This window comes from Acipenser ruthenus, chromosome 3 (genome assembly GCF_902713425.1).
Source record: "Acipenser ruthenus chromosome 3, fAciRut3.2 maternal haplotype, whole genome shotgun sequence".
Lineage (NCBI taxonomy): Eukaryota > Metazoa > Chordata > Actinopteri > Acipenseriformes > Acipenseridae > Acipenser > Acipenser ruthenus.
In genome coordinates, this window is record NC_081191.1 from 56,896,216 (window position 1) to 56,968,304 (window position 72,089).

The 72,089-nt window shown below is 39.7% G+C and overlaps 1 long non-coding RNA gene across 1 annotated transcript; it reads right to left on the reverse strand.

Annotated features, from left to right (window-relative positions):
- Positions 1–3,352: 3,352 nt before the first annotated feature.
- On the reverse strand, positions 3,353–23,187 carry LOC117394517 (uncharacterized). The gene is made up of 4 exons (XR_009319839.1): positions 23,099–23,187; positions 7,172–7,290; positions 4,595–4,692; positions 3,353–3,477 (listed from the first exon to the last, which is right to left on the reverse strand). It is a non-coding gene; the product is annotated as an uncharacterized LOC117394517 (long non-coding RNA).
- Between the last annotated feature and the right edge of the window lie 48,902 nt (positions 23,188–72,089).

Genomic DNA, 72,089 nt, shown 5'->3' on the forward strand with positions numbered 1-72,089 from the left:
TCCACTACCCCCTCCCGTATCTCTACCTGTCTGTCTGCTATCTCCTCCTGGATGCACTTGCATCACCTCAAACTCAACCTCTCTAAATCTGACCTCCTTTTCTTTCCCTCCTCCTCCTCCTCCCCCTCATCTGATCTCTATCTCCATTCCTCTGGAATCTACCACACTCTCTCCCCCCTCCTCAGCTAAGAACCTCTGAGTCACCCTGGACCCCTGCCTCTCTTATTCCCAGCACATCTCCACTCTAGCACGCACTTGCCGATTCTTCCTGAGGAACATACGAAGAATCCGACCCTTCCTCACCAACTACGCCACCCATCTCTTGGTCCAGGCCCTGGTACTCTCCCGCATAGACTACTGCAACTTCCTCATGGCTGGCATCCCTGCGTCCGCCACCCATCCGCTCCAGCTCATCCAGAACTCCGCTGCTCGTCTGGTGTTCTCTCTGCCTCGCTTCTCCCACGCAACACTCCACTGGCTCCCGATCACCACTCGCATCCAGTTCAAGACTCTTGTACTCGCCTACAGATGCCTTGACCAGACTGCACCCAGCTACCTCCAGACCCTCATCTCTCCCTACACCCCACTCGACCTCTCAGCTCTTCCTGCACTAGAAGACTGGCTCTACCTCCTCTACGCTCCCCTGCCTCCAGAGCCCGCTCCTTCTCCACCCTCGCCCCGCAGTGGTGAAATGACCTTCCTACAGATGTCAGGACTGCCCAGTCCCTGACTTCCTTCTGGCGCCTCCTCAAGAATCACCTCTTCAGACAGCACCTGTAGACCTCATCTTTTCCCTCTGGACACTTATCACTCTTCCTTAAATGTGCTTTACTTGCTCTTATCTGCTCCATATTTTACTGCATTTAATCCTGTACTTTAGAGTACTGTAATCTGTCACAAATGTTATTTAATCTGTAGTATGTATTTAATTATATCCTGATGTAACTATCACTGACACTGTTATCTGATCCAATATTGAATCGTATTTTGTCATACTTGTACTTGCTAGAACCGATTTTATCTTGCTCTTAATTGTATTAATACTTGTACTGTGATTCTTGAAATGTATTTTTGCTTACGACTGTAAGTCGCCGTGGATAAGGGCGTCTGCTAAGAAATAAATAATAATAATAATTGTAGTCACTAAATACTATTAAACATAAACAACTTTTTTTATAGAAACAATGCTTAAGCTGAAGTGGATTTCTGACAAATCTTTAACTGTTAAACAAAAGGAGATGCTGTATATGTAAAACAAAAGGAGATGCAAAAGGAGATGCTAAAACAAAAGGAGATGCTGTAATGTAACGCAAAAGGAGATGCTGTATATGTAAAACAAAAGGAGATGCTGTATATGTAAAACAACATCGTCAAGAGACATTTTCAAAACTAAATCTGCAAAGGTAGAGACTGAATGTAACATTTTTTTAACTAATCGAATAAGCTAATGTTTCACATGAGGGCCGTACTCTGTTCACAATCTCCTGAGCCTGTCTCCTGAACTTGAACCTGTTCTAACAGAGCAGAATGCAGTGGATAAACTGAAAACACTGTTGCATGTGTTTATTATTTACAAATTTAACAGTTCACAATACAGAAATAAACAAAATAAAACCTTTTTGAGTCCTAACTAAACTTAGATTGCTCCAGTCCGATTAAACAAATTCTCTAACTAAAAGGGGAAAGGCTATTCCCATTTATCCCTTAAATAATCCAATAGTTTATTTTAAGTTATGCAATTGTTTTTACCTTTCAGAACCATACGTTCTGCAGACTCCTTTCTCTTCACCCTTTTATTTTTTAAAGGTCACTCAATCACTTACAGCTGTACCTAATTACATCAACTGATCTCGTAATTGAGAACCCTTTACCAACATGTCGTCCATACAGATAGACCTTCAGCAAAATGGAGTATACAAGTTATAGAAATGCACGTCAGAGAAATGTAAAGCATAGAAGAAGGTGTAGAAGGTATGCTGCCTTTTAACACATCATTTGTCTTTTCGTTGTCCCAAGGTCAGAATACTGACATTGTCCTTAAAGTTGCTCATCAGTACTGTCTGTTAATAAGGCTGATCCTCCAGAATGAAGCAACAATTATACCTCACATGATGCACCCCCGCACTCCCAAAGCAAATTATTTTGTAACACGCTAAGGAAAAGGATGTGTAAAGCTCATTAACATTAAACAAAAAAAACGACAGGAACACTGCAATAAAGACTGACAAGGTGTTAATGAAGACAGCACAACGGCACACCTGGGGTGTGATGAGGACCAAGACCAGAGGCATTGTGCCTCATTCCCAGGTGTGCAATCATAGCAGCACATAACACTCCTCAGAGGTTCTCACTGCTTATAGAAAACCACCTTGCTAGCTAGAAACAGGTACACAGTGACAGGCAACAATGTCTGGGGCCTATATGTTTTTAAACTGTAAAACTAAAACGGTGTTTCTACTATTTTTAGAGCACACAGTTATCGAATGCTGCCAGCTCTCACTTGCATGGGCTGAGGATGCCACCGGAGGCAGTTTGTGGTGACATGACTTGACAAAGAAGGTGTGTTTGGGGATTTGTTGCCTAGATACCAGCAGGGTCCCACAGAACATACCTGGTCACATCACTCACCTGAACCTTCTCTAATCCCTGACACTTTTTCAATGTTTACAGTTCAGAGAGTTAAAAGACCTTTTAAATCTCTGAGCACATGGAAACTGAATCTCGGATCAAGATAGCTAGAGATCAAAGTTTTTTTTTTTTTTCTTCTGTTCCTCAATCTTTTGTTTCATAAACTTGATCTAAAGTCTTTACAAATGCAGAGCCCCTTATCCTCACCTCTATCACAGTGTGTGGAATGTCCTCATCATCCCTGTCCAGAAATGTATATTTGACAATAAAAGAAGCTCTGCAGCTTGCTGTTAATAGTATTGCATCTCCTTAACTAAACAGGTGAATTGAAAGAATTCAGTAGGGAAATGTCAGTAGTAAATTGTTTGTTACCTAGTATTATTTGGCATTTGCAGACCCATTTTTTAGGTTTAAACGTTTCATTTTGTTAACTAAAGGTAATTTTACAGTGTTGAATGTAGGATAAATAGTTTTGCTAGCACATTTTATACCCTGTTTTCAAACAAATGCAAAGGTGCAGACCCATTTTCAGAGATGAATAAAATAATGTCATCTTTTTGTGTGTATCAGTTTCATTCACATTGCCACTCATTTGAGCTTAATTAATGATATGTAATTCATTTTGGAGTCAAGAAATCTTGATAATGATATCAATAGGATTCAATATCTGCTCTTTTTTTATTCACAAAGTAGTCTGAAACAAATGGACTTATTTAGCCTGAAATTGTAACTTGCCTGTAAACACAATTGCTTTGTAAAACTCACAGCTGTGTATGAGACCACCCCAAAGAGCATCTGACAGGGTAATATTGAGTGTCACAGGAAGTGGGTGTTGCATGCTGTCTGGAGCTGGACATGTAAATAAACAGATGATAACACCAACAATAAACTCCAAATTGTTTTTTTACTGCAGTTAATGACTGATTTGAGAGCAATTGGGGCCCTGGGCTTTACCTTAGGCTATTAACCTTAACCTAACTGGTCTGGAAGTGCAGCATTAAGTACAGTACTGTATTAGCAATATGAGCTCACTCCCTATCAGCGCTAGCACTGGTTGCACTTCAGGGTTTCCTATTGACAAGGTTATCAGTCCAAGGAAGCACTTTATCCCCCAGTTGTAAACATAACCTCCCCAGCTCAAATGGGTGGGATTATTTTTTCATAGTAAGGTTGAGTTATTCAGATTTTTAACAAAGCCTTTGAAGGTATGTCATCCTTTCCTGTGACGAGGTCCCCACGTTTGGTCAACACTTTCCTGTGGCAACACCAATGTCGCAGATATCTTGTATTAATTGGATAGACTGATAATTCACATATATTGTGCAACGCTAATAATAATACGTTAACTACAATGTGTTTTGAATTCAAACATGGTTTTTTGAACTATGGGTAATTGTGGTTCCAACTAGGTCACACTCAACCTCATACAGTGATGCAGGAACCAAATTATTTAAAATTGCACAGGGTTGACCAAATGACCAACACCTCTGAAAACCATTTGTCCTTATAAAAGGTACATTGCCTCATGCTCAAGGATTCATTTAGATCAAAATCATGGAAGGGCATCATCCCCTTGCATCCTTTAGTGTAGGACATCACAATCTATTTTGTGTCTCACTGGTTTTATGATATCTTCTCACATTAAAATGCATTTATTCAAACTGCAACACTTACCCTCAGCTTGGTAGCTTTACGGGGAGAAGTTAATTACCAAATGGTATTCAGATTTGTGGTCAAAGTAAAACATTAAGCTAACGTCTTCACTGTTAGCCATTGCTGAGTAAGAAACAACTGTCCAGTTGTCATGACAACATAATTCGTTACCAATACTGCTTGTGAAACTAAATGACTCAGCAGCAGGATTTTAATTAGACCACTTTCACAGACAACGGTGCCAAATGCCACAATTAACCGGGTGAGTGGTTTGTTAATTCATCATTAATTTCACAGGTAGTCTTTCACTTACCACATCAGTGGGCCTGTAGTATTTGAGATCAACCCTCACATCAAATCACTCCTGTCTCATTGCAATGGCCAACTTCATTCTCGTTTTTACCTTCCCACCTAGAAAGAGAAAAACAGCAAATCAATTTAATGGAATTTAGATTAAAAAAAAATCCAAATTTCAGTTGCCAGGATTATATTTTTTTTTAACTTTTTCAGAATACCATATTTTTATTTATATATATATGTGTGTGCGTGTGTGTGCATACAACAATATTTCACCAATGGGAGGGTTCAATGGATGGAATGTATTCATAATTTTTCCTATTTATCTGCTGAAAGAAAACCCTTCATTATTTCAGTTTTAAATAAGCTGAATTAATATCTTCAATAACATGTTTTTATCCTTTTAACACTATGGGTAAAGCAGAGAGATAATAAAGTCGGGTCTTCTTTTTTTCAATTAAAGATTAGCAACAACACGATTGTTATTTCACACTTTAGCTAGTCATGTACACACAAAGGAAAAGTATTGTGTAGACTTTATCAATTATATAAATACAAATTATAACAGTGAGTGCTCTGAGCTTTTGTGTCAGCACATGGGATTACTATACATATATGCTCAGCCCCTATTTGCCTAAAATCAAGACTCTTAACAAACAGATATAAGGAGCTATGAGTACATCATCCCAGTCGCTATACAACACAACAGCCATTTGACACATCTTAAGGTCTTACAGAAAACAAGGGTGGAATGAAAATACCTTATCCATGTTACACAGGCCTATGCACTGGCATTATCTATATGGTCTTAAAATGTGTGTAATATTCACATATTTAATAGATGTAGTAAAATTATGAGGTAGAAGCCGATGCTGATTTTTAAAACAACATTTTTACACCACTTTCTTTTCCTAACTGTACCAGAAACTAATCTTTGACCATAATTGATATGCCAAGGTAGAGATCAATTAAGTTCACAATCTAAAGAATGCTTACTTACAGTATACACATTCTAGTGACTTTTAAACAACTTACTCAGACAGCTCCTGTGAATAAACAACTGTATTTTCTGGAGAGGTGTTGTGGTGGGAAAGGCTTTTAAAGAAAGAAAGCATTTATAAAATATATAAAAACTAAATACCTAAAACTTAAACATGTGTCTGAATAATTTTGTATTGCTTTACTGTTATGAAACCATATTCTACCTAACATAAGAATACATATAAACAACTCCCTGTGCTGTTAAATATAATTACATCATAATGCGATGTTATGAGAAAGTAAACATGACTGTTATTTAATATGGGGAAAGGAGATGAATCTGTGATCTGAAAAAGCCTTTTGTGCAAAGGGAATCTTTTTGCAAAACCAAGAGTGACGTTAGGGCATTAAGAGCTCATCTGTTTGTATACGTATGTATTAGACATCAAAGGCGCGTTTTATACAGGTTTGGCTTTTGAATTCCAGGTGGATTACCGCACAGAATTTGGTTGAAAAGACAATGAATGCCAGGAGATTCAAACAGGGCACAATGTGAAGAGGAGGAAGAAATACCATGGGATATTAAAAACTGCTTAAAACAGATTTCACTTTAAAAATGAGTTCCTTCAAGTTTATACTGAGAAAATCTAGTAATTGCTATAATTATCCCATCTCTGTCAAACTAAATAGTGTTTTCAAAAATGTCAAATATAAAAAAGATTATTCGGCACTTAAAGTAAAATTTCTTTCTTTATTTTTTTTGTCTCATTTAAATGGAAAGTAAAATTACAATTTTTTAACCAAACCGAAATTGGATTCAAGGTATTATAAAATAATTAAAGCCATCAGTTCATGAGTGAAAGTACATGTCAGCTTGAGTCTTTAAAATCTTTCCATTAAGTGGCTTAAACGGTAGGCTTAATACTGAAGTTTCAGGTGTCAAGGTATCAGACCCCTCGAGCAATAAAAGCAGTAATGGTTTCTTGACAGCTACTCTTATTACAATAAGTCTGTCAAAAACTTCAAGCGCCTTTTCTCTATTAAAAAAAATAGTATTTGATTTTCTCTATAAAAAATTAGTATTTGCATGGATTTGTTTAAAGTATAAAAGACACAACAGTATAAAACATGACTTATTTATGGGCGCCTACTGCCATTAGTAACAATGGTAGTGTAAATAGAATAGTAGTATGTTGGTGATCAGTCTGGATCTAGATGCTCCAGGCACATTCACACTTAACAATCTACCCATAACCTTAAACAATAATAAAAATAAATCATTTGACCCCAAAGTATGTAAAATGGTAAGAGTAAAATCTGTAAACTTATTTACAATGTAAGCTTTCCATAAAGTTTAAATTGATTTTCAGATATTTTGTACAAGAAGCCAGACATGTTTTCCTGAAATCACCGCACCACAATTTTTAGGAATGCAGCAATATACACTTGTCGGCATTTCACAGCCATCTGGTACAAATTTCAAAGCTATTACTCAGCATCACAGGAGTTTGTAAGACCAATATACATCAATGCAATTATGAGACAAATCCCTTTAGAATTGAAAAGGAACATGAGTCAGACAAACGGCAAGCGTCCATTGCAGCATACTTACACAATGTTTTTTCTGACATGCTTGAATGCCTTTTCCACTAACTCTCGGACACTATGGACCTCTCGAGTCGCTATAACAAAGTCTTCCGGCTCATCCTGCTGCAGCATCAGCCACATGGCCTGCAGGGAAACAAAGCACATGATGGGCTGTGAATATTGGCAGTAACCACAGAACATAACCTGTGACCTCTGAGTGCACTCTGGACACTTCCTGTTTCTCTGTACTCAGGGACCAAATGACAATAGATCAGTCAACGTACAGTAGTCAGTGTTATGAATTCAGCTAAGAAAGTGAGCAGACTAGGAGTTGCTGTACTGCAGATTCAAATACACAATTATAGAGAGCTCTTAGTTTAGTTATGTATGCATTAAGCTAATAAATACAAAAGTGCATAGGTTATCTATTTGAAAAGTACACCCCTTTTTCTTTGAAATACTGCACAAAGATTTGTAAAATAAAAAAAAGACCACAAGAAAATGTTCTGCCCATGAATGCTTGTCCAGTTCCTAGTATATGATAGATCCCAAAACGTTGTCAACTCAGATCTTCAGCATCGATAACATGGCTGGGTAGCCCATTCTATACATTCACCACTCTGCTTAAAAAAGGGTCTCCTACCCTTTGTCCTAAGTCTGTCTCTACTTAATTTCCAATTGTGTCATCTCGTCCTGGTCTCTGTGCTTGAAGTATTGGGTAGGGTTAACTTTGCCATCTCCTTTTAAGTTTTAAAAAACTTGTCAAGTCTCCCCTAATCCTTTTTTCATTCTATTCCATATAGATCCAGTTTCCTCAAGTTATCTACATAAATCAATATAAGAAAAAGTATCCCTTGCATTACAGCAAGCAGGTTATATGATATTTTAACAAGTATCTGCATAGTCAAGCTTTCACTCATGAGAATAAAAACACAGTTATTACAGTATTATTTATTTATTTGGCAGATGCCTTTATCCAAGGCAACATAATGATGTTACAGGGCAGTATAGGGCTGCAATGCAAGCTTAATACATACTACAGTATAGTTTACAGTAAGTGCAAATACCTTGCAACAAAAAAAATGTACTACAATGTCGGTAACTTTTCAGGACAACTACAGAAAGCCTACCGGACGTAACTTGATAAAGCAACACTTCATTTCATTACTACCTTAATAAAAAAATGAAATGCTGCGATTACACTTCCCACAGCCACATACTTTGAAAGAAAAATCCTTCAATCTGTCATGTTCCACCAACATGCCTTATTTAACCAGGGTTTGTTGAAATTGCCAGCAAAGACAGTTCACTTGAAAAAATGCAGATTAGCGCTCAAGATAAATCACAAATCTCCCTGCTTCTACCTGCAGCAGAAGGGGTATAAATTCTATATGTAAGCTTTATTCCAGCTCAGGGGAGCAAAACTACATTCTTCTTTTCCTTTGTTTACGTTTTCGATAACATTTTACAAGAAACACCAATAGTGTAGCTAATATTTTCAACATGATTTTTCATTTGTAAATATATATGTTTTAAACCAGTATGGGGCCCTGCTGTTTACAACAGTTTCCAGTACCGGTAATGAACATGTTTCTCTGTACATGCTCCTGTTTTGTACCGTTTGGACTGATGCACTGGATTTACAAATCCTACACTGGAGGATTACAGTCATTCCAGAAATGACCATGATAATGTTATTATTATTGTTATTATTAACTAGAAAAAAGAAGATCCAAATGCTTTTTAAAAAAATTATAGAGCAGCAACTGCTTGACCTACCAGTCAAAAGTGGTATAGGGAGAATTAATTCTGGAGATTTACCGAGGCAAAAGACCTCACGAAAAGCAGAATGATAGTATGTTAGTACCAAAAATAATCCAAGGGTATCAGTTTAGAGTTGCCAAGTACTATCAAATATGGACTACTAGATGTTTGTTACATATATTTTTGGTCTCTGGACAGTTCAGCTAACTAGATCACTTTCGGAAATAGATATCAATTTGTACACAAATAGCTGTCCCATGCTATTGCTATCCTGGCCAGCCAGAGCGGATTAAAATAGGAAGACTAATTTGATAGCCTTGTGTGCTTTGTCCTTAGGATATTGGTAGTATCAAAGAAAGTATTCTACTGAGGATTTTTTCTAAATACCTTCCTTTTTAAATATACATATGAAAACTGCATATGACCCCTGAGTCCATACCATATGGCTGAGATTTTCAAATGCTGTTATGTAATACATTATGTTTTCTTAGTGTATGAAGGTGCCCTGATTGGATAGTAACTGGGCAGATGTATGAAGAATTTTATGTGAATCTAGCCAGGTAGAAAGAAGTAAGTTGTCTGGAAACTGGGTAACGTTTTACAGCACAGCTGCCCAATTTCATTGTCTAAATGAGCCATGTTTCACATTTAAACACATATGTTTTTTTAGCATGTTTAATGTACTTGGCTTCTACCAAACTGCAAAGCCATTTAAAGCCATACATGAGATATTTCATCTCTAAATCAAAAGAGCCGTAATGTGGAGCTCAACGAGTCGGCTGTTGGTCAGCTCTGGTAAACAGCACGACCATTACTGCTTGATATTTACAATGGAATTGTCTTCAAGGCCTTAACGTTAAAAAACAATATCAAAGCCTCCAAGGTCTTTGTGGATTTTCCCCTTCCTCAATATTTTCAATTACTAAAGCATACACAAAAGCTCATATTTGCGAAGTCATACAGTAACAATTTAACTTGAATTATGGCAATAAAATGTAATTTTATATTGTAACATGATTGATCAGAAATTTCATTTGCCAAAGATGCAATTAAAGTGGTTCCTATATAAACCTATTTTGTAATTATTAAGAAAAATCCCACAGAATAGCAATTTCAACAGGTATGTTTTCAATTAGGTCCCTGTGTGAATCAGCACTGTGTGTCGCGGAGGTGCTTTTAACTCCTCTGTAACTGGTCTAGACTAGGATACCACAGTAAGTAAAGGGAGTTATTTACAAGAGCGTGCTTGCAGTCAGAGCCTGTGGAGATATTGGCAGATTGTGTAGAAACTTCCCTGCAGATTTATATCCACTCTGCTAATTAGTTAATAGGCTATTACATGCGAATGAAAGAACTCTGTTCTGTACTGCTTGTTGGTGTGAGGGCCTTTGTTCCTTCACATAATACACTTTATTCAGCAGCCATTTTATATCATTAATAGAACATGCAGCCCAAAAAAAAAAAAAAAAAGAAAAACCCTTTCGAACTGGAAACAGGGAGAGCCTTCTTATAAAAGTAAATCAAAAGGAAAGCAGCAGCAGCTCTAGACAAATATAGCTCTCCAACACAGCGCTGGTTTAATAGTGCTAAAAAAATAAAAAGACCACATAATATAACAAATTGGCATCTTGCAACGTTACATTTTTTTTTTACTGTAACACGCAGTGCTGTTTGCATTAACCTTTTAACACCACATTTAAAGAAAACAACTTTAGCAGGTTCTCAGATGCTAGTGGATACTCTGCAAATCAGATCAATAAAAGCTGTGGGACAGCTCAGTTTCTCACACTTAATACCACCTGAAATTGGTTCAGTTCAGGGCTCTGAGGTTAGCTCATGCAGGGAAATCAAAACATGGGGCAGTCTTCTGCAACGCAAGTGTCTAGCTAATTCTTCAAGACTTAAAGTTTGGGGGTGGGAGTTATTATTCTCACTCTGAAAATTAAGCCACAGCACAAAATTCCCCATGCTCCAATGACCCTCCCCCTAAGTATCTTTTTGAACAGAAGAATCTATAAGGAAAGAAAAGCTGGAACTTCTACATGACCTTGACATTAATGGTGCTCCAGGGATGAGACATGTTGGGTGGGACAACATGAGTAGCTGCCAGATTTTTCCTCCCTAGAGTACTACTTTCCAGCCACAACAGTATGACCACTATATTACGAGGGTGAAGGCGACCCAATGTGACGTCTCTGCCTTCACGTTTGGAAACTTACTTCTCATGGAAACTGCTTACTGCTTAATGGTCATTTAAAAGCAAGTAGTTATGCATCACTGTAATTGCTTTAAATTAAAACAGTCTAGTGTTCTGTTGCAGAAGTGTGGGATGACCCATACATTAAAAATCTGTTACCTGATCGACTCCAGAATTGTTGCTTCTAACATAGGACACGGACAATATATTGACCGAATGGTCCATGTCTCTTAGTCCAGGAAAACAGACCATTTTGTTTAGCTGCAATGATGTCACTCATGTTCCACAACCACATGACAAATGCATTCTATTTATATTTAGGCAATTGTTGGATTAATGATTGACAGGAAAAGTTGGAGCCTAAAGGATTATTATTATTATTATTATCTTAAAAAAAACATTTTAAATTATTTTATTTGTCTTTGGTGCCTTTTTCTGTGCTTGAGCTCATGTTTTGAATCTTTAATCTATACTGGGCATTTCTTGACAAATAATCAACTCGTAGCATGTATCAACAGCATGAGATTACTTGATTTAGTTTCAACATTCTGCCCATCTTATAATAGTAATTATACCCCCAGAAATTTAGGTAAAAATAAAGGTAAAAACAGTTGATCTATGTGTAATCTGATCTGTGAGTAATTTTCAGTATTGACATAAATGGATGTCTTTCATGCCAGCCACAAGTCATCTGATACAACCAATAACAATACTTTTGTGGCTGCTATAGGCTGATCAATGTCAATTCCAGACTCCCAAATTATCAGAAGGAATGCAGCTGCTTCTGAGATTAGCCATTACACAAGGGGTTTGAATACAGCTGGTCTTGCTGTATCGAATGAATCTTCACCACTGATACAGATATTCAAAAATGCCGTCACTTGTACATTTCCCCCACTTTCTTCCTCAAGCTTACCTGTTTTGAATTGGGATTTTATGGGCTGGTCGAGGTGTGCAAGTGTAAAGTTCCACTCCTGTAGATAACTATCGGGAAAGAAATTGAGTATTGCAGGTGAAAAAGAAGACTCTTGATACGACTGCAACGTAACCTACAGCACTGCACATTCAGGTAAAGGCTTTGGGAGATGAATGGGCACTGGCACCTGGGGAATCTTCCATCATTTTGTTGACTTCCATGCCCAGGCATGTCAAAGCTGTTATAGCTGCAGGTAGCCCCACTTTCTACTATTACTGTACTCTAGATATATAGACTGATTGACATACAGCAGATGGAGAGATATTAGATTTGTATGCATCTATTTCTGCTTTCAAGGCTGCAAAGAAATAATAATTTCTACTATGGCATTTTGACTAATTACACCTTACATCTTTAATGGCAGCTGCTTACAAGTTCAGAATCAGAAATCCCATGTTTGTGTATATGAATGATTATGTTTGTCTAAAAAAATATATCCCCATAATGAACAAAAATATTCCAGCTACACAGATATTAAAATGTATTTTAAAGGCTTAAACTGTCAAACAAGTTCATTTTTTAAAAGTTAGTTCACAGTGTGCCCTTTGGGCTCACAACAAAACTGCAAGGCTATCAGGGCACGCAAAACATCATTCATATTGTTATAGCCACAGGCTACCAGACTGCTTGAAATGTTAAGCCTGCAGAGCAGAGCGATTCCAGAACATGACTCAATCCATGCACGTTTAACCTGTTTAAAAACTACACAATCTGTGTGTTAAAGCAATTGTAGCTAAGAAAATAATTCCAAAATACATTGTATCCATTTTTCACTTCCATTAGCTACATTGGTCTCAAATGTGTAGTTTTTAAAAGCAGCAAAAGTTATAGCAAACATGTATTTTAATTTTAAAACATTGCATTTGGTTTGCTTTACTTCCTTGGTCATTTCACCCCAGCAGTAGTGTATTCTGGGTCAAAGCATGTTACTGGCTGAAAGCATGTCAATAACTAAGGGAAGCAGCTGCTTGGTAATGACACAAAAGAAGCCAGTGAAGTGGTCAAATGACCCAGGAACTGCAAGACACTCTACATGCAGTTCATTTAACCAAGTGTAGCACCAGACATAATGTTTTAAAATTAAACTACATGTTTGCTATAACATGTATTTCTTTCAAAACTGCACCTTTCTGCCTTATTTAATGAATGAATGTGCACTGTGGAGATTTGTTAGCTACAGCCACTTTAATAAAGTGGTTTTGAAAACAGTGGTAGATTATTTACCAGATTTCCTTCCAAGCTGTGTTAATAGTTCACTTAGAGTAATGCCTGTCTTCAGTATTCACTTGTTTATTTATTTTAAAATTCTTGCTTTTCTGTAGTCTGTTTAATGATGTAGTTTCATTACAAAAAAATACTTTACATTTGTTCAAAAATATAATTCAATGCACTGGTGCCAAACTAATCTGACCGGGGTCTTTCTGTTGTTGAGCCAAAGTACAGGCTGTCTGGTTAAGGGAAAGCGTAACCCTTTCCTGCCTAAAAAGAATGACTATATTCAGGCATGAATATTACCACTTTGTGTTTTAGTGCTTGTAGTTTGGCAATGATAAATCAGAAATGAAAACCCAATATATACACAGAAAGGCCTTAAAGAGTAAGTAGTGGGGTTCCGAAAATATATATAGTGTTATACGTCCCCACATGTTGCTATAACTGTTTAAATAACGTAACTGTAATTTTTCTTTTCATTGTTAACAGTCTGTTTCAAAGCAAGTCTGTTTCAAAGCTTTTTTCAAAATGGCCACTCACTCTTAACAATGAAAAGAAAAATGACAGGTTATTATAATTATTCTGTACATTATTTAAAGTGTATAATGCTACATTTTTTGAGAACCCTGCTACTTACTCTTTAAGTAGCTGTTTCCATTGATATAATGTCTTTTGTTGTGGAATGTATTCCATTTTTTTTATATAAGCCACGCCCCAAAAAAACATAGAAAAATGTGTAATGATAAATAATATTTTAAAAACTGCCAATTTCTACATAATATATTAATATATAATATATATTATGACACTACAGTTGCAAAATTTTATGAGGATTTCAAATATCTTCTACAGTTGAGGAGCTACAAGATTTTGTCCAAGCCATGGTCTGTATGACAGAATGCCCAAAAACGGCCCTATTTTTAGCACTGTCAGCTATTTTATGGAAGTAGCACAGACTAAGCAAAATATCAAAGTAAACAAAACCATAACCAGCTATGAGGCACCAGAGGCACAGGCCTTGGTTAAAATCATACTAATAATGGTTTATTTAGGCTCTCTTACACATTGCATTGGAAAAACTGATGTTTTCAACGAGTCTGTGGAAGGCTGGTCGACATACTGTACATTGAACGTTTAGAGCAATATTTTGTGGCCAACGATATACCTGATAATAAACAATCAGTCAATCTTTATTTTATATAGCACCTTTCATTGTGGACCACCATCACAAAGCGCTTTACAAGATAGTAAGGAACAATGCATAATACATTAAATACAGTGAGATACAGGGCACAGTAAAAAAACTATGCAAATTCATTAAATACATGCATAATACATTAAATAAAAGGCTAGGATGTGAATTCTAAACATTGTGGATGCGTGTGTCAAACCTGAAATAGCAATTTAGAGAACAGCTAATAACAGATATCAGGCTTAAAGAACATTGAAAGCAAGAGAGAACAAGTGGGTCTTGAGAGTTGATTTGAAGCTAGCGACTGTGGGAGCTGCACACACTGAAGGTGGGAGAGTTCCAGAGAGTCAGGGCCTTGAAGCTAAAAGAGCGCTCTCCGAGCGTGGTGCACTTTTGCTTGGGTATAAACTGCAGGCCTGAGTCAGAAGACCTCAGCTTATGTGCAGGGACATAGCGGGTCAGCAGGTTGGAGAGATACTCTGGACTTGTATGATGAAGGGCCTTGTAGGCAAGCAGGAGAATTTTGAAAATAATCCTGAACTTCACAGGTAGCCAGTGCAGCTGGGCAAGACAGGGAGTAATGTTATCATGTTTTTTACTTGTGCTAAGGATTCTAGCAGTAACATTTTGAACCAGTGCAATCGGTTTATGGCGCATAACGAAAGACCACCATAGAGAGAGTTGCAGTAGTCGACTCGAGAGGAGATGAATGCATGACAGAGTATCTCTGCATCCGGGAGGGAAAGACAGGGATGGACCTTTGAGATGTTTCGGAGGTGGTAGAAGGAGGATTTGACTACGTCAGTGCGTATGTGGCTGAAATAAGGAAGTTATCTGAACACTGTGATTTCAGTGGAAACTTAAATAATGCACTGCATGACAGGTTTGTGTGTGGACTGACATGAGCACATACAGAAACGTTTACTTTCAGAGGTGGATCTCACTTTCACATAGGCAGTGGAAATAGCAGTAGCAATGGAGACTGCAGCGAGAGATGCTTTAGAATTACAAAGTAAACACAAGGCCGAATCCAATTTGCACAAACTGACACGCAACCACGCAAGACTCCCCCACGTGGCTGAAAAGTGCTATATATGTGACAGACAAGGACACAAACCAGATGAGTGCCGTTTTAAGGATGCAATGTGCCACGATCGTAAAAACAGTGGACACATCCAGAAAGCTTGTCGTGTTAAAGAAATAAAAGAAAATGGCATAGAAATCAAGAAAAAAGAAGGAAAGATGTGCACAAAGTTGAAGAAAGCAGTGATAGCGATTCAGACAGTAATTTAATTGCTACAATAGAAATAAATAATGTAAGTCCAGATTTGGAGTAAGTTGGGTAACTCCCACAGTAGAAGGTTCACCTTTAAAAATGGAGCTTGACACAGGATCAGCTGTCTTTGTGATTTCATTGACTAATTATGAGAAACTGTTAAAAAATATAAACCTGGAAAGCACAAGTATTCTGCTGAAAACCTATTCAGGTGAGAAAACTACAACAGAAGGTGTGCTGCAGTTAAAGTTGAATACCATGGACAAGTTCACAGACTGAAACTGTGTGTAGTGCAGAGAGATGGTCCAACATTGTTTGGTAGAGACTGGTTACATGAAATTATGCTAAAGTGGCATGATCTCAAGTCCATGCAATGCCAATGGACACAAACAAAAACCTACACCAGTTGTTGAAACAAAATGAAACTGTTTTTCAAGAAGACATAGGCACAGTAAAAAACTTCAAAGCAAAGCTTGTGCTTATAAATGCTACACCCAAATTCCTGAAAGCAAGAAAAGCCCTATTCTCTCAGACCCCAAGCAGAAGCAGAATTAGACAGACTGTTAGACAGGAATCCTGTCTGCAATAGACAGGAGTGAGTGGGCCACACCGATTGTGCCGGTTTTCAAAAAGAATGGTTCAGTAAGAATCTGTGGGGATTCTAAAGTGACAGTAAACGCAGTACTCCAGGTAGACCAGTATCCATTGCCAAGATTGGATGACATTTTTGTTGCTCTATCAGACGGACAGTGATTTAGTAAAGTAGACCTGGGACATGCATACTTACAGCTAGAAGTGGAAGAAGACTCAAAACAATATCTAGCTATCAACACACACAAAGGACTGTACCATTACAACTGCTTTGTGTTTGGAATTGTGTCAGCACATGCTATCTGGCAACGAACAATTGACCAGATATTACAAGGCATTCCAGGAACTCAGTGCATACTGGATGACATGATAATCACCGGTAAGACTGAGCAAGAGCATCTGCAAAATTTAGAACTTGGATTAGTGGATTAATACATTATTATCACTGGTTTATCACTGGTTCATTGGATTAATAAATTATTATCACCGGTTCCTTCGAAACTTATCTTCAGTACTGCATCCACTTAACCAGCTACTCGAGAAAAACAGAGAGTGGAAGTGGACAGACCGTTGTGATGCTGCTTTCCGCAAAGCCAAATAACTGATTACTTCAGAACAAGTACTGACTCATTTTGATCCTCAGTTACCAGTGAAACTGGCATGTGATGCGTCACCTTATGGACTGGGTGCGGTTCTTTCACACACCATGGGAGATGGTACCGAGAGATCAGTGGCTTTTCTTTCACGATCCTTAAATTCAGAAGTATGTAACTATTCTCAAGTAGATAAGGAAATGCTTGCCCTTGTGTGGGGTGTGAAGAAATTCCACATCTATCTATATGGTCATCGATTCACATTAGTGACAGATCATCAGCCGCTTCTGTCAATCTTCCATCCACACAAAGGAATTCCAGCCATGACCGCAGCATGACTGCAGCGCTATGCTCTTCTTCTGGCAGGGCATGAGTACAACATTCAATACAAGAAGACAGACCTCCACTGCAACGCAGATGGACTGTCCAGACTTCCTTGAGAAGGGGTGAGTGAAAACACCATTGACCCTGTTTATGTATTTCACACCTTTCAGATGTGACTAGTTTTGTGCAGACACTCAAACAGCATCTACATGCAACGAAGGGGGAAAACAGGACGTTGCAAAAGAAAATTGCAAATATCTTATTAACATACAGGAATACCCCATACGCCACCACAAACGACACACCAGCTATGCTGATGTTGTTAACAAACAGCTGCAACAAACATTTGCACGTCCCATGAAGCAAAGCCGTCAGTTAAATGTTGGACAACCAGTTGCTGTAGTTGTTACTTGTTGATAATTTTCAAAATATTAAGAATAAATAATAGTATTCTCTAAAAAGGGAAAATACTTTTAAGTTCAGAAGCCAACTTTAATCTACAAGGGAGGAAATGTAGTGTATTCCCATAATACAATGAAAGTTACCAGGGTTAGCTAATGACGTCACATCTGTTCTGTGTTAACGTTCTGAACTATGCAGCTCAATACATTGAATGGCAGCATCTTGCAAACAACCTTGTGTGTGTGCGTGTTTTATTAAAATAAAAAAGAGCACAAAAGACACAACATGTTCAAATGGCTTTGAAACGACCAAGGCTTATAAGCAACTTTTTAACAAGGTGAGGCAAAGTAATAATGTTGATTAGAAAGAAGTACATATCAGCTTAATAATAGGGTGGGCAAACCAGGGGTCTGAGAGTTAGTAAAAAAACTGGTAACAAATATACATTTAAGTATAGTATTGCAATTGAAGAAGACATACCACGTGGAATTTATTTTTCTTTTTGCTTGTAGTTTATTCTATGTTTAACAATTCTATACAATAGTTTAGAGGACCCAGGTTGTGAATATTATGAGGTTATTTTAGGTAGGGGTTTGGGGGCTTGCCCCCGATAGACTAACTTATAAGCCTTATACATATACATCCTGAGACCCAAACATTGGGCTCCGTGAATAGGCCAAGGTAATACACAGTTGAAATCGGGTATATAAACGGTTGTTTCGTGTTTTAAGTCAAGCAGTCTGCACAGCTCGACATACTGTATGTTTAAATTGTCTATTTACTTATGTCGAGTCTCTGTACAGCCCCCACTTCTCTCCTTTCGTGAGTGGCAGGTAGATAGACAGCTGCTTTGATTGATTGGTATTTAAATGATATCTAGAGTTTCTGGTTTTTGGGTTGTATTTTTGACGAATGTACCTACCTTTAAAGATTTTTGCAGACTATTTTTATTTAAAAATGAAACAAGACGATTAACTAAGGCTTCTTTCTACTCCAGTTAATAAAATGCAGAATGAAGGTGGCAGAATAAAATGAATTGCTCTTCTAGTGCAAACACATAATTAATCATCGCAATTATTATTAGTGTTCGTTTTATGAAACAGACGGTTTAGTGTTGTAGCTACAACCAACATGCAGTCAGGTTAAAGCGATCATCACTGTGGTCTTAGGAATGTATACGTAGAAAAATATTTGCGCTTGCTTTGTTGTTATAATTTTTCCATGATTAAATTAATAAACTGTGATGGTTTAATTACAACATTAAAGGTAGGTAGACTGCCTGCAGCTCCAAAATATTGATGTGGAGACCCTGCCAACGGGGGTTCTACACTGTCGTGGTTCAACGCGGGCTGAAAAACCCTGCTGTTGAACGAGGCTTGCAAAGGGCGCATGCGCAGGAGATCCAAAGGTAGGGTCTGAGAAGCTGGTGCCATCAAGCCCAGAACCTTCTGGAATGTCACTACGTGAGTGCTCTGTTGTGCTGAAAGAGCTCTAAACCGCCAGCTAAACTCTGCCCTCTGCCATCCGACAGACTTGACAGCATGGACAGCACGGACCTGGAGGTGACAAGTTCTGTGTGAGCATCTTCCTTAGCTGGAGACTGGGCACAAATGAGCCAATCTTCCAAATAATTGACTTGCATGTGTCACAGGGATAAAACCCAGGCATTATGCAAGAAGCAAGAAATGCAGTGTACAGTATACCGATGTACAGGTGCTGCCTCAATCTGCTTATAGATGGCAACCAGGTCAGTACGGCGTCGGTTCTGTTCCGGTTCGGTGACTTTAGCACTGAGTCTGTTCGGTACCGGTGATTTTAGCACTGTGTCGGTATGGTACTGTACCGGGTCAGAACCGGGACGGTTCAGTGACTTTAGCATGACTCTTGTAGGACAAGGCATTATGCACATAGCAAGCAAATTACAGTAAAAATGTACAGTAGCTGCCCCAACTGCTAAAAGACAGCAATGGAGCTATTCAAGACCCAACAAGACCTACTTGGTACCAGACTGGGGATGCAAACACTGGTCATTAGCGAGTTAGAACCGGGACGGTACGGTCAGGATAGTACGGTAGGTTCAGCGCCTGTAGCACCGGGTCAGTACGGTACAGTACGGGGCTGGAACCAGGACAGTATGGGTCGTTTTGGAACCGCTTCTGTTCTTGTAGCACCGGGTCGGTACAGTACCGGAGCAGGTCGATGACCTTGGTACCGGTAAGGTACGGGTCTATCAGTCCGCAGTTACCGTGTGTAGCACGGTACAGGGATGCCCACCTGTGCACACTACTGGCAAAGCCACTCAGACAGTACTCACACAAGACTGAGGGAAGCCTGCTTGTTAGAATGAAGTAACAGATTTTTGGAACCGGGATGGTACCAGGTCGGTTAGGTACTGGTTCGGGGACTAGCACTGGGTCGGTGCGGTACATTACTGGTTCGGTTTATTCTGCACTGTACCGGTATGGTAATCTCGGTCCCGGTTCGGTATGGACGGTCCGGGTTGGGAACGGAGTGGGTCGGTGACCACGGTACTGGTATGGGTCCACTCGGTAACCGTGGGTAGCAATGTACAGGGATGCCCACCTGTGCAAGCTACTGGCAGTACCCACACAAGACTGAGGGAAGCTTGCTTGTTAGTAAACTAACAGCCCTCGTAATGGTGATGCGAAAGCTGTCAACAAAACGGCATCAAGATGCTGTGGGAGGGATTCCCGAAGCAGCCTCTTGATCCTGCGCAGCGCTGCAGTATGCAATGCAGACAAACCTGTGCATTGGCTCTGTGAAAACAGACAAATATAATGAGAAAAGAAAAATATTTCTCTCATACAATAATACAGTAATACAATTGCTTGAATTATACAAACCGTCTTTAATATTGGCCGAAGCCAAAATGAGATTAAAATAACTCCAGCGGGAGCTATTGCAGCCTGGGGGGAGAGCACCAAGTCAGACGTCCGTTGCCTCATCCACGGCCGGTGTAATTAGTAAAACTAATACAGCGATTATTTGCAATATCACATAAACATTTAGAACAGAAAAAGTACCAAGTACCTATCTGAAGTAGTACTCTCCTGTCAGGTCAGTTCTTGAAAGGAAAAATGACGCTGAGCTCTGTGCGTGTGCAGTCCTTTATACCCTAAGGGGCGGGCATGACTGTGTCAGAGACTTGGCTGAGCAGCTTTTCTATATTTATTCAGGTTTTGGATCTTTAAGAGGTAAATACCCATTCGGTAATGGTTACATTTTGTACTTGAAAGGGAAACCCTCATGATTCTGAAATGCTTTAATGATTAGAAAGGGGATCAGACTGATCTTCTAAATTCCATCTAAGCCCCCCAAATGACATCAGTTCCATGTTCCTCAACAGGAATGGACGGGATCCTTCCCTTCTCTGTGCATCAAGACTCAGAGGCTGAATCTGCAAGGTGTGGGGTAAAGCCGTGTACTCCTTCCCAGAGCTTGGCTGAGCAACACACTGTTCCTTTTACAGCAGTCCCAAGCCAGGCCTCCCAGGCCCTTGACCTACCAATTCCTAGGCATTTCCTCTCTCCTCTCTCTCTTACTCACTCACTCGCTTGAGCTCACAGTATCCTAGGGCTGCAGGCTGGGAAAAAAGGCAGGTTGGGGGCAAGACTCCAGGTCTACTTATCTTTGTTGAATGGTTTACTGGTTTTAACAGAGAGGGAAATATTTGTTTAAATTTCCACAGAGTATAATTAATGGTTATTGACTAGTAAATGAAGAACAGGTGACACCTCAAATTAGAAGATAAATGATCTTCTGTTGTTGCGTGATAATGGCTTAGTAATTGCTACAGTCTTGTTGCCATCCCATCGTAATGCTAGATCATGTCCACAGTACAAAGGCCCCTGTGTGAGAGGCATTGAGCCGTTCACCTACTTACCCAGCTGCACAGTTGATTTGGTCCATTTATTCTCTGATGGACCGCCCAACTGAGGCAAAAGTTCACCCCCTCTCACCTTCCTGTTCACATGCGGAGCCACGTGACCCCTGCAGGCAACTGTCTGTGGTAAAACTAGTACTGATTAACATTTTAATTTAGAAACTCTGGGCTCCCTATCTATTTTAATATAAATGCTACTGTATCAGTATCCTCACAATGATATGTACGGTTTTCGTTTACATAGCCATCTTGGGTTACCACATTATCTTAAACTTAAAAAAATATCTCAAAATACATAAAATGTCAGACCTTACTTGTTTAAGGGATATTAATTCCTTTATACTCCTTGGTCATGGAAACATTCTGCCATCCCGGCTTATTCAAGGGCATACAGTATGAATTGGACTGAACAAGAGCTTGCTTATTTCCGAGCAAGGCCACTTTAGACCCAACACATATGTTGATGTAAAAGTTTAATTCAATGCAATTAATTTACAATATTCATTAGATATTAGTGGTTTAAACAAATGGATTAAACAGAAACAAAATTAATCTTAACAATACCTGTAATAAGAACAACAACAATGTCAAAAGTCTTCAACAAACTGATTCCTAGAGTTTTCAGGCTTCTACAAAAAATGAATAGACAAGACAGCTTGGCTTCAGGTAAAAAAAAAAAAAAAAAAAAAAACAACACCTCAAAACAGACATGAGAATGTTATCTATGTGTCTTGAAAAATCAAATCTTTTAATTAAATGCTCAGGGCTAGAAATGTCATAATGACTTCACTGAATGTAATCGTGCCGACTAAGGGAAGTGAATACTTGCATTGCGAGTGACTGCAGAGACCTTGGCAATTGTTCTGTTAAAGGAATTTTTGTAAATTTTCCTTGACTGTTAATATTATATATGTTTTAATGCTGTAGACATCAGTAATATCTTAGAGTAAACACATAATCGAGCTTTGATTACGGACAAAAAGAGATTGTATTATTAGGATAATCAGGCCTTCCTCTTTTTTGTTTTCAATCATGCCAGCATTGATTTTTAATGAAGAAACCCTGCAGAACAAGCTTTAGTATGAATGATGGAGTACACCCCCTGTGTATTAGCTTCTTCAGCAGTAATGGCTAATACAGCAATGCTAAGTGTGGAACGATTACTGTTCTGAATCTGAATCCGTACTGCACAAGAGCAGTACAGATTCAGAATCAGTTAAATACCTTCAAGCAATACTAAATTCAAAATTCATTAAACAATCTGATTGAAACACATCCCATGAGATACCCTGCTGGTTTACAATCTTCATGTTTAAAGTGCATTGAGCTAACAAAATAACCCAGTAAATCTGACCTAATATTTATAACCATCATGTGACAAGGATGACAGAGGTTTGAGACTCAGAGACAGTATAAAGATCAAAATAAAGCTTTTTAATAAACAAAAAATAATCAAATAAACAGGCACAGGGGCCAAACAAAAAGATTTCAATCACAAAATAAACACAAAACAAGACTTACAAAATAAAGGTTTCCAGGCTGGGCGATGCCTTCACTGGATGAGAAAATCGCCAACACCGCCAACACCGCCAACACCGCCAACACCGCCAACACCGCCAACACCGCCAACACCGCCAACACCGCCAACACCGCCAACACCGCCAACACCGCCTTGCTTCCTCAGCTCCTTCCTCCTAATGGGAAGCTGAGGCCTCCTTTTATGTCAGGTGGCTGGGTGCTGATTGATTGTTAATTACTCTAATTAACTAATCAACCCCAGCCACCTGAACACAATAAATCCAGGCAGGTAGGGGAATTTAACCCCATAACTGCCAATTTCTAAAGGGCAGAGCTCTGCTCTGCCACACATCACCTTTCCTTTATGAAGCGCACACATTATGTGTATTTGAGTTTTAGATGACCAGAAATGTAGCAATGAATTAACTGCAAGATGTGATTTCTTCAAATAATAGCACCATAATGTACGCATGTTTCATATAGGAAAATGTGGGACGAAATGATGGGAATAAATATTAGTTGCGTTTTACTTTTGTTTACATAATATCATCAGTAGTTCCTTTCACAGTGATAACAGCAAAAACTAGACAACCTCACATACAAACATGCTAATTTATTTATTTAAGATTATTTGATGACCACACTGTATATCTATTATTTCTTAATAAAGACATTAATAAACTTGGATTTTTGCTATAAAACCATACTTGTTGCATCAACAGTGTAGTGGGAAAATACTTTGTGGATCAGACGTGTACAGTTTGTACAAAGAGAGCTTTGTTAAGGGACTGGTAAACAGTTTTAAGCTATTTAAAGTTTTTCATAATTGCCAAACCATTGCAGATACCATCGTTTTTTGGATGAATTTTCTGAACCTACAGGGAAAATAAATAGTTTAGGCCAGAAAATTCCAAAGATGTAACTACTTTAGTGCTGGAGTAACAAGATCTCAGATTTTAAAATGTGTCTTGCAGTATACAGCTAAAAGTTTTGCATCTCCCAGAATTTTAGGATTGAAAAAAACTATATGAACACAATTTTGATCTTTTATTTAATACCATGTAATCAAAGAAACCACAAAATGATATCACAAAGGTCTACCATTATAAGCATCATACAAATGGGAGGGGTCATACGCAAAAAACACTCTATCATATATAGACGTATCCGCTCAACTCAACACCGCACGACCAGCATGACAGTAAACATAGACACAATAAAGCATTTACCTTTGTGTACCGGTAAGTTAGTGATCAGCAGATGTGTCAGCCGCACAAAGAGCACAGCGTGTGGTTTTCACTAACTCTACTGTGCAGAATAAATGATTTTCTTTTTTTTTAATGTGTAAACATCGGGACTTTCTTCCTATGCATCGGGCCGCGGCACATTTGCTAGGAAATCGGGACTGTCCCGACCATGTAGGGACTGTTGTCATGTATGTATTTGTGGTTAAGTTTCTTCACCCTATCCCAATTTAAAAAACAACAACCCTAAACCTAGAACCTTTTTTAAATAAACATAATTGTATGTGTAACAATAAATGTTAATGCTTAAGACATGCAGACAAAACAATGTACTGTATATACTATTTTTTTTTTTTTTTTTTTTTAACTGTCAGTGGTAGGCCTACGTTTTGCCACGTCTAAATTGTAGTAAAGTTACAGCTATACGAATATAAAAATGTAAAAATATGAGTTTGTCATACTAATATTATGGATGCAGCATGTCATTACATTATATTACTGAAACATTTTAATTTTGATTAAAGATTGACAACATTTTGACGTCTAAAATCATTTAATATATAAATAAATATCTGCGGTCACACTTAAACTACATCTGATTGACAATAATGTTATAGAAACATAAAAAGACAGGGGTTTAAAACAATTTGCAATATAAAGAGTCGTTCATACGAAAAGTTCATACGAAAAGACAGTGGCATGAACACACACCAACATACAGTCTCGCAAATAAAACAGTCAGATAAAAATAAAAACCCATGCAGTGAACCTCCCCTTTAATCAAACTGTTGCCCTGCCTTACTTTTGCATTACAGCTCTTGCGCGATCAATTTATTTACCGGTCAACTTATTTCCTTCAACACCGGTACTGTATTATTGTTCAGTTGTCGTCGTCATCCGGCCCTCCCAGTGGTAAACCTTTTTGCTACAAGGCACGCTAATTATGAGAACCAACACCAAATGGAGAGGGAAGGGCATTTTATTTTAAATAGTTTCAAAATCTAAATTAAGGTTATGTTTCATTTTGAATGATTCATTTTGAACCTTACAGATTAATACTAACAGTTACAACACTTAATAGAAAAAAAATTATATGAGTCTATTTAAGATTGATTTGAAAAACTTTATAGTTTGAGTGCATTCCAGTATAGTACCATTGGATTCAAAGAAACTCTCACAGCGTCCGGTAGCTCTGATAATCTTGCGACTTTTCGTGTCGTTCCATTCCTTTAGAACAGTGCAGAACGTCGGCCCTTGCCAAGCCATGTTCTTACGAATGGCATAGCATCCCACTCTGTATAAGGAGGTCCAACAACTGAAATGAATAGCAAGTCCACTACATGACAAGTGCTGTCCTTTTATCCCTAATAAATATGTTATTGATGACACTGAACGCCCTTTCTCAGCGTTGCTAGCTGCAGGAGGTATCCACTGCTAGAGGCAGTTTTGCTTTTCAGGGTTGTTTCTTTCTACATTGGCTTTGAATTCTATAAAGCCTAAGTGTCCGTCATGCTGATTGACTCTCAGCTGATCAGCCAGTGATCGTATTTCGTTTTCTCCAAAGTGTGGATTCTCAGGATCTAGTACCCATTTCTCGGGTTTCAAAACAGACATATTTTGAAGGAATTTTTGTAGTGAGATGCCCTCTTTTCACTTGTGCTTTGATCAGCTTTGTTTGAGAAAGCTGTGAATAGTTTTGCCCTCATGTTGTCAACAGTGGCTTGAATGAATTGAGACAAGTTGATTCTAGGACCTTTTCCAGTGCCTTTGAGCTTGATGTTTTTAAACATTAGATTTAGTTCAGCATACTGTGCTTGTCCAGTGTACGTCCCTGGAAATTGTTTTAGACTTTCAATTCTCTGTATGCACATATTCATTCAGTTGTCTGCTCTTGGAGTGGTCATTTCTCGATCTTGTAACAACTCAGACAAGTTCTTGAGTTCAGTCAGCACCAAAGAAAGGTTACTGACAAAATTTACAGAACAAAGCTTTGAATACAATGTTTGAAATGTACAACGTTTGCGCCCATCTCTTGACAGGTCTTGTGAGTCTGCCTCGAAGTGTTTTTCCAATGCTGGATAGGTTTGCCAGACTACAGTGACCGCTCGCCATGTTGAAGCCACCCACCGCACACTAAATACTGCCAATTGTTCACAGTACAATGTGCAATTGGTTGGCGTGTTCACTCAGCTCACATAAGCTTTTTGGTGACTGACTGTACAACGAATATAAACAATCTAAAAACATCTTAAAATCATTCATACCTCCTGTCACTTCTAGGGCCTTATCAACGGCAAGTTCAAGTCAATGATTGAGACAATGCAATAAAATCAGGTAAGGGAAGTCCTACTGTAGCAGTTTGACGGCTCCAGCTTTGACTCCCAAAATCACGTTAGCACCGTCACTACAAAAACTGACAAACACTTCAGATAGTAGGTCCATAGTGAACCCATAATGCAACAAGCATTTCAAAATGTCTCTTTTAATGGATTCTGCAGTTGTGCTTTCCCACTCAATCATGTCCAAAGGAAAAGCTATTGGATTCAGAACTCCACCGACACTGGCTTTCCAAAAAATGATAGACGATTTTCGAGCGAGACTGGTTGACTCATCAGCCAGAACAGTAATCTTGGATTTATTTTCAATCATTTTAGAAACTATTTTCTTCTTCATTTCGGAGGAGATATGCTCGATTATGTCTACGCAAACTGTTCTACTTCGAAACAACCACCGCATTTCAATTCTATTCATTTTCTGAAGGTCAAGCTCTCATGGTCACCGAGTGGACGGTTCCTTTTGGCTATGTAGTAAGCTGTGCGGAATACACAGGCGATAGTTTCAAATGCTTCCTGCTCACTTTTAGCATTCATGTTGAGAAGAGTTTCTTTTTTGGCAGTGCTTAGTATTTTTTCAGTTTCAATGTAAGCCGCAGACTTCTTATGTTCGCCAATTTTCTTGTGAAGTGAGGCAAGCTCTGTCTCTTTGGTTTTTCCATATGAGGATATTTCACACGCAGCCCAATTTAAAGCGATATTGACACCTCTTGCAGAATGCAGATCCAAATCAGAAACCTCATGACATAGTGAGCAGCCAAGTTTCCCACCCAAATTGTATTTTTGACACACAGCAGGGTATTGTTGTGTTTCTAAAGCTGGCTCGCTGGCAGGCTTACTCACCGGATTAGCCGGCACCTCTCTTGGCATTGGCTCACTTGACAAAGATGAAGCAATTGCAGGTTGTAGGTTTGGACAGCTTTCTATTTCTTCAATTCGCCCAGGTACTTTTTTTGTTTGAGATCGGCCTTCCACTACTTTGTCAGTATCATCACTTTTACATTTGAACATTTCAGTTAATGTCTGTTGCCCTTGCACCTTCTTTGGCGGCATTTTGTTAACTTTCACCAAACAGTGTAGCAGTTCATTTTTAAATTCCTTTAAAATCAAATTGGGTCACCTCACCACAGAGTTTTTTTGGGACACCTTAAAAGACTAAAGTGTATAATACAGAATCCCTCACCTCTTTCTAAAAGGTAACAGAGTAGGTAACATAGTTCTAAAAGAAGAGTTGAGCTTTTACCCTAGCAGATCAACTTGGAAGCACTGCATAATAATGAATTATTACTACTTATGAAAACAAAATGCAGAGCAATAAATTATATTTAAAAAGTATAGTTATACTGCCAAAGCTGATTTAAGATGATTATGAAAGCAATCATTCAACTGAAAAAATATGATCATTTCAGACTAACTCGTAGGTGGCAGGTAGCAGCAAATAATCGATTACTGTAACAGCACAGTACATTCATTTATTTTATTTTTTTAAGTTAGGCAATATCCACAACATCTCTTGCTGTGACAGCAGCTCAGGCAGCTATACTCATTATAACTGAACCATTATCCATGAACACTACCAGTTGTTAACTGAGCTAACTAAACAGACTATGGCAGCGACTGATCTGTTTCCTCCAGGCATGGACATATCTTTTTTGTGTTATTATAATTATTTATACTTACAGTTGTTGTTTTTTGTTGAACATTTCCTTGTCTAATTCACAAAGATTTTAAAAGCAGGATCAGATAAGCCACTGACTGACAGGTTCATACCTTCTACTGAGGCATACTTAATCGTGATCTTTTGTTCATTGTTTCAGCCCAATACTACATATTTAATTAATTTCCTCAGGTCCTTACGTAAATATCCCAGAATGTATAAAGCATAGGGTCTGAATACCAGCTCCACCCCTGCCTAACTGTGTTAAACCAGGGGAAGCCATTTTTCCTTTTTAGCCCACCCAGCTACAGCACTGCATATACTCTAACTCCCTATGGAAACAGATTAGGTTATCCTGAACAATTCTTAACAAAAACACACTGGAACCACACTGCAATTATGAAAAGCTTATAAAGCTGTACCGTAGTGATGAGAATATCTGCAACTGGATCGTTTTAAAGCAGGACCCCTGGAAAAAAGTGAAAAGTGGATTAATAGATTTTATTGTATAATCAAATCAAACGTGTGTCAGTTTTGACTTAATCTTTGACGCACGGTGAAAGTGATGTGTCAGTTGTTTATTAGTCCATCAACTTCACACAAATAAGGGCAAGGGAAAAGGGACTTTGTGCGTTAATGGCCTGCAATGCATGGGCTATATTTACAGAGTTCAGTCGGCACCTGTCAAGCCTCACCCCTTTACAATGCTGCCAGTTTACTGTTATTATCCACAAAGGAAACATAATGAGCAGCAGCATGCTTGGGAGTTGCCAGACCTGCACAATGGGGTAGTCTTTTTTCTTTAAAAAATTATGTTTTGAGACTGTGTAACATTTATTTTTACAATTTGTAAATCATTTTATTGGCGTTTGTCACTACTGTCTGAGGTGAATAAAATGAATTTTCTTATTTCAAGCTTAAAATGAACACACACACACACAAAGACCGAAAATCAGCCAATGCTGTCATTGGCCGTTGCTCTTGGGCTCTGACAACAGTGCCCGGTCATCGACGTCAATAGCCGCTCATTTTTGGGCAATGTTGTTTTCTTAACATAAATGTAGTACTTCGGACATTAACCGGCCGTTGTCAACAATTCCCAGTGAGTCTCGGGCAATGTGTGTAACTATCCCAATTAGTAGCAAATACCTTATAACGTGGGACAATAAGTGTTCCACCTGCTCTCTCTTATTTATAGCAGCAGTAAGCCTGGCCAGGCAACAATATTTTTTTAAGAAAAAAATACGCAGAAAGAAAAGAAAATGAGCCCATTGTTTGGTTTTCTATTAGGAGTGTATCCCTTTAAAAAAGACGTCCTGGGTCATGCACTGACTTTTTGAAATGGAGTTGCTTGTAAAGTTTGTAATCTATTGTACTTCAGTCAGTATAACTTATGGAAAGATACAAAAAAGCTACAATGCAGCTTTGTTATTACTGTGTAAGAACATAAGAACATAAGAAAGTTTACAAACGAGAGGAGGGCATTCGGCCCATCTTGCTTGTTTGGTTGTTAGTAGCTTATTGATCCCAGAATCTCATCAAGTAGCTTCTTGAAGGATCCCAGGGTGTCAGCTTCAACAACATTACTGGGGAGTTCCAGACCCTCACAATTCTCTGTGTAAAAAGTGCCTTGTATTTTCTGTTCTGAATGTCCCATTTATCTAATCTCCATTTTCAGGTCGAAAAAGTCCCCTGGGTCGACATTGTGAACACAATATTCTAGATGACATCTTAATAATGCATTGAAAAGTTTTAACATTACATCCCTTGATTTAAAATCAACACTTTTCATAATATATCCAAGCATCTTATTGGCCTTTTTTATAGCTTCCCCACATTGTCTAGATGAAGACATTTCTTTTTCATAGATTCCTTCTTCAATTTCAGTATCTCCCACATGATATTTATAATGCACATTTTTATTGCCTGAGTGCAGTACCTTACACTTTTCTCTATTAAATGTAATTTGCCATGTGTCTGCCCAGTTCTGAATGCTGTCTAGAACATTTTGAATGACCTTTGCTGCTGCAGCAGTGTTTGCCACTCCTCCTATTTTTGTGTCATCTGCAAATTTAACAAGTTTGCTTACTATACCAGAATCTAAATCATTAATGTAGATCAGGAATAGTAGAGGACCTAATCCTGATCCCTGTGGTACACCACTGGTTACCTCGCTCCATTTTGAGGTTTCTCCTCTAATCAGTACTTTCTGTTTTCTGCATGTTAACCACTCCCTAATCCATGTGCATGCATTTCCTTGAATCCCTACTGTGTTCAGTTTGAGAATTAATCTTTTATGTTGGACGTTGTCAAAAGATTTCTGGAAATTTAAATAAACCATGTCATATGCTTTACAATTATCCATTGTCGACGTTGCATCCTCAAAAAAATCAAGCATCTTAATTAGACACAATCTCCCTTTCCTAAAACCTTGCCCTGCTGTTGGATCTTCATTCCTAAGCCATGCTCTGCAAGAATATTATCTCTGAAGAATCATCCTTGGATTACCAGTGAGACTGAGCTTTTTCTTTTTGCATTGTTTATTTTTTGGATTAAAAATATATTTTTGGGGGCTGGATATTTCGGGATGTTTAAACAAAGAGTGATTTATAAGCATTTTGATTTTCAGGATTATTATTATTATTATTATTATTATTATTATTATTATTATTATTATTATTATTATTATTTATTTTTCCCCAGTTGACTCATCTGCTAGTAATCTGTTATTAGTGTTTTACTGGTTTTGTGTTTCAAAGCATATACATGTTTTTGTTACTTTTCTCGTTCTTTTCATTCCGAGCATTAGCAAATATTGTGTAAATATTGGTACACTTTCCTGTTTCATATTTGCTATTTAGAAGTTGTTCTATTTTCATTGAGGTGTATATTGTATCTCTATGTTATTCTCTTATTTAGAAATAAGAGTTGAGAATGTATTTGATTTATAGAGCTGTTTGTTGTAAATTGATAGTCAATAGTTTCTAAAATGGCGTATGCATTGTTGTTAATTTAAATCTGTATAGTTATATCTCAATCAAGAATAATCGAGAATTTGGTTCTGGTAAATATGTCTCAGTCAATACAATCCATATCAATCTATCACTGGAGGAGGTTAAAAGTGTTTTAACCAATTATCTTGCTGCATTTTCTTCCTAAAGCTGAGCTTAGCCGTACAGGAAACCATACTGCTAGTACAGAACAACTGCCTGAATTGAGAGTAACTTGACACTTTGCAAATTTCAGAGCAAAATACAAGCAGTTGAAGGCAGACAAAAAACAAGCACAAAACAGCAAACCATACATGCCAAAAAAATAAACAAATCTATTTTAATTTTTAACTAACTACGCAAACAAACTGACTACAAATAGTTCTCATAAAAGGGTGTTGTCTGCATTAGTCACAGATGCTTTACATCGCTGTCTTCTGGATGTTCTCTCACCTGGCATTATGGTATTTAAGTTGAATGCACACACACAAATCAATAACACTATAATAAATCAGTATCTCACAGATCTTTGTTTTTTTTCAGTTAAAAAGATTAGCTGCATAATTCATCACAAAGTGACTGTTCTCTATATTAATCTCTGGCAGAAGGAAAGGGTCATCCAGTGCAATGGTCACAACCTCTGTAATAAGTGGAAGCTTGTTAGTTAAACCACAGCAACAAAAGCAACAGAAAGGTCAAATTATCAAGTTATTTCCCTATGCCAACATATCACAACATTTTTCAAATTCATTGCAGGTAGGGGAACAATGTCCCCATTGTTTTTTTTTGTTTGTTTGTTTGTTTTTGCACAACCAATTAGTGCTCTATTTTCTCTTCGTCAAGTTGTGTCAAAATATTACACTCTGGCAGAATAGGTTCTACTTGTACAGCCACCATTAATCCTAACAGGTTTGCCAGAGGCTAATTATCCAGTCTACAAACAGGGAGACATCAGTGGGTTTGTCTGCTTGACAATATCACTCAAGAGGCTTGAACAGTGTCTCAACACTGTCAGAGATTTAAAGGGATTTACAGCGTGCCACGTTTAAGTATTTATTTGGCTGCTCTCAGAGAAATGGAATTTCTATTCAAATACAACATGTGTAACTCCCATGTATGACTGAAGTATACTATCACTACTAAGATCAGGTCTGGACACGAAGAAAAATTGTGTGTATAATTATATATATATATATATATATATATATATATATATATATATATATATATATATATATATTTCTAGAAATTTCTTGAAAACAAATAATTATAGGCAACATCTTTTGTAGCAAAAGTTTTGCTTTTGTGGATGAGGAAAATAGAATAATTTACAAGAAATATAATAAAACAATTATTTATTTCAGCATTTTTTTTTTTTTTTGCAAAACTCCAAAAATGCTAATTCAAAAGTATTCATACCCTTTTATGCTATGATAGTATTGTCTACAAGGTGATAATGCAGAACCTAATTCTAGAAAAGCCTAGAAAATGCTGGATTATAGGTGAATTAGGATGATTGCTGTCATTACCAATAAGTCAATATGGTAGAAGGATACAAGAAGATTTCCAAGCATTTGAGTATCCCAATTTCAACTATTGTTTCTATTATCAAGAAGTATAAGACTCATGGTACTGTCACAACACTCCCTCGGTGTGGAAGAAAGAAGGTTCTTTCACCACGAACAAGTAGAAGAATTGTTTGGAAGGTTAATAACAATCCGAAATTGACTGCCAAAGATATTCAAAGTGAATTGGCTGTAAGTGGGAATGGGGTTTCCATTTCAACCATAGTTGAGTATTGCATGGTGAAGGTCTTAATGGTCACAGGCCAAGGGAAAAGCCACTCTTAGGAAAACGTCACAAGGACAATCGCTTAAAGTTTGCAAAACGGCATCTGAATGATGGATATGAGTTCTGGTGAAAGGTTTTGTGGAGTGATGAAACAAAAATCGAGCTATTTGGTCACGCTGTCAGTCGTTACGTTTGGAGAAAGTCTGGTGAGGCGTACAAAGAAAAAAACATCATACCTACTGTCAAGCATGGAGGTGGTAATATCCTTCTATGGGGCTGTTTTTCCTCTAATGGCACCAGAAATTTAGTTCCAATACATGGTAAAATGGATTCCATAGCATACCAAAAGATATTGGCCAATCATCTGAAACCCTCCGCTACAAAACTTGGCGCAACTGGACGTTCCAAAACGACAACAATCCAAAGCACACATCAAAATCTTCTTCAGAATGGTTAAAGAAGAATAAAATCAAGGTTCTGGAATGGCCTAGTCAAAGTCCCGATCTAAATCCGATTGAGAATCTTTGGTATAAGTTGAAGAAGGCTGTGCACAAGAGAAGTCCTCGGAATTTGAATGAACTGGAACAATTCTGTGTCGAAGAATGGTCAAAAATCACTAAAGAATCATGCCAAAAGCTCATTGACAAATATCCTAATTGTTTAAAATAGGTTATTAATTGCTAAAGGTGCCTCAACTAGCTGTTAATTTCATTTTTCTTGTCAGGGTATAAATACTTTTGAATTAGCAAAAATTCTTCCTATGATTCCTATAATTATTTTTTTTCGAGAAATTTCTGAAAAATATTAATTTCCACTGGCTTATGTAAACTTTTGACTACAACTGTATATATATATATATATATATATATGCACACACTTGAATCTTCAATACTAAAAAATTCACAAGCAGATATACATGGTGCAATTACGGCACAGAACAGCACTGATTTTTTCTGTGACTAATTTAATGTCAAATAAAGTATAAGCGTCCCTTCGCCTTATAATTGAAGGCAAGCAAACTGATTTCTCCAGAATAGCCCATAGAGTGATACTTTTGTTCCTCATCAAAACATAGGTAATTCTGTATCAAATACCTGACAACCCATACAGACAAAATATACCGATGCACAATGAAAACGCAACAGTCTCATTGGTCACATACATAATGATGTTCTTTACATTTTAAATAATGGGCAGTTTGAGTTGTATTATTCCTTGAGATAACACAATACTGAGCTCAAGTCATGTGATTTCATAAAAACACCAGGTGCTCAGTGTTTGGTATTTGAGTTGAGTTAAAATTGCCAAAATGAGTAGATTAAGAATCTGTATAAATAGCCGTCCGAGAAGACATGATTTTAATTAACACAAGAATAGCAATTACAATTGCACGACTTCAGGAAAACAATGTCAAGTTCTTGCCATGGCTAGCTTTTTCTCCTGACCTGAGTCCAATAGAACATCTGTGGAACCAAATCGCCATTGCCATCCACAGGAGACAACCGCAAACAGCCAGCCTTTGCTAGCTAGCTGCAGCTGCACAGGAAAAGTGGCCGAACATCCCACAGCAGTCTATCCAGAGGCTGATCATGTCTATGTGTCAACACTGCCAGGATTGTGCTAATGCTCAGGGAGGTCATACCGATACTAACTTTGTAATGTTTTCATTTTGACAGTGTCACGTTTCATAGTGGAATCTTATTATGATTCTTTGATCTGTATTTTTGTTCACATTTTCTGTGATTTTGTTTGATATCTATGTTAAAATATTTGATTAAATCCATTAGACCTAAGTTTTGCATTTCTTTTTGCATTTCTTTTGTGCAATATAGTTATATATTTTCTCAAACTTTGTATATAGATAACATAAATGTATTGGAAATACATATATATTTCATAAAACTGATTAGGTGATGACATTTTTTGTTGTTTTTTTTAATTTATTTGTTCACATTTGGCACAACTAAACAACTGAAATTATATATGAACTAATAAAGTAGACACATCTGGTTACCAAGGGACTATTTACACACAACCAACATTAGTAAGCAAGAGCCGAAGACGAGTGTTTGAATTGGCCGTGTAATAATTCTCAAGGTTACCAGGTGATGGTGCTGTATTGTTTTATTGTGTAATGCAAGTTTTATCCAGGGCTGTATGATAACCACATGGCTAAAATTACATGTTTAGCCATATAACTACATGGTCGAGTACATATTTATATGGTTTGTGTTGTGTTTGTGCTGCTACTGCGTAACAAATGTATGACTATCTGTGCTGCGATTGGTTGAAACAATCCTGAGTGCTCTATGTGTAAATCAGGACTAAACTACTCTCTGCCCACTGTGCAATACCTTGTCTAAATTAAGGCTCGCCAGCCAAGCTGTTGTGGGGATCCTAGAGGTGGCAATAAGGTGTGCAGTAACTGCTAAGTGGATAAACAGAGGGCTTAAGTCTTGTGTGCACCAAGCGAAATATGCAAATGTGCAGTTCACTACACAACCAGATACCACCCACTGTGAGAACCATAAAACAAATGCTGTTACTCCACAACAAGTCAAATGTTGGCTGGGGTTATTACAATTTTTCATAGGATATGCCTCCATGCCCTGTACGGTTATGAAGGATTTCCACTCATCCGCACAATATTTCAAAAGAGTTCCCACATTGGAATGATGCAAACACATGGTAAAAATACTTAAGTTCCAATTTGCATGCAAGACTTCCATTTAGTCACTTATGAAGTCTCAAATTCTGGAAAATGGCCCACTGCGACACAGTGTTTTGTTTGCTGTGTCTGTCCATAAATGACATCAAAAGATGTTTGAAGAGGTTTTCAGAAACACCAGTCATGCTTGGTTAAGGAATGCTTGCTGAGTAAATGTGTATAAATGTGTATACATTATTATTATTATTATTATTATTATTATTATTATTATTATTATTATTATTATTATTATTATTATTAATGCAGTTAAGCAGTGAGGGCCTGTCTCTCCAGAAGCATTTTGGTTCCAATTCAGGCACTGCCTTAAAGTTTTCAATGCAAGGTTCCTTCAATTTACATTCTACAATTGTATTACAAGCAAATTACCAGATATACAAAAACAAAGTTGCTTTTTATTTAAGTTGTTTGCAAATAGAATATGCTGAAATAGATTTACAGTGACAGACCCTAATATTCTGCCTCACAGGTCCAGCCTCTCCCTATTTACATTTGTTATACTCACCTTGCCTCTTTAATTGACTATTTTTAAGGAAGGGGTGGGATCTTACATTTGTCTTATAATTTTAACGAAAAGCTTGGGTTCTCTTTCTGGAGAATACATTGAATATTTTATGTGGTTACTGCATAATTCTGTATTTATTTCTGTTACTCAAAGCTGCATTTTAGTTTACAAACCAGAAACTATAATCCAGCAAATAAGTAATTTAGTTATAAAATAGAGAACAAAAGATACATGTAATAAAGCATTATGAATGAATTCCTTAAATTGCAATGTATTTGTCAGTAAGGAAAATGAACCATATTGACGAGGCATGGAGTGATTTATGCCTGGCATGTTAGTTTACATGCCTGTGAAAACCGGACCCTTTCCTGGCCACTTCTTTCAGCATACTTCATCCACAAACTATCTTATATCATTCACATGTATCTTTTCTGGGCACGAAACACAAAGTATAGAGTTTCCCAGGCCCCACCTAGCCAAACATTCTAAAACCAGATGGTTGACGCGGCACTGTGATTTTTAGAAGAACACATTTTTTTTCTTTCAATGCTATTTTTAGCATCTGTTGAAAGTTACAATGCACCCCCTTCCTGCCTATTTTGACCAAGACAACCCTAATTTGCAGAGATTGCTCACTAAAATACTGCAGGGCTGGAACCAGGTAGCAGTTAGGGCTGTGAGGCAGAAACACACAGCGGCAGAGAGGGAGATAATAGATCTATATTGTTTCTTCTCAATCTTCAAACATCAATCCTTGAGCCAAATGCTAAAAATGAAAGGTACATGATGACTAATAACTGACCACACCTTAACATAAAGCCAACAAGTTTGATTAATTATAAACACTTTTGGTGTTCACCTTACATAAAAATTGGCTGCAGCTATCGGTGATTTCCAATATAGCTTCAGTGAACTTACATATTTCAGTAAGTTCTTTGATGCAAAAGGAGGGGAATTCCAGGTTAGTTTGTTAGATACCACAATTCAACTGATGGAAATTAGGTGTCTTTGCAACAAAACATTTTGGTGATCTTTGCCGTTTCCAGTTAGCTGTCCATATCACATATCCCCACTGTATCTGGCAAATACTGTACAACACGACTAGGGCAGCAGTGTGGAGTAGTAGTTAGGGCTCTGGACTCTTGACCGGAGGGTTGTGGGTTCAATCCCCAGTGGGGGACACTGCTGTTGCACCCTTGAGCAAGGTACTTTACCTAGATTGCTCCAGTAAAAACCCAACTGTATAAATGGGTAATTGTATGTAAAAATAATGTGATATCTGTATAATGTGAAATAATGTATAATGTGATATCTTGTAACAATTGTAAGTCACCCTGGATAAGGACGTCTGCTAAGAAATAAATAATAATAATAATCTGACAGAGATGGTGAAAGGCAGAAACACACTTCAACACCTAAAACAGGAGGTGCCTAACATACCAATACTAAACCAAATGTGCACCAAGTTGCTATCAGATTTTTCAGCAAAGGTAAAGAAGAACTGCCAAGCAAAACCTTATTTTTACTGTTCAATCTTTTTTCAAGTTACAGTTTTTGTAATAGTAAACCCACAAAATTGGGCAGGTGTTTCAACATAAAATATAGAATATTTACTAGCCGAGCATTTATTAAGTACAAACACAAGTAGCATGAAATACCAGTTCCAGTGGCATATCTGCACAATGCTGTACAGTACCTATAATTCCAACATGCAGCTTATTAAAGGGAAGTGCTAAACAAACACAAAGAATGACATGTACAAAATGTTATAATATGGCTTGTTTATTGATAGATATATTGACATAACTATGTTAAGTTAAAATATTTCTTGCTCAGCTTTGTTTTAAATGCAGTGCTGGATGCTAGAGAATGTTTTTCAGGTTTTGTCATCAGACAATGCTGAGCTCAGTAAATTACAGTGAAACCAGCTGCTACAAGACTTTCGGAAAGTAACGCTTGGTATAGCAGGGCAAAGCTTGGTGCTGATAGGTTGAAACAATAAGCACCTGCCCTCACACGGCAATGCTAATTGGTTGAAACAGCCGATTCATGACAATATTACAGACAGTCAGTGTTGCCAGATTGAGCAGGTTCATACCCAGTTGGGTTTGTATTTTTTTTATTGTGCAGGAAAAAATGGCTTTGGCGGGTGCCTAATTGTTGTGCTAGTTTTGGGCATTTTTGTGGGTATTACATTTCAACCTCCATCTTGATCTCCTGCCTGTCACTCAGCAGCGAATGCACGCACCCACACGGCAGACAGCTATCTGTCACAAGCATTAATACCCTGTTCTTAACAAGGGATTTAGGGGAGCTCCCTAAAAGCTAAATCTCAATAAACAATAATTGTGTGAATATAGTAATTGTTACAGCTGTGTATAATGGTATTTAAAACAGGATTAATTCATTCGATTTTTTACATATCCGCCCCAGACGGATATGCGACGGATTACTGTATTAATATTTTGTACAGTCGTCTCTCCTGACCCCCTGCCGAGTTCACATTCACTAAATTATGTTTTTTTTTTTCTTACTGTTAGCTATCGTTAGCCACGGTGCAGACCTTGGGTCAAACCAATATGTACATGAAGGGATAATTTATTGTGACTGTTTATAAATATGGCCCATCCTCTGAATACTTTTCCATTTTTATACTTTATTTGAAACCTTTTAAAGACAAACCAATGCCAAACACAACAAGGTATAATAAATATACAATGAAGGAAAAAAAGTGAAAGAGCAAAATATATAGTTCGACCCCCCCCCCCCCCCCTTCATATTCAAAGTGGAGAGGGGCACGTGCCCCTTCTGCCCCATGGCTTAGGTGCCTATGCTTCCTCAGACGCTTTGCTAAGATTGCAAGTACCATTGCTTGATTTAGAAGCATATTTGCAGCAGTGGTAGCATTTGTCCAATGGTGGCCCCATGCAAAGCTTGATTCCGAGCTCCTATTCCCTATTCTTACCAGTAATACGCTATTATACCATGACTTTCAAACAGGGCAACAACGACATTATTAAATGTACTGCATTTTACTACAGCAGTCGTAAAAGAAAAAAAAACACACTCAGAGACAATTAGAAATTAACCTTTCATGCTTTTACAGCGACAAAGTCTGCAATTATAGCTTAATAATTCCGTTTTAGGCAAAACTGGTGCACAATCAATATCTGCCCTAGTCCAATCAAACATTCCTGCAACATTGTAGAAAGTAAATGTTTCTTATTCATATACATATTCAAAGTGTGTGTGTGTGGGGGGGAGGTAAACATGCCTGTAACAGGGTGATGTGTTACATGTGGGGGTCTTCACTCACTGAATAATACTGAGACAGACACAGAGCATTGGTGTTGACACGCTGCACAGGCGTGCAGATTTATTTACAATACCTGATACTAGGGTACCAGCAATGGTAGCCCTAGTGTCACATTTACTAAAGAAACAAAAACAAAACAAAGCTAAAAATAAAAGTTTGCCACACAAAATGGTGAGCGTTAGTCCCACTACAAGGAATGTCCCACTCCAGGAAACTGTTACTCTAAGTAGCCCTCTCTATACTCTGGTGGGATCAACATCTCCTAAACTGACCTACTTCTGGGCTCCCGGAGTCCCGGCTTTCTCAAGGAGACTCTTCACACGGCCTCAGCTGGGCAATGCCTTCACAAGCATCGTCTTGGAATGGAAGGGTTTTATAGTAGTTATCCTGCAGAGTGGATGCTCCGCTCCTTGATGCAAACAAAAGCTCTCACTCAGTGCCCATCTGTGTGTCAATGGCATTGCAGTAGCCCCGAGCTATAGCACACCCATTTTTTGAGCTCTGCGGCGCATCCACGGGCACACCCCCCAGCCAATCCAGACCCCTCAATCAGTTCAGCGCAGGGCAAGCCCATTTTTCAACTGGCCGTCTAGTAACGTGTCTCCTGTTGTGCCTCGCAGCTGTTTTCTCAAAGGCACACACACACTCCACAAACCAGCATCAGGAATCTCCCTGTCACAATGCCAAATTCTAAATAATTATTAGATCACTACACTTAAGAACTAATTATTACTTAACTATTCAACATAAAATAACATAAACACAGCCCTACTTTCTTCTTATAGTACATGTGTTAAACCAGACTTCTATCATACTTCTGAAAAAGATAGTGGAGGAATGAATGCATGGTTATTTATAGATAGTTTTAAAAAATAAATCCAGTTGTAGTGATTTCTGCAACATATTAAAATAGCGATGATTATGGAGGAAGCCACTTCCTTTTGAGAAACAGGAATAGCACAGGAGTTGCAATGGAAATGCTTTACAACCAAAGTCCCTTTTGGGTATTGCACTGACCTTTGGTTCTAAATATTAGTCATTAATAAAAAAAAAAATGCATAAAAAAGAAGCTTACACTATTTGCCAAATGATTATTATGCTAATGCCCTATCTGGGCAGAGCATGTGGAGCTTCCTCTCCCTGTTAGATTGGAAAGGTGGTGGATGAAAAGCCTCCAACTCCACTGACTGGTTGACATGAAAAGCAGAGATGCATAGGGAGGAAGGCAGGGTTAGTACGGAGTGTGACTTTAGTCCTGGCCTCTGTGAAAAATAGGCAGGCAATGGAAATGCTTGCACTTCACCTACACAAGGAGGGGATTGCTGGTAGGAAAACCACCTTCAAAGATAAATATTTCAGCTCTGCTGAATGCAGGGGCTCTAATGGTGGTTTTGTTAATCACCACATTCAACCGCCAGTGAGGGACAAGGTCCTTCGCAGGATGCCACAGGGTTCTCCGCGCCTGGCTGAGCAAATCGCAAGGCTGGTTGTCCAGGAGCTGACCAGTGCAAAGAACCAGGCTCTCCTGGGCAAATGCTGGGCTACTAGGAACACCCAAGCCCATTCTTGTATGATTTTCTCCAGGCACAGCAGAAGCGATGCTAGCAGTGGGAAGGCATAAAGCAGGGCCTTGGGCCAATCATGGCTAGAGATCTGCTGCCTAGTTCGTCATGCCCGGCAGCTGAACTGACTTCAGGGACAGGAGATTTTCGTGGGCCCAGAGCAGAAGCTGGCAGGTGACACAATGGAGGCTGGGGGACTGAAGACTGTCTTGGTGATGTATATAGGCCACCACTGCCATGTTGTACATGCAAACTAGTAAGTGTCTCTTTTGTAACCCGCCCCAAAAAATTCCTGCAGGGCCAGGTGAACTATCCACAGTTCCAAAAGATTGATGTGGAGACCCACATCAATCTAAAACTAATAATTGTTCTCTTTCAAATTGTGCATGTCATCTGGACCAGGAGGTTGAGGCTCGGCCTGAGGCTGCCATCCCATTTTGGCATCAGGGAGTACATGGAGTAAAAACCCTCCCTCTCGTTGAGAAGGGTGTACAATCGAGATGGCCTGTCTTTGCAATAAGGCTGACACCTGAGACACCAAGATAGCATCTTGTGGATTCATGACCGATGATGTGCAAAAAGGGGGGAGGGCCATATTGACGCCTATGCGTCACTAAAGGCTTATGAGATGGAGATCTCTGTTTAAGAAGAAGACGAGCCAGCTCCGTTGAGGACTGCCTGGTGATAACGCTGCAGGAGGAAACTGGATCCAGCGGTGCACAAGGCCACAGTGGGAAGTAACCAAAACCGAGGGCTAAAGGTGCAGAAAACATGCAAAAGTATGATATATATTAGAAGTGAGAATATTTTTCCAGGAGGAAGAGAAGTAGATACATTCGACTTACCTCACAAAACAACCGTGACGGTCAGCGCTTGCTCCTTCTCAGGCAAGGCTTGCGGCATTTTATGCCCTGGGGTGTGGAGATTCCGTGCCTGACAAGGAGGGGGCTCTTCGCCATATGTGCTCAGGTAAATCTACTACACAGAGGTATATCCCAATCGGTAACAGAATAACACTTCGTACTTGAAAGGGAAGCAGTACTATGAATACTGTACATATGTAAAATGAAATGTAACAATTATAAGAGTACATAAAATAACTACAATTGACTGTTTTATATTTTTTTATTTAGTGTGTCCAACTATTATTTTACTCCCACTTTTCTCCCAATTTGGAATGTTGCTTTTTCCCCACTGCAGCAATTCCCTACATAGCTCAGGAGACCTGAAGGTTCAGTGTGCGTCCTCCAATCCCACGACCAAGGCAGCTTCCTTGTCCATCCAGGAACTTGAAAGCGGATGTCAGTGAGCTACCGGCCTCTGGAGGACAAAGGCCAGTCCTGCAGGTGTCCGCTCTGAGCTCACTGGGCGCCTGGCTGACAAGGTTCGCTGTAGCACAATGAGGAGAAACAGTTCCTGTCGGCTTTGCCTCCCTAACCTGTGGGAGCACCAGAGCCAATGCGACGCTCCCTTCAGGGTCCCCAGCGAAGACCGGCCTACATCACACAGCCAGAACACAAACCTGCGCTGTATGGCATGGCAGCGCTTCTACCAGGTGAGCCACTCAGGCCTCCGCAATTGTCTGTTTAACTTATATACTCTTCCCAAACCTGGACTTACTGCAGATTCATTTTTCTCCAATCTTGGGTCTATTCATCTAGATTTAACAATCCGTTAATTCATATCCATGTCAGTCTTAATCCCTTTGTGGAGGCTTGTCATAAGAAGTTACGGAGGCTAAGTCTACGTGTAATTTTGTAAAAGTAAAAAAAGCTTACCTTACGTTATGCTTTCCAAGGTCTACTGTATTGCTAATGGCTAACGTGTAGCCTCAAAACGGGTGTGACTCTGTGTGTATTCCACCGGCAATCACCCTCTGTCTGTCAGATGTTACTGTATTTGTATTGGCTACACAATGCAAGCTTGCGGCTAGCCTCTACCACTCATAATTAGACTTAATCTTGACGTGTCTGTTGCCAGGCAGGTTATGGGTTTCGTGTGGCTACTCCCTTAAGTTTTGATTTCCATGCAGTACGTTGTAGATTTTTTTAACTCATACACCATTTTCCTCGCTTTCAATTGAAGAAAAAATAAGAATAAAAAATAACAATAATAGTCATCTAAAGCCTAAATTGGACCTTATTCAACTGACATATTCAACAATTATTAAATGAGCAGCAGAAGCCCAATGGGTGTATACAGCTATCTTGAAAGTCAATCATGGAGGAGAGCGACTTTCCTTCACTACTCCTGAAGAGGTTGATTCCTTTTTTGCTTAACGTTTTCAGGATACAGTGGGGTCTATTGATCCCTCCGCGCGCAGGGCCCTGTGCTTCTCATTCCTTGGTCCAGATGGATCGTCGGTATAGATGAACTAACTTTGCTCCAGATTACTACTTTTCATACCTTCACGGTATGGAAGTGGAAACATCTTACTCCTTCTATAACTGACAGTGACCCTTCAGGTCTGCACATTTACACTTGTTGTTTTTTGGGACATTGATCTATTCATTATGCAAGATCCTCAAAGATATAGTTACACTGCAGAGGGTATGATGACCCTATTAAGAATACTACTGTGGTTCATTACACCGTGTAACAAATTATTATTTTTTTTTGGTTCCTGGGTAGTAAGTGTTATTTCCTAATTGCTTATGCCTCAAAAGTATAGAAAATGGCTATTATTCCCCACAAACTTTGCTTTTGTGACCAGGACAGTGATATTTTGAAACTTACCTATTTTCCAGAACATTCCAGATAGATTCAGTGCTGAGTAAACTTGGAGTAACTTCTAGAACTTTCTAGAACTTTCCAGTAATATAAATAGTAGTATAAATACAGGGGCCTTAAGCCCACCAGTTCAGTTTAGTTCCAGCTGCCTAAGTGGATACATATCTGCATTTTTCTGAGATGGCATCAAGAGGCTGCAATGGTGACATTCCTGATGGGTCTCCAAGGCGGTTTAACCAAGTTTCCCTGCTATCTTTGCCTTTGGGACAGCAGGGACACCAAGGCGCACTACCACAGGCGGGACTGGCCACAGCGGACCGAGTTCTCTGTGGGGAGGAACAACGTCAAGTGGGAGCCACTGGTGGACCCCCGGAAGGTGCTGATGCCACCACTGCACATCAAATTGTGCCTTATGAAACAATTTGTCAGAGCTCCAGATAAGGAGTCGGCAGCCTTCAAGTACCTTCAAGACTTCTTCCCTAAGCTATCTGAGGCAAAGGTCAAAGCCGGTGTCTTCGTCGGACCACAGATAAAGAAGATCCTGGAGTGCAATGAATTCCCCAAGAAGCTCACTAGTAAGGAGAAAGCGGCTTGGACAAGCTTTGTCGCAGTGGTTCGGGGCTTCCTGGGCAATCACAAGGCCGAAAACTATGTGGAGCTGGTTGAGACTCTGGTGAAGAACTACGGCACAATGGGCTGTAGGATGTCCCTCAAAGTCCATATCCTTGATGCTCATCTAGATAAATTCAAGGAGAACATGGGAGCGTACTTGGAGTAGCAAGGCGAGCGCTTCCATCAGGATATACTGGACTTTGAACGCCGCTACCAAGGACAGTATAACGAGAACATGATGGGAGACTACATTTGGGGGCTGATTCGTGAAAGTGATTTAGAGTATAATCGTAAATCTCGAAAAACTACTCACTTCTAAATCTTTTGTAGTCATTTTTGTATTACTTTAGTATAAATACGTGTTAATTTGGATTCATGTTGTTTTTTTCTGACTTTATGTGAACGAAAAGACACAAATTCGCCCGTTTTTTCATTGGAAATAGGTAAATTTCAAAATATCACTGTCTTGGTCACAAAAGCAAAGTTTGTGGGGAATAATAGCCATTTTCTATACTTTTGAGGCATAAGCAATTAGGAAATAACACTTACTACCCAGGAACAAAAATAGGTAAATTTCAAAATATCACTGTCTTGGTCACAAAAGCAAAGTTTGTGGGGAATAATAGCCATTTTCTATACTTTTGAGGCATAAGCAATTAGGAAATAACACTTACTACCCAGGAACAAAAATTGTGTTACATTAATAATTTGGATACATGGCTGTGTTAATTTCCACTATCTTTATTACTATCTGTGGTGTTAATGTTATAGTTGGTGACAATCTGTACTCTAATTAGTTCCCTAAACATTGAATACATGGGCTACTAGATTATATGCATGTTGTTTACAGTTGTTCAATTTGCAGTTCATTTTTCCTATTCGTGAGGTGGTTTAGCTCACAGCCAGCCTCCTCATGGTAGTCTGGTTCATGATGACAAATGTTGGATTGGTTGAGTGGGTGGGGATGGAGGCTGGGATTTAGGTGTAGATAGGGTGCAGAATCAGCAAGTGAGAGGGAGTACAGATGTTAACTGAGGCTTGAGATTTATGATATGCAGTCTGCTCCCTCTGGCTCTCTTCTTTATCATCCAAAATTTTTGTAACCAAGCTCCTGTCTGTTTATTTTATTGTGTTTTTGTCATTACTATGCTACTGTCCTATAGGATATTACTACATGATGAGTGCTGAGTTGGTGATCTTTCTCCATGTCACATATCTTTATTTTCTGAGTACTACGTCTTTACTCGTTCACTCCCCCCAGTCTTTATTCCTATCTTTGACCATGGCTAGTGTTGTCATTAACTCCTGGAATTTATGAGGGGCCAATCATCCTATAAAGAGAGCACAGTGTTTAGATTATCTCTTAAGAAAAAAGATTGATATTGCATGTTTGCAAGAAACTCATTTGGTTTCAAGTGATGTTGCTCGTTTTCAAAATAAACACAACAAGGTAACTGCATATTCCTCTTCTCAGAATAAACATAGGGGAGTCCTTATTCTTGCTAGGAGACCATTTTTTCTCCAAAGTAATGATTCAGAGGGGAGAGTCTGCTATGTAACTATGCTGTTGAATAATGTGGAGGTCTGTATTGCTGTTCTCTATGCACCAAATATCTTAGACACAGTTTTTCGACCAGATGAAACATACATTGGCCTCATTGGGGAATATCCGTTATAGTGGCACAGTTGTTTGAGTAAGATTAAGTGCATATTATTATTATTATTATTATTATTATTATTATTATTATTATTATTATTATTATTATTATTATTATTTATATTTCAGTTATTTTTTTAATTACTGTCTCCCCCATTTCCCTGTTCCCAAAGGGTGGGGAAAAGAAGAAAAATCTATTCAAATAATTGTTCACAAAAAAACCCATACACAATACAAAGCTATTAAGGTTGCTACTAGTACACCTGTATTCTGAATAAAACCCAATGGCCAAATACAATGTGTGCCCATACAACAGTCAAATGGTAATTACTATATATAAAAAAAAAAAAAAAAATTCTTTCAAATTGTGCATGTCATCCGGAATCAGTGATGAAATTTGTTCTTCTCAGAGTAATAGGGATTTGGAATATGTGCAGAGGCAGTGTCTGCATCTAAAGAGGAAGTGCTCCAAACCCCGTGGTTGCAAACAAGATGGAGTGCCAACACTTACAAGGCACAGGATGGTGAGTGATGGCAAATAGCCGTCTCAGTGGCCAGGTTAATGTTTGCTATTTGGTGGAGGGCAAAAAGGAACTGTGGCAGATGGCCACAAACTTATTTTAAGCATGGTGTGGATGTCATCTGGAGTGCCTGTGCTTTATGCAACACTGAAATTAAAAGTATAAATAAATTAAAGTGGTGTCTGGAATAGAACATAGTGTTAGGCCATGCCTGCCAACCAATTGCTGCAATTTGAAGTATGGGATATTAACATATGAAACACAATATTTTACTTACACAGCATGAGTGATTTAATGAGACTCTGTTTCAGTAATGTGAGTTCCACACAGAAAAGTCAGAAATAAGACTTACAATTGAGGTACAATGCCATTTGCTCTTCTTTGACATGTAATGCTACTAATTTAATGTCAACAAAGCAGACCAACCACAGATTTACATTTATTATTATTATTTGTTTATTTAGCAGACGCCTTTATCCAAGGCGACTGTGGCAATGTGCCCCGCCCCTGTGTGCATTTGTGTGTTATATGTTATATGTTATGTGTGCTGTGTTAATGTCGGTGTATAGGCATTGGTACACGGGATATAAACTGGTCTGTGTTTCACGTGTGATTTAAAATGTATAGTTGTATTTAGGCATGGGGATTGCATCATCACTTCACATGCATTTAAAGTATATATTATGTGAGCACGAGGTTGCACATAATTAATTCACGTGCTGGGATTCAAGTGAATAATTAATTAGTAATTGAATCCCGGCACAACAGTATATATAGATGCACGTTTTACTCACTCGGGGTTGTGTGTTTGGTGAGTGGAGAACGGGAGAGAGAAAAGGAGAAATAAAAAGATAACAATTGCTATTGCGTGCTGGTAGGACCAGCACGATACTTGTTTGTTTATTTAAACTCACCGTGTTTGTGTGTCTGTCTGTCCACCGTTTGTTAATGTTAGTCCGTTTTGTTTGTCTATTTATTTTGGCGTAAAGTGCTGTGTCCTGTGTTTGTTAAAACCTTTTTATTTATAATAAACCGACGCAAACAAGTGTCTTCATCATTTCGTTTCATCTGTCCTGTGTGTTATTCATTTCCTGGATCTGACGGCACCACTCAACCAGCCGTGTGACAGCGACTTACAGAGACTAGGATGTGTGAACTATGCATCAGCTGCAGAGTCACTTACAATTACATCTCACCCGAAAGACGGAGCACAAGGAGGTTAAGTGACTTGCTCAGGGTCACACAATGAGTCAGTGGCTAAGGTGGGATTTGAACCGGGGACCTCCTGGTTACAAGCCCTTTTCTTTAACCACTGGACCACACAGCCTCCTACTGGACCACACAGCCTCCTTTTAAATCAAGTCACTAATATAAGTACTCCATTCTTCACACAGCACACAACAAAAATGTCTGGAAATTCAGCACAAGTACATAATTTATCAGGCATCAATGTTACGTTCTTTGTCATGTAACTCAAACCACAACAAAATGTTGAAATAATGACTGAGACCTAAGACGTTCATTTGAGAGCAATTGATATTGGTTCAGGTATGGTACAAATTGCATTAATATCACTATATGTAACTTGGGTAGTCAATGTGTGTTAATTCTTTCCCAGTGTTTAAATGAGATGAATGAAAATATGACGAGGCCTGAGAAGTTGCTTTAAGTAAATGGTGGTTCTTATTGCTTCAGCTGCTGCTTGTATAAAAGTGCCTTCATTGCTTTAAAATGGGTTACAAAAATAATTGCACTCAACCCAGTTAATAAAGGTCACATGCAATAAGTATAAACGTTTGCACTTTGGGTGAAACTCTCTCATTAGAGCTCAGGAGAAGAAAGTCTAGGATAGCCAACTGTTTTATCCACCTTCACCTACAGCCACACTGGGCACCACATACTTATTGTTTATAAACAGATGGAGAGTAGCCAGGTTTCCTTCTTTGCAAAAGGCAAACATGTGACATGAAGGCCCAGGGGCTATTAAATAAAATAGCTAGTATTTTCTCACACAAGATTTTAATATAAAATGACAACCTCACCTTCTCTTTCTGGCACTTTTAACCTTGTCTCACTTACCAATGTCTTTAGACATAGGCATGTATCAAAGAGAATAACAACTTTCAATGACATACTGTACAAATAATGCTGGCTACAGAACTTTCCAAGATGGCAGAAGATGGCTCTGTAGTACAGAATAACTTTAAAGTGGTTAAGCTTACCCTGGCTTTCCTTTTACTCCACTCAAAGTGACTGTCGCATGAATTTCCAATTTCCACCATTTTAAGAAGTACCTGGTATGTTTAAACAAAGTAATCTAACCACTTGTCACACACAGTAAACAACCTATTTCAGATGATACATACGCAACATATGATGATTATTATTTGTTTTTCATCCTGAGCCGAGGCATTTAAAATATAGGGTATGAAAATGATGCAGCACATACTGCTATCTACACTTTCTCTCCCATTTCTGCCTGCCGTTGAGCTTAGCATAGGAACTTCTAAATCATTAGGAATCCCGAAGACCTCCTCGTCAACTGTCTTCCTACCCCAGCTGCTCCCTTTTCAGTGCTGTCCAGGAGGACAGACAGAGGTGATTGGCGGAGGACCATCAAGGAAGTGCCTTTAATTTAAAAGCAATGATGGGGACTCAAGCCTCTGGCAGCTGCTCTGGACTCTCTGGGGGCTGTGTCTCGCAATTTCTCAGGAATGTTTAATTCTCTACCTCCCTGTGCACTCACTGGGGTGGGGGGGGTCATGAATCTCTGTGACATCCCCCCAAGCTACTGGCTAACTAAATTACCATGAGATAATTCTGGCCCCTTCGTCCAAACATGCAAATACAAGGGGAGAATTTCATTAAAAGCAGAGGACCTGGCTTATCTGAGTTAATCCAATGCCCTGAGCTGTAGAGTTTGGTTTTCAACTTGGCACTCAAGGTCAACACTAAGAGTTCACCAGTGAAAGGCTGAGGAAAACAAGAAGCATTACTTGACCTCGTTCAACTTGAGATCTCACTATGATCATCAGATAAAACCCTTCCTCCCCCCCCCCCCCCCCCCCCCACCTCCTTTTTTTGTAGAAAAGTGGCCGATTACCAAATAACTGGCAGGCCCATTTGTTTGTCACTTAATCTGCTGCTTTAGATTAGATGCATAAAGATACCCCTTGTTGGACAAGTTAACTCTGAATGCTGCTACAGAATGGGGGCTGTGGGGAACATATATCACCACTGCCTTAGATGTTGGAGTAATTTCCTTTTATATCAGGGGGAAAAAATCAGTGCTGCATAGCACTGGCTCCCGGCCAACCACTGAACCATGAACAGACAGACTCCTGTTACTTTACAGGAAGACAATTGGGCTGCATACAGAGCAAAGACTCTGCTGACACTTAGCACACTTCAGCTGCAATCAGAGGGCTAAAGGAAACTCTTAAATTCCAATGCATGGGTGTCAGTAAAGGTTCCTGTTAAACAGCTCTTCTTGTTTCTCTATGGTATTATAGATGAGGGTCATAGCAGGAGAACCGTGCAAGTATTCCTGAACAGAAACAAGCTAAATTATTCACTATGGAATTCATGTGAATAATAATAATAATAATTATTATTATTATCATTATTATTATCATTAATGGTGAATGTTAATTGTTAAATAGCTTAAAGCAGTGATGAAAGCATTATCCAAACTGCAGCTGTGGCCAAAAGTTTTGCATCACCCTATAGAATGAACTAATTTTGCTTTATAAAGTCGAATGAAATATGCAGAATAATGTTACGTTAACATATTGCATTACATACCGCTTTGTAGTTTTCCATATACTTAATGAAAAACTGAGAAAAAACTAAAACATTTCACAGTTAGAAATCTAACATGAAATACTGTACTACTATTATGGCTTCCGGTAGAATTTTGTTATATAATTTTGTTTCTTCTTTGATTACATGATGTTAAATAAAAGATCAAAATTATGTTCATATAGTTATTTTTTCGAAATTATGTTTCAATCCTAAATTCCTAGGTGATGCTAAACTTTTGACCATAACTGTATGTAGTCACACAGAACTTTACAAGCTCACTACATGCGGTCTGAATCAATGATGCTTTTTATATTCCATATTTTTAGAAAATGTTTAAAACGGTAAGTTATTGAATGGTAATAGTTTCTTATTAATGAATTTCTTATTTCATGAATGAGTTCTTCACATCATGCCTAAAAGCCTGCAGTGGAACAGTTTGCGTTGTTTTTCATCCTGTTTTTTTTACAGTAATAAATCAACCATTAAGTATTATTTCCTTTCTGGAGAAGAGTCCACCCTGGTACACCCTGATACTCATTAAATAGTTTTTCCTTTAAAATCAAAGGAACACATGTATTATCCATGATTTGATTTGAGTGCAGCATTGTTACAAAAGGATATTGCTCACCATAGTGGCAATGCATTCCAAAGTACTGCACTATATCTGGCTGTCTGAGGTCTGAGGTCAGAGGTGCCTTAAGTCAAAGGAGGACTAGAAACCCTTGGTGGAAACAGACTGTCGAGTCACACAAATTACAGCAGTAGAACATCCATGTTTGTGTTTTTTTACTCATACATAAAGGCAGACATACTTAATTCATCATTTATGGATTTCTGCCTTACTATTTTTCAGAGCGAGAGAGAGAAAGAAGGAGGTTTTCGATGGGTTATGAATAGTAAATCCCAAGGAAGTGAGAGCACAGGCAGGTTTCTTTTTATTTTATTGATTTTTCTAACCATTGATGAAACACACATTACATGACCCAAACCAAAGAGAATGTTTGTTTGTTATCATAACCCTGGTTCCCTTAAATAGAAATGTAACCACTACTGTATGGGTATTTACCTCCTAAAGACCTGAAACCTGAACAAGATATATCAAAGTCGCTCGACGAGCCTGTGACGCAGTCATGGCCCACCCCCAAGGACATAAATATACTGCGCTCACAGACCTCAATGTCATTTTTCCTTGAAGGTTAATGGTTACATTTCTATTTCAGCGAACCAGGTTTATGATAATAACCTAACGTTCTCTTTCAAGTATGAAATCAATCAATCAATCAAACTTTATTTTATATAGTTCCTTTCATAGTGGACCACCATCACAAAGCACTTTATAGTAAAAAACAAAACAAAACAAAAAAATGTGTAATACATTAAATGCAGTGAAAAATGCATAATACATTAAATACAAGGCTAGGATGTAAAAATAAAACATTGTGGATGCGAGAAAGAAAAAAATAAGTAGCAATGACACAACAGATAATAACAGATATCAGGCTTATAGAGCATGGAAAGCAAGAGAGAACAAGTGAGTCTTGAGAGCTGATTTAAAGCGAGCGACGGTGGGAGCATCACGCACCAAAGCTGGGAGAGAGTTCCAGAGAGTCAGAACCACGAAGCCAAATGAGCGTTCTCCAAGTGTGGTGCACTTTTGCTTGGGGATAACAAGCAGGCCAGAGTCAGAGGACCTCATCTTGCAGGCAGGGACATAGCGGGTCAGCAGGTTGAAGAGGTACTCAGGACCTGTGTGATGAAGGGCATTGTAGGTGAGCAGGAGAGTTTTTAAAGTAATCCTGAACTTTACAGGTAGCCAGTGCAGCTGGGCAAGACAGGGGGTGATGTGTTCACATTTTTTTTTTTTTTTTTTTTTAATTTAGTCGTTGCCAATTATTTTTTATTATTTTCTCCCAATTTGGAATGGCCAATCATTTTCTAGGCTCAGCTCACCGCTAGCACCCTTGCGCTGACTCAGGAGGGCGAAGACGAACACACGCTGTCCTCCGAAGCGTGTGCCGTCAGCCTACCTGTTTTTTTCCACACTGCAGCCTCACCATGCAGCCACCCAAGAGCTACAGCGTCGGAGGACAACGCAGCTCTCGGGCAACTTACAGGCAAGTCCGCAGGCGCCCGGCCGGACTACAGGGGTCACTGGTGCATGGTGAGCCGAGGACACCCTGGCCGACATAACCCTCCCTCCCCCCGGGCGACGCTCGGCCAATTGTGCGCCGTCCCCTGGGAGCTCCCGTCCACGGTCGGCTGTGGAATAGCCTGGACTCGAACTGGCGACGTCCAGGCTATACAGCGCATCCTGCACTCCATGCGGAGCGCCTTTACCGGATGCACCACTCGGGAGCCCCGTGTTCACGTTTTTTACATCTGGTAAGGATCCTGGCAGCGGCATTCTGAACTAGCTGCAGTCTGTTTATGGCATGTACCGTGTCCCATAGTTATGACTTCAGAGAATGAGACATCTGGTAGCCATTGTGAGAGATTTGGAAAAGGTCCTAACTACACCTGTCCTCACTCAGACTGCCACAGCTCAGACTGCTCTTGGATGTGTCACCCTTCAACTGGCTGGCGCTTAGAACGGCTGGCGTTCTAATACACTGTTTGCCAATTTATACTGTCCTGCAGATCTAGAGCTGATCCAGTTTACACGCTATCAAAATTCACTTCAATCTACCACAGCTTGCTTGAATCAACTGATTAGCTAAATGAAAACACAATTAATTTGAACACTGCAGCCAGCTAAGACACACCCAAACAACAGACTTGATAATCGCTGACCAGTTTACACACTATCAAAATTCACTGTAACCATTACCATATAGGTAAGTACCAAAGCCGTTGCAAAGGCAATATTGCAGAACGATTGGAATGCTACAGGGCTAGCCCTAGTCCTTGACAAATGCACCCTGGAATAAAGCCAACGAAGTTGCAATGCCCCTGGTTGAATGGGCAGTGAGCTTTTCTGGAGGGGGCAAGTTGGCTAACACATAGACAGTCCTGACCGTGTCTGCTATCCATTTGAACAGTCTCTGCTTAGACAGGGCTTGGCCATGGGATTTAGCCCCATAGCAGACAAAAAATTGTTCGACTGCCTCCAACTTTTCGTCCTGTCAACGAAGTATGCCAGGGCCCTCACTGGGCACAGCGTATGGAGCTGTCGCTCCCTGTCAGACTGGAAAGGAGGCAGATGGAAAGTCTCCACAGACTGGTTGACATGAAATGCCGAGGTTAGGAAGGCATATAACAGTTGTCTCGGCCACTGGTGTGCCAAGGCTAATTCCTGGGAGGCAAAGAGATCTATCTCTGCTCTTCCAAACCTCTCCCAAATGAGGCTTATCTCCACTGAGGTGCTGGGGGACTCTCCTTGAGTGGATTTACGCTGCCCAGTTTGTCACCCCAGGCAGATGTACTGCCCACAGTGAGAGGAGGTTCTCGTGTGTCCAGAGCAAAAGCTTGAGGGCCACGCGATGGAGACTGGGAGACCTGAGGCTGCTCTGGTGGTTGACTAAGTCACCACTGTTGTGTTGTCTGTACGGACAAGTACGTGTCTCCCTCGAACCGCCTGCAAAAAATTCTGCAAGGCCAGGTAAATTGCCGGCAGCTCCAAAACATGTATGTGGAGACCCTGCCAAGGGGGTTTTCCACACACCTTGTGCACCCCTGTCATTCCACACAGTGACCCAGCCCAGGCTGGACACATCCGTGGTGACAACCTCCCTTCTGGTAACACTGCCCAGTGCTACGCCTAGGCGTAGATGGGCCGGCTGTTTCCACCAAGAGAGTGCCTTTAGACAGTGATGAGACACTGTCAATAAGTGGTCGCAGTTCAATGCTGGCTGAAAAACCCTGCTGAAAGAGCTCCAAACAGAGTGGACAGCATGGATCTGGAGTCGAAGCACACTCCTAGATAGCAGGGTGTCTGAGACTGGCTCTTCACATGATTCACCATAAGGCCCGACCGTTGAAGGTGGCCGGTGACCAATTCCGTGTGAGCCTCTGTCTGTGTTGGAGACTGAGCACAAATTATCCAGTCATCCAGATAACTGAGCACTGGTGCCTTTGAGTGTCAATGGGACCAGGATAGCTTCCATGCACTTCACGCATGCCTGGGAAAGCCAAAGCTCCTTGGTGTGCTCTGTCCCCAGGCAGTAAGAGCACCTGCCGTGCTTCCTCAATAGGCAGACTGGTCTTGCATGTCTCACAGGGATAAAACCCAGGCATGATGCAAGTAGCAAGCAATGCGGTGTACAGTATACAGTTGTACAGTTTGCTACCTCAATCTGCCTATATGTATCGACTGGGCGGGGCCGGTTCAGTACCGGTTCGGAACCAGTACAGTACCAGGACTGTACTGGGTCAGTTCGCTATCGGTGTGGCACTTTTATCACCGGGTCAGTACAAGAACAGCACTGGAATGTCACTGGTGCGGCAACCTTGGTACCGGCACGTTACCGTGTCGGAAACGGAACAGGTCCACCGGTTCAGTTTCCGTGCGTGGCAACATACAGGGCCACTGGCAAAACCAGCAAGCTTTCTCAGTCAGTACCACACATAAGACTAAGAAAGCCTGCTTCTTAGAATGGACTAACAGCCTTCGCAATGGTGATGTTAAAATGTTATCACCAAAACGGCATCAAGATACTGTAGTTGAAATTGTTTAAAGCAACAACAACCGAAGTATTTTGGTCCTGCGCAGCACTGCTGAGCCCAGCAGCTGTCTTGCGGCATGTGTGCTGAGCACCATGTTGCAGACAGGCCTGTGCGTAGACACATGAGAAAATACTTTCTCAACAAAAAAGAGTAATTAAACAATTACATAAACAATATAAGCCTTTCGTATGGTGCTGAAAGCAAAAAAAAAGTACTGTACCACACACAAGACTAAAGGAAGCCTGCTTGTTGGAGGTACTAACAGCCTTCGCAATGGTGGTGCAAAAGCAGTCACCAAAGCGGCAGCAAGGTACTGTGGGAGAGACTGCAAGCAATCTCAACTGAAGACGTATCTTTGTCGAGCGCGGCGCTGCTGATCCCAGCAACTGTGCGCGTATTTCTTTAAAAAAAAACACAGAAAATACAACAGAAAAAAAAAAAATTCTACACAGAAAACAGTAATAACACTATTACAGTTCACAAAATAAAAGCCTTGTAATTTAAAAACGAGAATTTAATTTAATTCCAGCTGGAGCTATGTAGCCTGGGGGAGCATAAAGTCAGCCGACTTATGCTGCTTGATCCCTGGGAAGGAGCGACTCAAGCCGCTGGCTCCACCTGGGCACATGGCCTCTGCGGGACGTAACAAACAGGCTGTAGTGCACAATGTATGCATAATTAATTAACAAAAAAAATACTACAGTGTAAACAATCACATAAGTTATGTAAATACAATAATTAGCAAAAATTATACAGCCATAAGCAACAAGTACATATCTGATACCAGACTCCTCCTGTCAGGTCAGTCTTGAAAATAAAAATGGCGTTGAGGTCTGTGAGCGCAGCATATCTATGTCCTCGGGGGCGGGCCATGACTGCGTCACAGGCTCGTTGAGCAGCTTTGATATATCTTATTCAGGTTACGGGTCTGTAAGAGGTAAATACCCATACGGTAATGGTTACATTTTGTTCTTGAAAGGGAAACTGCTATTGTACAATAACAGCTCAAGCTGTGCTGTGGAATGTGTATGCTGTTGTGAAAACTAGCCAAATAATGATTTCTTATTCTTTTCCAGTAACTCTGTCCTGCTTATCAACTAGGTGTGGGACACTAGATACCCACTTGTATCAATGACTTTAAACATATTGGTGCATTCAAGTCCTAACCTGCAAATCCCCTGCATTTCCGTCCTGGGCCTCTCTCAGGAAGACTCAATTTCTTTTGAAAGGAAAGCCATTATTAGTTTCTTAATATTTTAAGTTAAAATTTGAGGCACACTTTGTACTTGCTTAAAATAGGGACATTACATTTAATACATCTTTTGTTAAAATATATTGTTTCCTTTAGTGTCTTAAAGACACTGAATGCTCCCGTCATGTGATAAACAGTGCAGCAATTTTATTTTGTATGATCTTTACAGGGGAAAGCTGATGAAAAATTAAGCTCTTAGGGAGTCAGTCAGCTCAGTGCTATATCAGTTTCCAAATGACACATCAACAAACAGATTTCAGAATTTTTGCAGGATATCTGATTGACCACTATTGGCAAGAAGTGAAGGTTCACCCTGTGTTACATCAATAAGTATCATCTTTATAATCTTTGTGATGAACACCTGGCCTGGCACAGGCAAAACCCATAATTTATTTGCATGAGTGCATGTCAACGTTACTTCAAAACAAATTAAAACAAATATATTTCACACAAATGCAGAATACAAAAACACAAATATAGAAACTTCATTCAGATAGGGCTGATCTATGTGGCTTTTTTTCCATAGCAATTCTGGTAAACAGACCTAACAGATGGAAGAGTGGAATGGAAATTTCAAGAAAGTGCCACAAAAGAACGTTTGTAGGCACAGGGGTAATCTCTTTAAAAAATAAAAATAAAAAAGCAGAGAGAAGTGAAAAATGGAAACTTGTTATATTTTGAATGGGAGCCAGAACAGTTCTGCATTCTTTTAAACTGCCTTTTCTCAACACTTCTGCAAAGGCCCCCTTGGGCCTCGTTTCGCTGGGATGACTATTTATATGACAGGTAAGGGAGTTGTTTGGGGATATTTAGTTACACCAGACCTCTGTGACCTCAGGGTTGAAAAAGCAAATGCAAAAGTGACAATATAGATAATTGGCTGCTAAAGATAATGGCCTACTGATTGATATCAATTACTTTTCAGAGCTAAAACTGTAGACAATACAGTACAGGCTGTATAGGAGTAGGCATGCAGGCATATCACAGTCAAGACTCTAATCATAACAAACCGCACTGGTGCTGAAGCTAGCAGAAATGTCTGTGTGTGGCAGGGCAGAAAAGCCCTGCTGTTAAATGAATTATTTGGGGGTGTTTAATATGATATGTTATATTTAAATGTATATGTTTGGTTTGCGTGTTGGTGGTAGTTGGCAGGGATGGGGTAAATTCCTATCCCTGCCAAAAACATGTGAGAATGTGGCTGGAGCCTTTATTGAATAATTGATGATTAATTAGGCTCCAGACACATGGGATATAAGGGGAGACAAATCCTTAGTTTGGGGTGGTGTGTTTGAAAGGAGGCACCTGAGAGAGCGGGGAAGAATGAAACAAAAAGAAAATAAGGGACCAGCATGGTATATATTTAGTGTGTAAGACATTGTTTTGTTTAAAGCTTTTATTTTGCACCAGCACTTTTCACGTATAGTATCTGCCTCTGTGTCAGCTTCCTGGTCTGGGGACGTCAAAGCTCAGCCGTCCTGTCACATATGATGTTACAAGTGGGACTGTAGCGCATCCATGGACCCAGGCCAGAGCAGTTACTGCGGTTACACTTTTTTTTTTTAAGAATATTTTTTTAGTGAACAGAAAGGGACCAAGGGATGGAGGTCTGCCTCATCTGCCTAAAAGTGGAGGAGTGGTGCTTTGCCATTGGCGAGGTCGGGCATGTTGCACCCGACTACCACCCCCCACACCAGGAACAGGATGAGGAGTGGTGCACCTATTGCCTGTGCTATGGACATCAGGAGGACCGCTGCTTGGAGGTCGACTGGGAGCCAGACACGAACCTGGAGTGGGAGGAGCCCGAGCATCCAGCGCCCAGAAGGGGGGAGCCTGAGCATCCAGCGCTCAGAAGGGACTAGATTCGTTGCTTGCAAAACCTGTCATTATGTACTTTGCTTGGGGTGGTGTGTTTGGAAGGAAGTACGTGAGAGAGATCAGGGAAGAACGAAACAAAAAGAATAAAGTAAAAGAAAATAAGGGACCAGCACGGTACATAGTGTGCAAAACTTTATTTAGTTTAAAGCTTTTATTTTGCTCTGCCTTTTATTTTTTGTTTAACCTTTGTTTGAATAAAAACACGCACTAGCGCTTCTCTCGTAATACCTGCCTCTGTGTCAGCTTCCTGGTCTGGGGACGTCATAGCTCAGCTGTCCTGTCAGTGTGAAAAAGCAGCACTCAGCTGAGAGAGAGAGAGAGAGAGAGAGAGAGAGAGAGAGAGAGAGAGAGAGAGATTGTCCTGGCTTTTTGTTAGTACTATATATCACAGATTTCTGATAACATAATTTAAACTGAGAGCATTTGTAAGGGTGGGTGGCTTAAGTGGTTTCAGGGACAGTTTCAATGCGTTTCTCAGTTCTGTTTGGTGTATGGATGAGAAAAATAGTTCAAAGCCAACAGGTATATCTCGATTGACAAGTGATGTCACTCCATTGAGAGAATTCTGGCATCTTTCCAATCTAAAATGGTAAATGTCAATTTCTGTCAAACTTGCTATGGATCAGTAGATACAGCACAGAGACATTTAAAAGCTTACATGCATCTATGAAATGTACTGTGCATTATCTTAACTTATTCTTTATGATCCTATTCTTAACAAAACAGTAATAGTCTTGCTATAATGGAAGGAATACATATTTTGTGACAGAGTGGTGAGATCACAAAATACAGTATATAGTTGTTCAGTCTTTTTCTTATTTTCAGATATATTTGGCCACATCTTAGATAAACTACAATCATGAGTTAGCAGTGTCAAGCAATGCATATCAATCTCACACTCTCAGCCTTTCACATGCAATAGCAATTTAAAGCTAATAAAAAAAATAAAAAACCCTTCGCTCCTTGCAGATATCTGAATGCAGCACTTATTGCGTGAGGCTTCTAGGAGTTTGAGTTCTTATAAAACTACCAGGAGCATCGCTTCAGTAATCTATCAGTGATTTCCCGATGCCTTTGTTTTCCTTTACGCCCCCTCTTAAAATAGAATAAAATAGAAGTGCAGCTTTTTAATATCTTTTCTTTAATAGATTTGAAAAAATACCAATATCTAATATAAGTTTACCATAATGTGTGTGTCATTTATATCAGAAACCGATGGCAATGCATTTTAAGTAAGCGTGGACATAAACACCAGGTATCTTACAAAACAAATTAATGTATTTTAGTGAAGATGCACAAATTTCGTTTTTTTTTTTTTTTTTTTTATGGAGTACACACATCTTCCCCTGGTACAAATACAGATTGCAGAGCTTAACCTTTTATTTTAAAACACAAAACTTATTGAAAACCATCTTTGTGGAGTAAGCAGCTTCAGGACTGACCTGACACAAGAGCTACCAAGCTGACCACTCACCTGGTCACAGTTACTAGTTATTTTGTTAGCTCTGTGTAAGCTGCATAACGTGTGACTGACATTACAGTGATTCAACTTGATCGAACAAGAGGGATTAAAGACACTAGCTTTATTTGTAGTACAAAAGACAAATACAACTACAGACTAAACCTTCCTTGAGGTCAATTATCACAGTGCTTCCTTATCTAAATGAAGCATTCAAATGTGACTGTGTCCCTATGATACTATCAAACAAAAAGTCTTTTCTTTTCAACAATTGAAACTAGTTTACATGCTGTCGGTTCCTTATACGAAAAAAAAAAAACAACATATTTATGCATTCAACTTAAAACGCCTCAAGTCACAAAGCATGGGAAATAAAAAATACTGCATGGGTAAAAAAGTGACAGTTTTGGGGTGTGTGGGGGGGGGAGGAAGGTGGATAGAGTTATTTTGGTGTCATTGTTGACAAAAGCTTCACTTCAGATTGAGTATATAATCTTACATATATAATCTTACTTGGAGCAAGAAATGCTCTGTATTTTCAAACTCTATAGTTCACATCAAGTGGCACACAACAACAGTGCTGTTCTGCACACATATACACATATAAAAGCAGCTTTCTGAGGTATACAACCTAGTAATCATATTTTAAATTGCAGTTTTAACTTGTTCTAAGATATAGAAGTAATACACTGTGTTAACTTCCATAACACTTTTTTTAACAAGTGCCTGGGAGTGAAATATTAAGGAAATATTTATGTTAAAATATTTGGACTATGTATTGATATGGTGTGTTACAGTGTTCCAAGCTGCACAATAATATTAGATGACATATCTGCAGTCTATTCCACTGCCATTTCGTGTTTGCCTACACACTGAAGTCATCAGATGCTGGTCTCCTGGTTGTTCGGTACAGTTTGCAGTTAGTGATTACCTGAGCTTTAAACTGTTGCCATTTCTGTCTAAGGATGTCTGAGACTTTTTAAATTTGAAACAATGGGCCCTATATTTTAAAAAAAAAGCCACATTGTGTGTATAACTGCAAATTAAACTGGCAATTTCTACGCTCATGAGATTTTGGCTGTATATTAAAACATGTCTGTTTTTTTTGTGAATATAGCTTTATAAACAAAGTGCATAAATCAAGAAAAAAACACTGCATGTCTCAGCAAGGAATAGGACTGAATATTATTGTGCAACTGAGAGATATATATATAACAACCATTTTTAAATTAATGAATGTATTAATGAGCTATTTCATTATTTAAACTTAGTCATAGATTTGTTGTGTAGCAGTTCAGTATCACTATAAAACATCCAAAACACTTGTAGCACTTACTCTGGGCCACATCCGGCCAATACAAATCCACCACTTATGTTAAAATAATAATAAAAAAAAGCCTACTTCGGTAAAGCATGTGTCTTTTTGTTCATTTAAAATGAATAGCATTTTATCAATAAAGGGTCTGTCCCTTTTAATGAGTTGTCCAGGAGTAAAACATGGTTCCTGCCCATCTATCTGAGAAGAAAATAAAGGAGAAAAGCTAACTGGTACTTAGGAAAGGAAGGAATGTAAGTCCTGTTATGTGGGAGTTTGGTTGAATATAGTGATTGGAAAACTGTGTACTTAATTGAAGCATGGGTCCCATTAAGCACACGATTATTTAAATATAAGGCCAAATGTATACACATCTGAAATGCAGAGAGCAGAAATCTGGAGGGCTACTCCAGATAATTTGTTTCCTTAGGGTTATACATTTTTATATCATACAATAATCTTGAGATCTAATCAACGATAAACATGAGGAAGCAGAAGAAACTCCCAAGAGTAAATGCAAATCTTATACAAAATACTCCCTAATAGCCAAACACAAAATTGTCATTTTATCTCCTATCAATCAGTAGAAGTCATTTCTATTTGAAGCATTGTTTGCGTCATGTTTCTAGTGCGTGACTTGAAGAAATGAATGTCTCACACCGGAGTATAAAACAACTGTGTTGTTAATTTGGGTGGGTGACAGTTATCCAACAGGGTAAACTGCCTGGCTGTGGGGAAGATAATCACTCAAAGCCAGCCTGTGCCGTGCAGGTTTCAGTAACGTAAGAAATACGACATATCCTGTTCAGTTGCTTTAAGTGATTTTCTAGGTAAATATTCTGAATTAAAATGTTTAAACTTCTCACTGCCTTACATATCTTAATAACAACATAAAAAACACAATAATACTTTAGTAATCTAAAGCATTAAAAAAAAAATCCATTCCATTATGGAACTACTTTTTGATGGATACATTTAATAAAAAGAGTATTACATCCAAAGAGCTTTTGTTTTCTTACACTACTTTCTTCTAGAATGGGGCATTTTATAATTGCAATAAGTCAACTTTAATGAATCCCTCCCTTTTGCACTCATAGTAAGGCCACTTTTATTATTAGAATGAAACAGATAGCACTTGGGGGTGAACAACTAGGACTGCACAGATACAGGGAGTGTTGAAAAGTCTCTTGCAATGTTGACAGGCTATAAGTCTGTCCTTAAAAAAAAGGAGTTGAAGAGTGTTAAGTGAGCAGTACTGAGTGTAAATATACAAGGAGACGTTCACCTGGGGCACAGAAACCTGGTGAGTCGGAGAGGCAGAGCAGGCCTTTTGAGGTATGGCAGCCGTATCTGTGTAGGCATGTTGAAGTGGTTTGTTTTTGATAGCGCTGATTTGTTAACCAGGTGGGCTGATAAACAGGACATTTTGTCTCTTCAATTTACTGCTAGGAGGTAAAAGGTGGCAAAATTAAAAGGTGTAAACAGCAAGTGAACAAAAAGGTTGAACTGCATTTGGTTGCTTCTTTTGAATATTAACTTTTTCATCACAATACTATTGAATTATTTGTTTTAGATTTTTCTTTAGGGTTATTAACATTAACAATTGTACTCGTGTTTGTTTCAACCTCTGGTTTAAAATTACATGTTTTTGGTGGCCTTAGCTCACACTTGTAGACAGTTGTCTGTATCAACACAAAAGCCATATTTTGTCGGAGCTGTAGCACTAGGCTTAAAAAAAAAATCCCATAAATCTTACCTAATACAGTATGCATTATCGTCACTTTGTATGTCTCAAAAATGTACCTCTTTCACATATTCAATGCTGAATTTTTGCAATTCTTCTTCAAGAAGTCACAGAGTGGAAAGCAATGATTATTATCCCCCACTGTGAAGGGGTTAAAGTGGAGGTGGTTGCAACTAAGTCTGTTTGTCTGTATATCACACTTACACACATACCTTTCCATAACTCTGGAGAACCTTTTGGTAATAACCTAATTTAGTATAAGTTACTGAGAATCAGATACTGGGGATATGTATTCATTCATTCGTCTGTATGTCACACTTTTTTATATCTGGATAATTGCTTATCAAATTCTAATTAAACATTGAATTGCCGTTTCGTATTCTATTCTGTAATGTTGATATATGTCATTGTCATCAACTTTTTCATCATATTAACAGCTCTGACTGTGAATTGACAGCCATGGTGGGGGCTGTATATTATGGACATACTTGTTTATTTTGGAAAGCCAAACTTCCAAGGAATTCTGGAGATTGGAGTTCTTGAAAAAAGGAAAACAACAAGTTTAGTTTTTCATGAGAGTAAAATTTTAAAAACAATACAAAAATGTTGCCACTTCCCCTTAAGAAGAAAAAAACAACTTTCTAAATTGTTGCCATCTCTTTCTTTTCAAAAGAACTCCCAGAAGTCAATGCAACTCGCTTGGCTCATCCAATGGCGTGGCTTTCTAGATCTTGTGCTTTTAATTGCTTTATGTGACTGTTATGTTCAGGGTTCAGCTGTTTAGTTAATAAATAGGAGTTATGCCTTTAAGGACAGTTGTGAGATTCAGGACACAGCTGTAAGCCAGGTTGTTAGTGTTTCCAGTTGAATGGCTTTAGAGAAAGACGGCTAAGAGAGTGCATTGTAAACGACAATAAAGTGCAGTTACAGTTTACAGTTATAACTGACTCCTGCGTGTTCACTATATGACACTATATTTTATTAATTAATCGCCATGAAATAATATATATATTAAACATCAAAAACACGTTTATCATAATATGTGCGCCTTTCATATAGGAAAAATTTGAGCGGTATGAAGTGACAGTAATTCATTAAGAATGAATGGAATTATTTTGTTAGCTTTTTGTCCTTTAATATGCACAGAAAATGAAATGGCAGACCCATTCCTGAAGGAGGCGGGTCCTCCAGGGTAGGGCATTACATATGAAAAAAAATGCAATCGTATATTACACTTCTGCTCTATAGTACAATAGATTTTATTTAGTATGACGCAATACAGAATGTTGGGTAGGACAATGGTAAATAATTTTTTCATATGATACAATTATTAAAAAATGATGTTGAAAACATACACATTGCTGCAGTGTCCCACAAACAGGTTCTGTTTTACAACAAAATTCTGACTAATGTTTACTATATATCCATAGTTTAGCTATCTGTGCAATTCACTTTATCTGAAAGCAGACTGTGTTAATAGGTAGTTTTCAGCTAGTAACTTGATTGACATTATATTAAACAGGCAAATTCTTACAACTAACAGTGGGAGAATAATACATTGCTTAAAGCTCAGGAAACAAAATGAGCTTAAAATGTTTTTAAATATGTGAAAATGTGAAAAAAACAGTGATCATGCCATGGTGTGAATTACTGTACACCATGGAGAATAAAAGCAGCAGCCCAGGATGCCACATTGTTATTTCTTCTAGTTTCTCTGGACCAAGTGTCTTACGTGTGAGGCACAGACCTCCCTGTTATTATATAAGCATTCCATCCCCTTAGTAAAATCTACGGCATGTCCCACTGCAATATCGTAATGTCTGACAGGGAAAAATGAAGGGTTCACTCAATCTGATTTTAACTCAACCAAAAGTAAGAAAAACAAATAACATCATCCATGTGGGACCTCCCCAAAAGCCTATGTGACAAAGCATTTTTATTTTTTCAAACCTTGTGCCACAGTTATCTTGACATATTATTTTGACAGCATAGGTTTGTTTAGTTAAGAATTACAAATCAAAACTGACATGCAGAAGTGACTATATCCCCTAATTACCCACACAATAATTCTGTACTGGAAACACTCCGGGTTTGAAAGTAATAAATAAAAAACTGGAAATTTTGTATTTTGTTAGTTTTTTTGTTTTTGTTTTTGTTTTTTAGAATGAATTTCTAAATCCAAGTTTCTTGCTAGTTTCCTAAAATTACTCTAAAACATGGACATTTTTTTCATCGACAGCAGATATCACAAAATGCACCTAAACAGGAGCGAAATCTGAACATAAAATATCACCTGTACTCATTGCAACAGTCTCAACGGTATTTCTAAAATACTGATATGTTTAATACAGTCAGTAGGCACATTAAATGACAATCACACACACAGCTGCAAAAAAAGTCTACACATTTTGTAGTTGCTGCACAAGCCTGTATAGTAATATATAGAACACACTTTGTGTAAATGTCCAGTCCCTTTTTCAGACATTTCTAAAAAACTAGCATTAAGAGAACTGCTGTGGTAAAAGTGCATGCAGTATGTTTTTCATTTCACTGTCTTTTTTTTATTTCTTTCATGTGAAACTGAATTTCTATTATTTTCGGTTATCAATAAAAACAGATTGTGCCAAAATGAGAAAGCTTTTGATGCAGTTCACAATGTGTAATGTTAATTTCAAAAGGGTAAAAAACAGAAGATTAAATGAGATAAGTTACTGTAATATGCAGTATACTTTGTGTATTATTACATTGTACTTAAGAATTAATGTCCAAAGCAGAAAATATGACCCTTAAAAAAGAAAATAGAATGACAGCTCTTGATAGGCTTATTTCTTCATTTATCTTTTTTTTTTTTAACCTGTGGGTTAACCTATCATGAGAAGTGCATCTGGACCTTCGAGTCAGCCTTTGCCTCAGGTCAGGAATACAAACACATAACTTATCTTAGCAGCATAGTCACTAAGGCTTTCCGTACACAGCATGCTTTTCTTTAAAGCTATGATGTCAATCGGCACTTTACAATACAATCTGGCTTTGCAGTGAAGCAAATCCTATGCAAACCACCAGAAAGCTACTATGCAAAAATCACAAATACCTTCCATCCTGTAAAAAAGATTAAATATCAATCTGTATCAGTCAATTTGATCTCCAAATCTGTATGCCCATAACTTGAATCTGCTTGTTCAGCAAATTAAATAGCAGGCTAACTGCCACCCATTTGTTTCACTGCGGCCTGAACAAGGCTTGACGAGAGTTTTTATGATATAGTGACATGTGTTAAAAATACAAGAGAGGCACATAGACACTTGTTTTTACAGCCTTGTGCACAAAGTTTGTACAGTAAATTACAGGAAACACTTTGTTTTACTCTGGAATAGCCTCCCCACAGTCCATCATTAGCTCAGTTTAAAAGGAAACTCAATAAGTACGTGTTCGTTAAACCACTTCATTTGTAAATATGACCCTCTGGAACTAATCCTGGTACTGTGTTTGCTTCAGGTTTCACCTGTATTCGGAAATGCCATGTTTAATTCCAATCCACTGCGGTTAACGTTGTGTGTATGTGGCGGAGTGTCCCGCCCCTATTTATTATTATTTGTATTTTTGTTTGCGGCGCGGGTAAAAGCGCCGCGTCTTTTGTTATTATATTTAAAAACCCCGTGAGGATGCATGGCTGATCAGCTACTGATTATTTAACTAGCTGACAGTCATGCATCCTTACCAAACGCGTGCAGACTCTGGCCGAGGGATAATAAGATAATTACCAACTAGTTAATCCCTCGGCCAGAGTATATAAACCAGCAGCACTCTGCACTCGGGGTTGAGAGTGTAGAGGAGAGTACGGGAGAGCGGAGAGCGAAAGCCATATTTAGAAAAACAATTGCTAAGACGTGCTGGATTTCCCAGCACATCACTTACTTGTTTGTTTGTTCATTCGTTTGGCCCTCGTGCCCTTTTGTTTTGTGTTTTGGTGTTTTGTTAAATCTTTTGTTTTTGTTTTGTTTATTAAATACGCTGAGTGCACCAGCACTCAGCTTCAACCGCCCATCCACTGTTTTGGTTTCTACTTCCTGGTCCGTGACGTCACCACTGCGAGCCAGACTGTCACATATGGTGTCCTGCGTGGGACAAACAACGCCTCCAACAGCCGGACCAGGATTGAAAAGTGCGTTTTTTTTTTGTTTGTTCGTGTTTTTTTTTTCAAATTAAAAATGGGGAAAAGTAGCCGGAGGAGAAAGCAGCAGCAGCAGCAACAACAGCAGCAGGAGGCGCAGCAACATCAGCCTTACCTTGCCACACTGGATATCTGCCTCACCTGCCTGAAGGGTGAGGAGTGGTGCTTCGCGGTTGGTGAGGTTGGGCACGTGGCACCAGACCAACCCCCTCCATGGCAGGAGAAAGAGGAGCCAGAGCGTCCAGTGAGGGAGGACCTGCATCCTCCAAAGAGGACGAATGCACTCTCCTCTGAGGGAGTCTGGGACTGGCTGGTGGAGCCGGGGAGGGATTATGAGGAAGCCCTCCCTGCAGTGATCAACCTCCTGTGGGCAAGAGATGGGGAGCGCTGGGAGGCCTGGGAACAGCAACACCACCCAGCTTCCCTCCCAGACATCGCAGCCATGGTGTTCAACTACCTGGCTGCGGATATGGGAGAGACTCTGCTGCTGCCATCTCCAGCATCAGAGGGAGAGGAGCCATCGCTGCCGTCTCCAGCGCCAGAGGGAGAGGAGCCATCGCTGCCGTCTCCAGCGCCAGAGGGAGAGGAGCCATCGCTGCCGTCTCCAGCGCCAGAGGGAGAGGAGCCATCGCTGCCGTCTCCAGCGCCAGAGGGAGAGGAGCCATCGCTGCCGTCTCCAGCGCCAGAGGGAGAGGAGCCATCGCTGCCGTCTCCAGCGCCAGAGGGAGAGGAGCCATCGCTGCCGTCTCCAGCGCCAGAGGGAGAGGAGCCATCGCTGCCGTCTCCAGCGCCAGAGGGAGAGGAGCCATCGCTACCGTCTCCAGCATCAGAGGGAGAGGAGCCATCGCTACCGTCTCCAGCATCAGAGGGAGAGGAGCCATCGCTGCCGTCTCCAGCATCAGAGGGAGAGGAGCCATCGCTACCGTCTCCAGCATCAGAGGGAGAGGAGCCATCGCTACTGTCTCCACCAGCAGAGGGAGAATGCCTGCTGGTTTCGCCTCCACAGCCTGGGGAGGAGCCCGAACGTCCTACGCCCGAGTGGGAGGAGCCCGAACGTCCTACGCCCGAGTGGGAGGAGCCCGAACGTCCTACGCCCGAGTGGGAGGAGCCCGAACGTCCTACGCCCGAGTGGGAGGAGCCCGAACGTCCTACGCCCAAGAGGGGGGAGTCGGTGCGTCCACAGCCCAAGAGGGAGGAGTCGGTGCGTCCACAGCCCAAGAGGGAGGAGTCGGTGCGTCCACAGCCCAAAGAGGGGGGAGTCGGTGCGTCCATAGCCCAAGAGGTGGAAGTCTGCGCTTCCACAGCCTTAGGACCCAAGCTGCAGTCCCAAGAGCCAGAAGGGGAGGAGTTACAGGCTCAACCCCCTGAATTTTTCTGGGGGGGAGAAGGGCAGGATGCTGGTGTTCCCCAGCAGCCTCTATTTATGCTGCTGAAGGGAGCACGGCACACACCAGCCCAGCCGCCACAGCAGAGGGAGCCAGCACCGCCACAGCCTCCCTCTGAGTGGCCAGCATCCGCCCCATCGCCTCTGCCTCCACCACCACCAGGAGCAGAGCAGCAGGAGCTGCCTCTGTCTCCACCACCACCAGGAGCAGGGCAGCAGGAGCTGCTTCTGTCTCCACCATCACCAGGAGCAGAGCAGCAAGAGCTGCCTCTGCCTCCGCCACCTCCACCAGCAGAGGGTGAATGCCTGCTGGTTCCACATCCACCGTCGTGGGAGGACTGCTTGCCACTCCCAGCTCCACCAGCAGAGGGTGAATACCTGCTGGTTCCGTCTCAGCCGCTGTGGGAGGACTGCTTTCCCCTCCCACCTCCACCAGCAGAGGGTGAATACCTGCTGGTTCCACATCCACCGTCATGGGAAGGACTGCTCCTGCCCTGCCTCGCACCACCCAGGGATGCCTGCCTCGCATCGCCTGGGGCTGCCTGTTCCACATCGCCTGGGGTCGCCAGGGATCCTGCTTCGCCTGGGGTCGCCAGGGATCCTGCTTCGCCTGGGGTCGCCAGGGATCCTGCTTCGCCTGGGGTCGCCAGGGATCCTGCTTCGCCTGGGGTCGCCAGGGATCCTGCTTTGCCTGGGGTCGCCAGGGATCCTGCTTTGCCTGGGGTCGCCAGGGATCCTGCTTCGCCTGGGGTCACTACACTGTGGTCGGAGCCCCACGGAGGGGAGCTGCCGGCCATGAAGAAAGGGGGGGAGGTCAGGAGACCAGCTCCCCCAGCCGCACTTTCGCGGCCGGAGATCATGTGGTCAGAGCCCCACGAAGGGGAGCTGCCAGCCATGGAAAAGGGGGGGGAGGTCAGGAGACCAGCTCCCCCAGCCGCACTTTCGCGGCAGGAAATACTGTGGCTGGAGCCCCGTGAAGGGCAGCTGTCAGCCATGAAGAAGGGGGGGGAGGTCAGGAGACCAGCTTCCCCCGCAGCAATTTCGCTGCAGGAGAAAGGGTGGCCAGAGCCCCACGGAGGGGAGCTGTCGGCCATGAAGAAGGGGGGGCAGGTCTGGAGACCACCCCCAAAAATTTTTTGGCCAGAGGAGCTGGCCGGTGCGCGGGCCATTGGAACACTACGGCTGTTTGGGTGGGAGGAGGACATCCCACCGTGGCCGCCACCTTTGGCCCGTTGCTGCCCCTGTTCCTGCGCCGGGACTGCTGACCGGGACTTTGGGGACTAAGGGGGGAGGTGGCCGAAAAGGCCATGTGTGCTGCGCACAAGGGGGGGCATGTGTGGCGGAGTGTCCCGCCCCTATTTATTATTATTTGTATTTTTGTTTGCGGCGCGGGTAAAAGCGCCGCGTCTTTTGTTATTATATTTAAAAACCCCGTGAGGATGCATGGCTGATCAGCTACTGATTATTTAACTAGCTGACAGTCATGCATCCTTACCAAACGCGTGCAGACTCTGGCCGAGGGATAATAAGATAATTACCAACTAGTTAATCCCTCGGCCAGAGTATATAAACCAGCAGCACTCTGCACTCGGGGTTGAGAGTGTAGAGGAGAGTACGGGAGAGCGGAGAGCGAAAGCCATATTTAGAAAAACAATTGCTAAGACGTGCTGGATTTCCCAGCACATCACTTACTTGTTTGTTTGTTCATTCGTTTGGCCCTCGTGCCCTTTTGTTTTGTGTTTTGGTGTTTTGTTAAATCTTTTGTTTTTGTTTTGTTTATTAAATACGCTGAGTGCACCAGCACTCAGCTTCAACCGCCCATCCACTGTTTTGGTTTCTACTTCCTGGTCCGTGACGTCACCACTGCGAGCCAGACTGTCACAGTGTACAATGGAATTAATGTGTGTACAGTGACACGTGGGGATCATGTCTGCTCAGTCAGCACTTGCTAACAATAACTGCTGGAATGTGAGAAACACCAAAGAAGAACCAAAGGCTTTCAGTAATGGACCAGACTTTTTAAGATAAAACACAGATAGAAAGTGCAAGACAGTCACCAGGTATAATGGATAGTAATAAGATATTTGGTTTATAGACAGCATGGTTTACTATAATATGTACGGTTCTGGCAAAGAATATGTAGCCTTTATTGGTTCTGGATTAGAATAGTGAAAATTATTTCAAATAAACAATCACCTTCCACTGTTTAATGAAGTTTATCTATGTACTTAAATCCAACCCATAAACTGATGTTACACTTATTTTAATGACAAAAAGTCACTATGCTTCCAACCATTTTAAATCAAATTTGCACCCATAACATGCTTACACAATTTAAATGTTAACTAAATACTCAGATACAGCAATATTGAATATGAACAAAAATTATAATATTCATCAACAGTACCGTGCCTTATTTTGTACATCAATTCATCAGGGAGGTCACAAGGTTATGAATGGCAACCCAAAAATACACTGAAGGGTTTAAAGATGAAGAATAATGACCCAATTGTCAAGTCTTATTAAAATACAATGTACCTGCCACTAGCAGCAGTTGAGCAGGTGAGTTAGTTTCATAATAAAGGAACCACAATGGAGACAAAAAAATGCTTCATAAAAGGGCAGGTAAATACTGTGGAGGTGCTTGTTAAAAATGTAGTAGTTTAGAATTAGTAATGACTATAACTTATCTTGTCCACTTCTCAATTACCGATCATCTAAAGCATGTACATCTTCAACACCAGAAACAAGAAAAAATTAAGGAGAGAATAACAAATATCAGACAAGGTAGCCATTGTAAATCTCTCACATCATTGACAAAACAGACACCCTACTGTACTGCACAAAATTATCTAATGTAACACCTCAGACAGAACACTCAAAGCACTTTACCTGTTAACAGATGTATTTATGTACTGTATACATATATACTAACCAGATTAACTATTGCAGTTGTCTAGCCTGAACTGGTCAATATCATCCTAAATTCAGCAGTCACTTATTGTACGGAACTGGGGAATCCAAACTGCCACAGGAAACATTTATGTATCATATGTTCAACATTCCTGAACTAAAATACCAAGCCAAGATATTAAGCTGCTTTTTTAAATACTGCGATTCAATTTAGATTAAAAGGCTGGAAGTGTCACACTCCTGTTAGACTGTAGTGGATCAGCTTCTTTAGCTAAACTGGCACAGCATTTATTTTTGACTATAGGACCAATGGTTTAAATTTCCCCTGTGTAATAATAACTCAGTACTAACTGTACTGGACCCAGAGGCGCTTTCTAACACTGGGTTCTTTTAGTGAAAAACTGGTCTGCTACTGTGAGCTCCTGAAAGTAATATGATACAGTATTTTTAGTCTAAATCCCTGAATTGCCAAATGACGAATGCAGTTGTATTTCCATTAAATGCTAGGGATTTTATATATTTGTGTGTGTGATAAAACAAAGAAAACAGAAAAAACATGTATATGGTTATACCTCATATGAGTGTTTACTTTGTTATACATATCTCAGACATGTATTTTATAATAATAAAGGTGCATTAATATAAATAACTAAAGAAGTAAATTGTACTTTAATAAAAAAAAGAATAAATCAAATGAAATTCTAAGTGTTGTTTAACACTGAGCGACAGAGTAGAAGTGGGGGAGGTAGTGTGGTGGTGGGGGGCTCGA